Genomic DNA, 72,089 nt, shown 5'->3' with positions numbered 1-72,089 from the left:
ATCCTTTTCTACTTTCGTCCGCTGTTCCAAAGCCACCTAGACTTCTACTATTATTAGAAGTAAATCTAGTTCATACAGTCGACTCAAAGCGTTGGTTCAAACAGGGAAGAAAGTGGGAAAGCTCTAGCATGAATCTAGGACTTGGTTCTAAGAGGAAACGGGGGAAAGTAGTAATATCAGTCACTGTTTAAATAACCGTATTTCGTATTTGCGCAAGCAGGGATCATAAACCCACAATTCATCGGTCTCAACAAACACACCACAAAAAGAAGATTACATCGAATAGATCTCCACGAGAGAGGGGGAGAACATTGTATTGAGATCCAAAAAGAGAGAAGAAGCCATCTAGCTACTGGCTATGGACCCGAAGGCCTGAAGTAAACTACTCACACTTCATCGGAGGGGCTATGGTGATGATGTAGAAGCCCTCTGTGGTGGATGCCCCCTCCGGCGAAGCTCCGGAACATGCCCCAAGATGGGATCTCGTGGATACAAAAGGTTGCGGCGGTGGAATTAGGTTTTTGGCTCCTGTTCTGATCGTTCGGGGATACGTAGGTATATATAGGAGGAAGGAGTACGTTTGTGGAGCGTCGAGGGGCCCACGAGGTAGGGGGCGCGCCCAGGGGGCGCGACCTCCACCCTCGTGACCGCCTCTGGCACTGCTTGGAGTAGGGTTCAAGTCTCCTGGATCACGTTCGGTTGGAAAATCACGATCCCGAAGGTTTCATTCCGTTTGGACTCCGTTTGATATTCTGTTTCTTCGAAATACTGAAAAAGTCAAAAAAACAGCAATTCTGGGTTGGGCCTCCGGTTAATAGGTTAGTCCCAAAAATAATATAAAAGTGGAAAATAAAGCCCAATATAGTCCAAAACAGTAGATAAAGTAGCATGGAGCAATCAAAAATTATAGATACGTTGGAGATGTATCAGGCATCTCCAAGCTTAATTCATGCTCGTCCTCGAGTAGGTAAATGATAAAAAAAGAATGTTTGATGCGGAGTGATACTTTGGCATAATTTCAATGTAAATCTTCTTAATTGTGATATGAATATTCAGATCCGAAAGATTCAAGACAAAAGTTCATATTGACATAAAAAAATAATACTTCAAGCATACTAATCAAAGCAATCATGTCTTCTCAAAATAACATGGCAAAAGAAAGTTATCCCTACAAAATCATATAATCTAGCTATGCTCCATCTTCCCCTTACAAAATATTTAAATCATGCACAACCCCGATGACAAGCCAAGCAATTGTTTCATACTTATGACATTCTCAAAACTTTTTCAATCTTCACGCAATACATGAGCGTGAGCCATGGATATAGCACTATAAGTGGAATAGAAGGGTGGTTGTGGAGAGGACAAAAAGAGGGAAGATAGTCTCACATCAACTAGGCGTATCAACGGGCTATGGAGATGCCCATCAATAGATATCAATGTGAGTGAGTAGGGATTGCCATGCAACGGATGCACTAGAGCTATAAGTATATGAAAGCTCAACAAAAGAAAACTAGTGGGTGTGCATCCAACTCGCTTGCTCACGAAGACCTAGGGCATTTTGAGGAAGCCCATCATTGGAATATACAAGCCAAGTTCTATAATGAAAAATTCCCACTAGTATAAAAAGACAACTTATGAGACTCACTATCATGAAGATCTCGGTGCTACTTTGAAGCACAAGTGTGGTAAAAGGATAGTAGCATTGTCCCTTCTCTCTTTTTCTCTCATTTTTTGGGCTTTTCTCTTTTTTTATGGCCTCTTTTTTTTCGTCCGGAGTCTCATCCCGACTTATGGGGGAATCATAGTCTCCATCATCCTTTCCTCACTTGGGACAATGCTCTAATAATGATGATCATCACACTTTTATTTTTCTTACAACTCAACAATTACAAGTCGATACTTAGAACAAAGTATGACTCTATATGATTGCCTCTGGTGGTGTACCGGGATATGCAATGAATCATGAGTGACATGTATGAAAGAATTATGAATGGTGGCTTTGCCACAAATACAATGTCAACTACATGATCATGCTAGCAATATGACAATGATGGAGCGTGTCATAATAAATGGAATGGTGGAAAGTTGCATGGCAATATATCTCGGAATGGCTATGGAAATTCCATGATAGGTAGGTATGGTGGCTGTTTTGAGTAAGGTTTATATGGTGGGTGTATGATACCGGCGAAAAGTGCACGGTATTAGAGAGGCTAGCAAAGGTGGAAGGATGGGAACAAGTGCGTATAATCCATGGACTCAACATTAGTCATAAAGAACTCATATACTTATTGCAAAAATCTAGAAATTATCAAAGCAAAGTATTACGCGCATGCTCCTAGGGGATAGATTGGTAGGAAAAGACCATCGCTCATCCCCGACCGCCACTCATAAGGAAGACAATCAATAAATAAATCATGCTCCGAGTTCATCACATAACGGTTCATCATACGTGCATGCTACGGGAATCACAAACTTCAACACAAGTATTCTTTGAATTAATAACTACTTAACTAGCATGACTCTAATATCACCATCTTCATATCTCAAAACAATTATCAAGCATCAAACTTATCTTAGTATTCAATGCACTCAAAAGAAAGGTTCACATAACTTGAACACCAAGTATATTAACATTAAGCAAATTACCATGCTATTAATGACTCTCAAAATAATCTAAGTGAAGCATGAGAGATCAATAGTTTCTTTAAAACAAATCCACTACCGTTCTCTAAAAGATATAAGTGAAGCACTAGAGCAAAAATTATCACGCTCAAAAGATATAAGTGAAGTACTATGAGCAAAACTATCAAGCTCAAAAGATATAAGTGAAGCACATAGAGTATTCTAACAATTTCCAAATCATGTATGGCTCTCTCAAAAGATGTGTACAGCAAGGATGATTGTGGTAGACTAATAAGCAAAGACACAAATAATACAAGACGCTCCAAGCAAAACACATATCGTGTGGTGAATAAAAATATAGCTCCAAGTAAATTACCGATGGAAGTGGACGAAAGAGGGAATGCCTTCCGGGGCATCCCCAAGCTTTGACTTTTTGGTGTCCTTGGATTATCTTGGGGGTGCCATGGGCATCCCCAAGCTTAGGCTCTTGCCACTCCTTGTTCCATAATCCATCAAAAGAATTCACCCAAAACTTGAAAACTTCACAACACAAAACTCAACAGAAATCTCGTGAGCTCCGTTAGAGAAAGAAAACAAAAGACTACTTCAAGGTACTGTAATGAACTCATTCTTTATTTATATTGGTGTTAAACCTACTGTATTCTAACTTCTCTACGGATTATAAACGTTTTTACTAGCCATAGATTCATCAAAAATAAGCAAACAACACACGTAAAACAGAATCTATCAAAAACAGAACAGTCTGTAGCAATCTGTAACTAACGCAAACTTATGGAACTCTAAAACTTCTACCAAAATATGAAGTCCTGGAAAATTTGTTTATTTAACATCAGAAAAAAGAATCAACGCAAAATCACGTTTCTGTGATTTATCATAACTAAATTCGTGCGCGCAAAGTTTCTGTTTTTCAGCAGAATCAAATCAACTATCATCGTAGGTTATCCTATAGGTTCTACTTGGCGCAAACACTAATTAAAAGATAAAACAACATCCAAATAGAAGCTAGATGGATTATTTATTGAATAACAACAAGGAAAAATATTGGGTTGCCTCCCAACAAGCACTATCGTTTAACGCCCCTAGCTAGGCATTGATAATTTTAATGATGCTCACATGAAAGACAAGAATTGAAGCACAAATAAAGCATCATGAAACACGTGACAAACACATCTAAGTCTAACATACTTCCTATGCATAGGCATATTATAAGCAAACAAATTTGCAAGGCAAGCAAAAACTAGTATACGCAAGGAAGAAGAACGAGACGATAGCAATCTCAACATGATGAGAGGTAATTTAATAAGATAAAAAATTCTATGACCATATTTTCCTCTATCATAATAATTACATGTAGTATCATAGGCAAATTCAACAAAATAGCAATCACAAAACATATTCTCCACATGATCCACATGCATGCAAAGTTGACACTCTTCCAAACCCACTTTTAGTATTATTGCAAACACTATTATCAATCTCATATTCATCATGGGGCTTAAATAAATTTTCAAGGTTATAAGAAGAATCACCCCAATCATGATCATTGAAACAAGTAGTAGACATAGCAAAACTAGCATCCCCAAGCTTAGGGTTTTGCATATTATTAGCACAATTGACATCAAGAGAATTTATAGGAAAATCATTGCAATCATGCTTTTTATTCAAGGGGTTATCGTGAATCTCTTCATAAATTTTTTCATCATAATTTTCAGATTCACAATTTTTAAGCAAAACTTCATAAAGATAATCTAGTGCACAAAACTCACTAGCAATTGGTTCATCATAATTGGATCTCTTAAAAAGATTGGCAAGTGGATGAGGATCCATAGATCTTAGCTTCTCTGTTTAGTAATAAATAAGCATCTAATCCAACCAAACAAGCAAACAAAAGGGCAAGCAAAAGAGAGGAGGAGATTGGGAAAGAGAGGGCGAATAAAACGGCAAGGGTGAAGTGGGGGAGAGGAAAACGAGAGGCAAATGGCAAATAATGTAATGCGAGAGATAGGGATTGTGATGGGTACTTGGTATGGTTGACTTGCTTGCGTGAGCCTCCCTGGCAACGGCGCCAGAAATTCTTCTTGCTACCTCTTGAGCACTGTGTTGGATTTCCCTGAAGAGGAGAGGATGATGCAACAAAGTAGCGTAAGTATTTCCCTCAGTTTTTGAGAACCAAGGTATCAATCCAGTAGGAGAACACACACAAGTCCCTCGTACCTACACAAAATGATAGCAACTCGCAACCAACGCTTAGGGGTTGTCAATCCCTTCACGGTCACTTACGAGAGTGAGATCTGATAGAGATAATATTTTTGGTATTTTTGATAGATAGATGCAAAGTAAAAAATTAAAAGCAAAGTAAAAACAAAGCAAGTACATAAAGTGATAGAGATTGATATGATGAGAATAGAGCTGGGGGCCATAGGTTTCACTAGTGGCTTCTCTCAAGAGCATAGATATTCTACGGTGGGTGAACAAATTACTGTTGAGCAATTGATAGAATTGAGCATAGTTATGAGTATATCTAGGCAATGATCATGTATATAGGCATCACGTCCAAAACAAGTAGATCGAAACGATTCTGCATCTACTACTATTACTCCACTCATCGACCGCTATCCAGCATGCATCTAGAGTCTTAAGTAAAAACATAGTAACGCCTTAAGCAAGATGACATGATGTAGAGGGATAAATTCATGCAATATGATAAAAAACCCATCTTGTTATCCTCGATGGCAACAATACAATACGTGCCTTGCTGCCCCTTCTGTCACTGGGTAAGGACACCGCAAGATTGAACCCAAAGCTAAGCACTTCTCCCATTGCAAGAACTACCAATCTAGTTGGCCAAACCAAAAAGGATAATTTGAAGAGACTTGCAAAGATAACTCAATCATACATAAAAGAATTCAGAGAAGAATCAAATATTTTCCATAGATAATACTAGATCATAAACCCACAATTCATCGGTCTCAACAAACACACCGCAAAAAGAAGATTACATTGAATAGATCTCCACGAGAGAGAGGGAGAACATTGTATTGAGATCCAAAAAGAGAGAAGAAGCCATCTAGCTACTAGCTATGGACCCGAAGGTCTGAAGTAAACTACTCACACTTCATCGAAGGGGCTATGGTGATGATGTAGAAGCCCTCCATGGTGGATGCCCCCTCCGACAGAGCTCCGGAACAGGCCCCAAGATGGGATCTCGTGGATACAGAAGGTTGCGCCGGTGGAATTAGGTTTTTGGCTCCTGTTCTGATCGTTCAGGGATACATAGGTATATATAGGAGGAAGGAGTATGTTGGTGGAGCGTCGAGGGGCCCACGAGGTAGGGGGCGCGCCCAGGGGGGCGCGACCTCCACCCTCGTGACCGCCTCTGGCACTGCTTGGAGTAGGGTCCAAGTCTCTTGGATCACGTTTGGTTGGAAAATCACGATCCCAAAGGTTTCATTCCGTTTGGACTCCGTTTGATATTCTGTTTCTTTGAAATACTGAAAAAGGCAAAAAATAGCAATTCTGGGCTGGGCCTCCGGTTAATAGGTTAGTCCCAAAAATAATATAAAAGTGGAAAATAAAGCCCAATATAGTCCAAAACAGTAGATAAAGTAGCATGGAGCAATCAAAAATTATAGATATGTTGGAGACGTATCAGTAGGTATGGTGGACTCTCATGGCAAAACTGGATTTAAGGATATTTGGAAGCACAAGTAGTATCTCTACTTGGTGCAAGGAATTTGGCTAGCATGAGGGGGAAAGGCAAGCTCAACATGTTTGGAAGGTCAATGACAATATACTTTAACTGAGATGTGAGAAAACATAAACCATTACGTTGTCTTCCTTGTCCAACATCAACTCTTTTAGCATGTCATACTTAATGAGTGCTTCACAATCATAAAAGATGTCCAAGATAATATACTTATATGTGAACCTCTCTTTCCTTATTACTTCCTATTAATTGCAATGATGACCAAACCTACGTTTATCAACTTTCAACAACTTTTATGCCTCATACTTTTTATGTGTGAAGTCATCACTAACCATAAGATCAATATAAACTCTTCTATTCTTTCTACTTTCTCAAGATCATAGCAAGATAGCAAATCCCTTGACTCAACACTAATCTTTATTATAGATAGCTCACGGACTAGATTACATAAAGAGATCACAAAGCAAAACTCAAAACTACTTGATACTAAAACTTCAATCTACTAGATCAAGATACTACTAAAAGGATCAAACTAAATGAAATGGTAAATATAGGAGTGTGATGGTGATACGATACCGGGGCACCTCCCCCAAGCTTGGCAGTTCCCAAGGGGAGTGCCCATACCCATGTGATTATGTCATCGGAGGTGGTGAAGTAGGACTTGTTGATGATGTAGGCTTGTCATCCATCTTCCAAGGCATAGGCTCACCATCATAGAAGGATGATCGAGTCTCCGGGATCCTTAAATCTGCAGCCAAACTCGTCCTCTTGAATCTATATTCATACTCACAATTCTGGTTTTGCAGGTCATAGATCTGGGCTTGGAGGTGCTCGATTTTCTCTTGAAGCTTGAAGATGGTCTCCCCAATGACCTTGGCATCTAGCTTGTGGTTGTTGGTGAACTCCGTGATCATCATCTAGTTGGTGTTGAGTCCACGCTCAACCATCCCTTGGCACTTGAAGACTTGCTGATCCACGGCTTCGAGCTTTGTCTCCATGCTTCCGGTATGCCTTGGTACCTCCACATCGCGGATGTGCAGCACCCCCTCACGCATCTCAATGGTTTGAGGGTATTGCAGCACCTCCGTGATATAGGGGTTGATAACCCTCTCGAAAAACTTGTCCTTGGGAGCTCTTGGAGACGCCATGATGCTCTAGATCTATAACAGAAAACAACTCAAAACGAAAATAGAGGATATTTGCGTGATACGGTGGTCAAAACCTTTGGGAGTTTATATAATGAATTTTTACCGACCAAAATACGTAACGTGCAAGAAAACGGAGTCCGGGAGGCACACGAGGTGTCCACGAGACAGGGGGGCGCGCCCAGTAAGGGTGGGCGCGCCCTCCACCCTCGTGGAGGCCTCGTGTCCTTCTTGGACTACTTCTTTCTTCCTAAAATTCTTTAATATTCCAAAACGGATAAAAATTGCCATTAGAGTTGTTTTGGAGTCGGTTTACTTACCGTACCACATACCTATTCCTTTTTGGAGTCAGGAACGTTCTAGAAAGTGTCCCTTATGTATTCCTCCGGGGTTACGGTTTCAATAATATTAGTTTCAGCATTGATAGGATTACCTGAAATATAATGTTTAATTCTTTGACCGTTCACCACCCTCGGACTTGTGCCTTCGAAGTTGTTGATTTTTATGGCACCGGAACGATAGACCTCCTCGATAACGTAAGGACCTTCCCATTTAGAGAAAAGTTTTCCTGCAAAAAATCTTAAATGAGAGTTGAATAATAACACATAATCACCTACGTTAAACTCACGCTTTTGTATTCTTTTGTCATGCCAGCGTTTGACTTTTTCTTTGAATAGCTTGGCATTCTCATAAGCTTGGGCTCTCCATTCATCAAGTGAGCTAATATCAAACAACCTCTTCTCACCGGCAAGTTTGAAGTCATAGTTGAGCTCTTCAATAGCCCAATATGCTTTATGTTCAAGTTCTAGAGGTAAATGACAAGCTTTTCCATAAACCATCTTATATGGAGACATACCCATAGGATTTTTGTATGCAGATCTATAGGCCCATAATGCATCATCAAGTTTTTTGGACCAATTCTTTCTAGATCTATTGACAGTCTTTTGCAAAATTAAGTTCTCTATTGCTCAACTCTACCTGACCACTAGACTGCGGATGATAAGGAGATGTGATTCTATGATTAACATCATACTTAGCAAGCATCTTACAGAAAGCACCATGAATAAAATGTGAACCACCATCAGTCATAAGATATCTAGGGACTCCAAACCTCGGAAAAATAACTTCTTTAAGCATTTTAATAGAAGTGTTATGATCAGCACTACTAGTTGGAATAGCTTCTACCCACTTAGTAACGTAATCAACAGCAACTAAAATATCTGTATAACCATTAGAGGTAGGAAAAGGTCCCATATAATCAAAGCCCCAAACATCAAACGGTTCAATAACAAGAGAATAATTCATAGGCATTTCTTGACGTCTACTAATATTACCAATTCTTTGACATTCATCACAAGATAAGACAAACTTACGAGCATCTTTGAAGAGAGTAGGCCAATAAAAACCAGATTACAGTACCTTATGTGCAGTTCTATCTCCACCGAGGTGTCCTCCATTGGATTCAGAGTGACACTTGCCTAGGATCTGTTCCTGTTCATGCTCAGGTACACAACGTCTAATAACACCATCTACTCCTTCTTTATAAAGGTGTGGGTCATCCCAGAAGTAATGTCTTAAGTCATAAAAGAACTTTTTCTTTTGCTGGTATGTGAAACTAGGAGGTAAAATTTAGCAACAATGTAATTGGCATAATCAGCATACCAAGGAGCAGTACGAGAAGCATTAACGACCACTAATTGTTCGTCAGGAAAGCTATCATCAATAGGCAGTGGGTCATCAAGAACATTCTCTAACCTAGACAAGTTGTCTGCAATGGGGTTCTCAGCTCCCTTTCTATCAATAATATGCAAATCAAATTGTTGGAGCAAGAGAACCCATCTAATGAGTCTAGGCTTAGCATATTTATTTTCCATAAGATATTTAATAGCAGCATGATCAGTGTGAATAGTAACTTTGGAATCAACAATATAAGGTCTAAACTTATCACATGCAAACACAACTGCTAAGAATTCCTTTTCAGTAGTAGCATAAGGCGGTATCAAGAGTCTTACTAGCATACTAGATAAGATTCAATTTCTTATCAACTCTTTTCCCTAGAACAACACCTACAGCATAATCACTAACATCACACATAATTTCAAAGGCTAAATTCCAATCAGGTGGTTGAACAATAGGTGCAGTGATCAAAGCTTTCTTAAGTATTTCAAATGGTTCTACACAATCATCATCAAAGACAAAAGGAATATCTTTTTGCAATAAATTAGTCAAAGGCCTAGAGATTTTAGAAAATTCCTTAATGAACCTCCTATAAAAACCGGCATGACCAAGGAAACTTCATATACCTTTTATGTCCTTGGGACATGGCATCTTTTCAATAGCATCAACTTTAGACTTATCAACTTCAATACCTCTCTCAGAAATCTTATGCCCCAAGACAATGCCTTCATTAATCATAAAGTGGCACTTTTCCCAATTCAAGACGAGACTAGTGTCTTCGCATCTCTGCAAAACACGATCAAGGTTGCTCAAGCAATCATCAAAAGAGGATCCATAAACGGAGAAGTCATCCATGAATACCTCACAAATCTTTTCACAAAAGTCAGAGAATATAGCCATCATACATCTTTGAAAGGTAGCAGGTGCATTACATAAACCAAAAGGCATTCGTCTATAAGCAAAAGTACCGAAAGGGCAAGTAAAAGTAGTTTTTGATTGATCCCCCGCTGACATAGGTATTTGAGAGAAACCAGAATAACCATCTAGAAAGCAGAAATGTGTGTGTTTGGATAGTCTTTCTAGCATTTGATCAATAAAAGGTAAAGGGTAATTATCTTTCTTAGTAGCTTTATTTAATTTACGGAAATCAATTACCATCCTATAACCTGTAATAATTCTTTGCGGGATCAATTCATCTTTATCATTAGGAACGACAGTAATACCTCCCTTTTTAGGAACACAATGGACAGGGCTTACCCAATCACTATCAGCAACGGGATAAATTATACCTGCCTCAAGGAGCTTTAATATCTCCTTCCTTATCACTTCTTTCATCTTGGGATTCAGTCGTCGTTGAGAATCTCCAACTGGTTTAGCATCGGCCTCCAAATTAATTTTGTGTTGGCATAACGTGGGACTAATGCCCTTGAGATCATCCAGAGTATATCCAATAGCAGCACGGTGCTTCTTCAGAGTTTTCAATAATCTTTCTTCTTCTTGCTCTGAAAGGTTAGCACTAATAATAACAGGATATATTTTCTTTTCATCAAGATAAGCATACTTAAGCTTATCAGGTAATGGTTTGAGTTCAAACATGGGATCACCCTTGGGTGGAGGGGGATCCCCAAGAATTTCAACGGGAAGGTTGTGTTTCAGCATAGGTTCCTATTTAAGGAACACAGATAACCCATAAGTGTAGGGGATCGCAACAGCTTTCAAGGGTAAAGTATTCAACCCAAATTTATTGATTCGACACATGGGGAGCCAAAGAATATTCTTGAGTATTAGCAGTTGAGTTGTCAATTCAACCACACCTGGATAAATTAGTATCTGCAGCAATGTATTTAGTAGCAAAGTGGTATGATAATAAAGGTAACAGTGGCAAAAGTAAAGATAAATGTTTTTGAGTTTTTGTAGTAGTTGTAACAGTAGCAACGGAGAAGTAAATAAGCGAAGAACAATATGTGAAAAGCTCATAGGCAATGGATCAGTGATGGATAATTATGTCGGATGCGATTCCTCATGTAATAGCTATAACATAGGGTGACACAGAACTAGCTCCAGTTCATCAATGTAATGTAGGCATGTATTCCGTAAATAGTCATACGTGCTTATGGAAAAGAACTTGCATGACATCTTTTGTCCTACCCTCCCGTGGCAGCGGGGTCCTAGCGGAAACTAAGGGATATTAAGGCCTCCTTTTAATAGAGAACCGGAACAAAGCATTAACACATAGTGAATACATGAACTCCTCAAACTACGGTCATCACCGAGAAGTATCCCGATTATTGTCACTTCGGGGTTGTCGAATCATAACACATAATAGGTGACTATGGACTTGCAAGATAGGATCAAGAACACACATATATTCATGAAAACATAATAGGTTCAGATCTGAAATCATGGCACTCGGGCCCTACTGACAAGCATTAAGCATAGCAAAGTCATAGCAACATCAATCTCAGAACATAGTGGATACTAGGGATCAAACCCTAACAAAACTAACTTGATTACATGGTAAATCTCATCCAACCCATCACCGTCCAGCAAGCCTATGATGGAATTACTCACGCACGGCGGTGAGCATCATGAAATTGGTGATGGAGGATGGTTGATGATGATGACGGCGACGAATCCCCCTCTCCGGAGCCCCGAACGGACTCCAGACCAGCCCTCCCGAGAGAGATTAGGGCTTGGCGGCGGCTCCGTGTCGTAAAACACGATGAAACTTTCTCTCTGATTTTTTTCTCCCTGAACGTGAATATATGGAGTTGGAGTTGAGGTCGGTGGAGGTCCAAGGGGCCCACAAGATAGGGGGGCGCGCCCTACAGGGGGGCGCCCCCTTGTCTCGTGGACAGGCCCTGGGCCCCTGGTATATTTCTTTCGCCCAGAAATTCTTATTAATTCCAAAAAGTGCCTCCGTGGATTTTCAGGACATTCCGAGAACTTTTCTTTTCTACACATAAAACAACATCATGGCAGTTCTGCTGAAAACAGCGTCAGTCTGGGTTAGTTTCATTCAAATCATGCAAGTTAGAGTCCAAAACAAGTGCAAAAGTGTTTGGAAAAGTAGATACGTTGCAGATGTATCAACTCCCCCAAGCTTAAACCTTTGCTTGTCCTCAAGAAATTCAGTTGATAAACTGAAAGTGATAAAGAAAAACTTTTACAAACTTTGTTTGCTCTTGTTGTTGTAAACATGAAAAGCCAGCATTCAAGTTTCAGCAAATATTATGAACTAACCATACTCACAATAACACTTAGGTCTCACAATTACTCATATCAATAGCATAATCAGCTAGCGAGCCAGAATAACAAAACTCGGATGACAACACTTTCTCAAAATGATTATAACATGATATAACAAAATGGCATCTCGCTAGCCCTTTCTGAGGCCGCAAAACATAAATGCAGAGCACCTTTAAAGATCAAGGACTGACTAAACATTGTAATTCATGGTAAAAGAGATCCAGTCAAGTCATACCCAATATAAACCAATAGTAATGAATGCAAATGATAGTGTGCTCTCCAGCGGGTGCTTTTTAATAAGAAGGGTGATGACTCAACATAAAAGTAAATAGATAGGCCCTTCACAGAGGGAAGCAAGGATTTGTAGAGGTGCCAGAGCTCGATTTTAAAACAGAGATTGAATAAAATTTTGAGCGGCATACTTTCATTGTCAACGCAACAACTATGAGATGGTTGTATCTTCCATACTACATGCATTATAGGCAGTTCCCAAACAGAATGGTAAAGGTTTATACTCCCCCAACCACCAACAAGCATCAATCCATGGCTTGCTCGAAACAACGAGTGCCTCCAACATACAACAGCCATGGGGGGGTTTTGTTTAATTATTTTGATTTGCTTTGATCTTTTTGGATCATGGGACTGGGCATGCCAGTTACCGGCCCTTTCTCGTGAATGAGGAGCGGAGTCCACTCCTCATGAGAATAACCCACCTAGCATGGAAGATATAGGCAGCCCTAGTTGTAAGCTGCTCGATCATACAAAACAGAATTTCATTTGAAGGTTTGGAGTTTGGCACATACAAATTTACTTGGAACGGCAGGTAAATACTGCATATAGGTAGGTATAGTGGACTCATATGGAACAACTTTGGGGTTTAAGGAGTTTGAATGCACAAGCAGTATTCCCGCTTAGTACAGGTGAAGGCTAGCAAAAGACTGGGAAGCGACCAACTGAGAGAGCGACAACAGTCATAAACATGCATTAAAATTAATTCACACCGAATACAAGCATGAGGAGGATATAATCCACCATGAACATAAATATCATGAAGGCTATGTTGATTTGATTCAACTACATGCGTGAACATGTGCCAAGTCGAGTCACTCAATTCATTCAAAGGAGGATACCATCCCATCATACCACATCATAATCATTCTAATAGCATGTTGGCACGCAAGGTAAACCATTATAACTCATAGCTAATCAAGCATGGCACAAGCAACTATAATCTCTAAATGTCATTGCAAATATGTTTACTTCATAATAGCTGACTCAGAAACGATGAACTCATCATATTTACAAAAACAAGAGAGGTCGAGTCCATACCAGCTTTTCTCATCCCAATAAGTCCATCATATATCATCATTATTGCCTTTCACTTGCACGACCGAACGATGTGTATAATAATAAGAGTGCACCTGCATTGGACTAAGCTAGAATCTGCAAGCATTCAACTCAAGAGAGAAGACAAGTAATATGGGCTCTAAGTTAAATAAACAATCATGCATATAAGAGCCATTAAGCATTTTCAATAAAGTCTTCTCAACCCCCAAAGGAAAGAAAAGAAAATAAAACTATTTACACGGGAAAGCTCCCAACAAATAAGAAGAAGAAGAAGAAATCTTTTTGGGTTTTCATTTTAATTTCTACTACAAGCATGGAAATTAAACTAACTAATTTTTTTGGTTTTTCTGAAGGTTTATCAAACATACAAGAAGAAAACTAGAAAAAGCAATGTAAACTAACATGGATAATACAATGAAAGAGTATGAGCACCGACGACTAGTGTGTGAACATGAATGTAAAGTCGGTGAGAAATACGTAATCCCCCAAGCTTAGGCTTTTGGCCTAAGTTGGTCTAGTACCAAGGACCGCCTGGCTGATATCCATAAGTGAAACCGGGGTTGTACTGAGATGCAGCGGCAACCGCCTCCTGAGCTGCAGCGTGTTGGCGAGCTGCCTCCACTCCCCTCTCGTATTTAGCTGCTTCCTCCCTGGTGACAACATATCTTCCTTTTGCCTGATAATCAAAAAGGTAGGTTGATAATCAAAAAGGTAGGGAGCAGGAAGAGTAACAGGGACGACATTGCGTCTGTCATAGATTAGTCGATAATGGAGGAATTCTTCATTCCTCTCAAGAAAATGATGATTAAACATAGCTTCTTTATCCAAATAAACAGGAGGTAAAATTATATCCCCCTCTCCTGGGTCTATATTAAGATAATTAGCCACACGGGTTGCATAAATTCCTCCAAATAAATCTCCCTTTCTACTATTATTCTGCAACCTACGTGCAACTATTGCCCCCAAGTTATAACCTTTATAACCTGAAACAGCACTCTTGAGGACACACAGATTAGGGACACACATGTGACAAGCTTCGTCTTTACCGTTAATGCATCTACCAATAAAGAGAGCAAAATAATGTATAGCAGGAAAATGAATTCTCCCTATGGTAGCTTGTGCTATGTCCCTAGATTCTCCCACAGTAATACTAGCAAGAAAATCTCTAAATTCAGTTTTGCGAGGATCATTAATATTACCCCATTGCGAGAGTTTGTAAGTAGTTGTGAAATCCTCTAAATCCATGGTATAAGATGTATCATAAATATCAAACATGACACTAGGAGAATTATGCATACAGTTATATTGGAACCTCCGCATAAAGGAATCAGTCAATTGATAGTACTAAGGACACTTATCTTGTAAGAAGTCCTCCAGCTCGGCATTACGCACATACGCATCAAATTCATCGTTGAAGCCTGCTTCGACCATAAAATCATCGGATGGCCACTCACAAGCCCGTACATTTGCGTCCCTCGGCAATTCAACGTCCTGCTCACGTATAGCAATCCTTGGCCCTTTCTTTGCCGAGGAACCACCTTGATACATTCTTCTAAGCATAATTCTTTTTTTGAAAATTTCTGAAATTTTAGTAACTTCAAAATAAAAGTGAATAAAGCTAAACAAGATTGATAGCAACTACTCCTACAAGTGCCTAGAGCCTATATCATGCATTAGAATTGCTTGGGACCTCAAAAATTTAACATGCAAGCTCAAGAACAAGGTCACCTATGCAGCAAAAATTTGCAATGAATAAAGCACTAGAACAAAAACTAATTGGACCAATGGAGGAGTCACATACCAAGCAACAATCTCCCAAAGCAGTTTTGTGAATGGAGCTTTGAGCTAGGAGACCGAAAATCGCAGCAAAACGAGCTAGAACTCGTGCTTGAGCTGGATGGGGATTTTTTTTGGGTAGAAGATGAAGTGTGTGGGTGCTGGCATAAGTAGAGGGGGGCACCAGGGGCCCACGAGACAGGGGGCACGCCCTATAGGGGGGGCGCGCCCTCCACTCTCGTGGCCTGGTGCTTGCCCCTCCTGCAGTGATTTCAGTGCCTAAAATCCTCAAATATTCCAGAAAAAAGCATACTAAATTTGCAGGGCATTTGGAGCACTTTTATTTTCTGACTATTTTTTAATGCACGGATAATTCAGAAAACAGACGGATAATACTATTTTTGCTTTATTTATTCTAAATAACATAAGGTAAAAGGAGGGTACACAAGGTTTTGCCTTCTAGTTTCATCCATCTCGTGATCATCAAAATGAATCCAGTAACAAGGTTGATCAAGTCTTGTTAACAAACTCATTCCGAATAACACGGAACCGGAGAAATTTCGAATAACACTAAGTTACCTCAACGGGGATATGAAAATCCCCAACAATAAGAATATCATACTTTTTCTTGACAGTAGGGAGAGGAAATTCAAAACCTCCAATAATAATAGTTGGAACTTGTCCAATAGAATTGATGCTATGAACTTGAGATTGTTTCCTTGGAAAGTGTACCGTATGCTCATTACCATTAACATGAAAAGTGACATTGCCTTTGTTGCAATCAATAACAGCCCCTACAGTATTAAGAAAAGGTCTACCAAGGATAATAGACATACTGTCATCCTCAGGAATATCAAGAATAACAAAGTCCGTTAAAATAGTGACATTTGCAACCACAACAGGCACATCGTCACAAATACCGGTAGGTATAGCAGTTGATTTATCTGCCATTTGCAAAGATATTTCAGTAGGTGTCAACTTATTCAATTCAAGTCTACAATATAAAGAGAGAGGCATAACACTAACACCGGCTCCAAGATCACATAAAGCAGTTCTAACATAATTTCTTTTAATAGAGCATGGTATAGTTGGCACACTCGGATCTCCAAGTTTCTTTGGTATTCCACCCTAAAAAGTGTAATTAGCAAGCATGGTGGAAATTTCAGCTTCCGGTATCTTTCTTTTGTTTGTAATGATATCCTTCATATACTTAGCATAAGGATTTACTTTGAGCATATCAGTTAAGTGCATACGTAAGAAAATAGGTCTAATCATTTCAGCAAAGCACTCAAAATCCTCATCATCCTTCGACTTGTACGGTTTAGGAGGAAAGGGCATGGGTTTCTGAACCCATGGTTCTCTTTCTTTACCGTGCTTCCTAGCAACAAAATCTCTCTTATCATAACATTGATACTTTGATTGTGGGTTATCAAGATCAATAGCAGGTTCAATCTCTACATCATTGTTTTTGCTAGGTTGAGCATCAACATGAACATTATCATTACCATTATCACTAGGTTCATGTTCATCACCTGATTGAGTTTCAGCATCAGAAATAGAAATATCATTGGGATTCTCAGGTGTGTCTACAGTAGGTTCACTAGAAGCATGCAATGTTCTATCGTCTTTCTTTTTCTTCTTCTTAGAAGAACTAGGTGCCTCTAAATTATATCTCTGAGAATCTTGCTCGATTATCTTAGTGTGGCCTTCAGGATACAAAGGTTCCTAAGTCATTCTACCAGTTCTAGTAGCCACTCTAACAGCAAAGTGATTTTTATTATTTAATTCATCAAGCAAATCATTTTGAGCTTTAAGTACTTGCTCAGCTTGAGTAGCAACCATAGAAGCATATTTGCTAACGAGGTGAAGTTCATCTTTAACTCTAGCCAGATTATCGCTTACACATCATATCTCGAAAGCATTATTCTTTAACTCTCTACCAACATAAGCATTAAAACTTTCTTGTCTAGCCATAAAGTCATCAAGTTCATCTAAGCATGGGCTATGAAATTTAGTAGAGGGTATTTCAACTTTATCATATCTATAGAGAGAATTTACCTTTACTACCTGTGTCGGGTTATCAAGACAATGTGGTTCTTCAGGCGGTATATTAAGACCAGGTAAATTCTTAACATCTTCAGCTTTAATAGCTTTTTCTTTCATTGATTTCTTTGCCTCTTGCATATCTTCAGGACTGAGAAATAAAACACCTCTCTTCTTCGGAGTGGGTTTAGGAATAGGCTCAGGAGTTGTCTCAATTGGTTCAGGAATTGCTTCAAGAATTGGCTCAGGAGGAGTCCAATTATTTTCATTAGTCAACATATTTATTCAATAGTATTTCAGCTTCATCGACTGTTCTTTCCCTGAAAACACAACCAACACAACTATCCAAGTAGTCCTTGGAAGTATCGGTTAGTCCATTATAAAAGATATCAAGTATTTCATTTTTCTTAAGAGGATGATCAGGCAAAGCATTAAGTAACCGGAGAAGCCTTCCCCAAGCTTGTGGGAGACTCTATTCTTTGATTTGCACAAAATTATATATTTTCCGCAAGGCAGCTTGTTTCTTATGAGCAGGGAAATATTTAGCAAAGAAGTAATAAATCATATCATGGGGACTACGCACACAACCAGGAGCAAGAGAATTATACCAAGTCTTAGCATCACCCTTTAATGAGAAAGGAAATATCTTAAGGATATAATAATAGCGAGACTTCTCCTCATTAGTAACAGGGTAGCTATATCATTCAACTTGGTAAGATGTGCCACAACAGTTTCATATTCAAGGCCATAAAAAGGATCAGATTCAACTAAAGTAATAATTTCAGGATCAACAGAGAATTCATAATCCTTATCAGTAACACAGATAGGTGAAGTAGCAAAAGCAGGGCCGGGTTTCATTCTAGCATTAAGAGACTGCTGCTTCCATTTAGCTAATAATTTCTCAAGATCATATCTATCATTGCAAGCAAAGATTTCCCTAGCAGCTTCTTCATTCATAACATAACCCTTAGGAACAACAGGTAATACATAATCATTGGGAGAACCTTCATCATCACTATCATCAGTAATAGGATCTTCAGTAATTTCATTCCCCCTAACTCTAGCAAGTTGTTCATCAGGAAATTCACCTAATGGCAAAGTAGTATCACGCACAGAAGTAGTTTCATCATGCATAGCAGAAGTGGCATCATCAATAACATGCGACATATCAGAATTCATAGCAGTAGCAGGTTTAGGTGTCGAAAGCTTACTAATAATGGAAGGAGAATCTAGTGCAGAGCTAGATGGCAGTTCCTTACCTCCCCTCGTAGTTGAGGGAAAAATCTTGGTTTTAGTGCCTTTCAAGTTCTTCATAGTGATCAACAGATGTAAATCCCAAGTGACTCAGAGAATAGAGCTATGCTCCCCGGCAACGGCGCCAGAAATTAGTCTTGATAACCCACAAGTGTAGATGATCGCAACAGCTTTCGAGGGTAAAGTATTCAACCCAAATTTATTGATTCGACACAAGGGGAGCCAAAGAATATTCTTGAGTATTAGCAGTTGAGTTGTCAATTCAACCATACCTGGATAACTTAGTATCTGCAACAACGTATTTAGTAGCAAAGTGGTATGATAGTAAAGGTAACAGTGGCAAAAGTAAAGATAAATGTTTTTGGGTTTTTGTAGTAGTTGTAACAGTAGCAACGGAGAAGTAAATAAGCGAAGAACAATATGTGAAAAGCTCGTAGGCAATGGATCAGTGATGGATAATTATGTCGGATGCGATTCCTCATGTAATAGCTATAACATAGGGTGACACAGAACTAGCTCCAGTTCATCAATATAATGTAGGCATGTATTCCGTAAATAGTCATACGTGCTTATGGAAAAGAACTTGCATGACATCTTTTGTCCTACCCTCCCGTGGCAGCGGGGTCCTAGCGGAAACTAAGGGATATTAAGGCCTCCTTTTAATAGAGAACCGGAACAAAGCATTAACACATAGTGAATACATGAACTCCTCAAACTACGGTCATCACCGAGAAGTATCCCGATTATTGTCACTTTGGGGTTGTCGGATCATAACACATAATAGGTGACTATAGACTTGCAAGATAGGATCAAGAACACACATATATTCATGAAAACATAATAGGTTCAGATCTGAAATCATGGCACTCGGGCCCTAGTGACAAGCATTAAGCATAGCAAAGTCATAGCAACATCAATCTTAGGACATAGTGGATACTAGGGATCAAACCCTAACAAAACTAACTTGATTACATGGTAAATCTCATCCAACCCATCACCGTCCAGCAAGCCTATGATGGAATTACTCACGCACGGCGGTGAGCATCATGAAATTGGTGATGGAGGATGGTTGATGATGACGACGGTGACGAATCCCCCTCTCCGGAGCCCCAAACGGACTCCAGATTAGCCCTCCCGAGAGAGATTAGGGCTTGGCGGCGGCTCCGTGTCGTAAAATGTGATGAAACTTTCTCTCTGATTTTTTTCTCCCTGAACATGAATATATGGAGTTGGAGTTGAGGTCGGTGGAGTTCCAGGGGGCCCACGAGATAGGGGGGCACGCCCTACAGGGGGGCGCCCCCTTGTCTCGTGGACAGGCCCTGGGCCCCCTGGTATATTTCTTTCGCCCAGAAATTCTTATTAATTCCAAAAGGTGCATCCGTGGATTTTCATGACATTCCGAGAACTTTTCTTTTCTACACATAAAACAACATCATGGCAGTTTTGCTGAAAACAGCGTCAGTTCGGGTTAGTTTCATTCAAATCATGCAAGTTAGAGTCCAAAACAAGGGCAAAAGTGTTTGGAAAAGTAGATACGTTGGAGACGTATCAAGCACTTCATCTATTTCCCTTCTTTTCTTCATAAACATATCGTTTTCATGGTCAAGCAAATATTGTTCTAACTGATCAGTAGGAGGTACGGCAATGGAAGCAAGATCAGTAGTCTCATCCTTACTAGGTAATTCTTTATCACGAGGTTGTCTACATAACTTAGCAAAATTAAACTCATGAGACATACCCTCTAAGACAATTGTGACAGTATCCTTTTCACAATCAATCCTAGCATTAATTGTATTTAAGAAGGGTCTACCAAAAATAATGGGACAAAAGTCATCTTGTGGGGAACTAAGAACAAGAAAATCAGCAGGGTATTTAACCTTCCCACACAAGACTTCAACATCTCTAACAATTCCAACTGGTGAAATAGTATCTCTATTGGCAAGCTTGATAGTAACATCAATACCTTCCAACTCAACGGGTGCAATAATCATGCATAATTTCTTTATATAAGTCATAGGGTATTGCACTAGCACTAGCACCCATATCACATAAACCATGATAACAATGATCTCCTATTTTAACAGAAATAACAGGCATGCCTACAACAGGTCTATGAATCTTAGCATCTGGCTTAACAATATTAGCAGTCTCACTACAGAAATAAACATGCCCATCTAAATCATCATCCAAGAGAGCTTTAACCATAGCAATACTAGGTTCAACTTTGATTTGCTCAGGAGGTGTATAAGTCCTAGTATTACTCTTACGAACAACATTCGAAGTTTTAGCATGATCCTTTATCCTAACGGGAAAAGGAGGTTTCTCAACATAAGTAGTAGGAACAATAGGATCACTATAAGAGACAGTCTTTTCTTCAACTGTAATAGGTGCAACTACTTTTACTTCAACGGGAGGATTATATTTAAACCACTTCTCTTTAGGGAGATCAACGTGAGTAGAAAAAGATTCACAGAAAGAAGCTACTATCTTAGAGTCAAGTCCATACTTAGCGCTAAATCCATGAAAGGCATCTGTATCCATAAAAGATTTAACACAATCAAACTTAGGTGTCATACCTGACTCCTTACCATTGTCGGAACCCCAATCTTCAGAGTTGCATTTAATTCTTTCCAATAAGTCCCATTTGAAGTCAATAGTCTTCAGCATATAAGAACCAACACAGGAAGTATCGAGCATGTTGCGATCATTGAGAGAAAGACGAGCATAATTTTTTTGAATAATCATTTCTTTGGAGAGCTCATGATTGGGGCATTAATATAACATTGACTTAAGCCTCCCCCAAGCTTGAGCGATGCTTTCTCCTTCGCGAGGCCAGAAATTATATATGTAATTATGATCACGATGAACAAGATGCATAGGATAGAACTTCTGGTGAAATTCCAACTTCAGTCATTTATAATTCCAAGATCCTGTATCATCACATAGCCTATACCATGTCAATGCATCCCCCTTCAAAGATAAAGGTAAGACCTTCCTTTTGACAACATCATCGGGAATACCTGCAAGCTTAAATAATCCACAAAGATAAGGTGTAAATCAGGATGCAATGTTCCATCTCCTGCAAATGGATTAGCTAGCAGTTTCTCTATCATACCCGAAGGAATCTCAAAGTAAATATTTTCAAAAAGTTCAGCAGGTTGAGGAGCAAGTCTTTGGTCTTCTGGTCGGGGCGAAGATACCCCGAACAAGCCCCTCAAAGGATTAGTTTCCATAGTGACAGGTAACAGAAAATTTCAGCACACTATATAAATGTTTCCTTACCAAGTTCCACTCACCAAAAGCGCTACGCTCCCCGGCAACGGCGCCAGAAAAGAGTATTGATGACCCACAAGTGTAGGGGATCTATCATAGTCCTTTCGATAAGTAAGAGTGTCAAACCCAACGAGGAGCAGAAGGAAATGATAAGCGGTTTTCTGTAAGGTTTTCTCTGCAAGCACTGAAATTGTAGGTAATAGATAATTTTGTGATAAAATAAATTGTAACAAGTAACAAGAAATGAAAGTAAATAAAGTGCAGCAAGGTGTCCCAATCCTTTTTGTAGCAAAGGATAAGCCTGGACAATTTCTTATAATGAGAAAAGAGCTCCCGAGGAGACATGGGAATTATCGTCAAGCTAGTTTTCATCACGCTCATATGATTCGCGTTCAGTACTTTGATAATTTGATATGTGGGTGGACCGGTGCTTGGGTACTGCCCTTACTTGGACAAGCATCCTACTTATGATTAACCCCTATTGCAAGCATCCGCAACTACAAAAGAAGTATTAAGGTAAACCTAACCACAACATTAAACATATGGATCCAAATCAACCCCTTACGAAGCAACGCATAAACTAGGGTTTAAGCTTCTATCACTCTAGTAACCCATCATCTACTTATTACTTCCCAATGCCTTCCTCTAGGCCCAAATAATGATGAAGTGTCATGTAGTCGACGTTCACATAACACCACTAGAGGAAAGACAACATACATCTCATCAAAATATCGAACGAATACCAAATTCACATGACTACTAATAGCAAGACTTCACCAATGTCCTCAGGAACAAACGTAACTACTCACAAAGCATATTCATGTTCATAATAGAGGAGTAATAATATGCATTAAGGATCTGAACATATGATCTTCCACCAAGTAAACCAATTAGCATCAACTACAAGGAGTAATCAACACTACTAGCAACCCACAGGTACCAATTTGTGGTTTTGATACAAGATTGGATACAAGAGATGAACTAGGGTTTTGAGAGGAGATGGTGCTGGTGAAGATGTTGATGGAGATTGACCCCCTCCCGATGAGAGGATCGTTGGTGATGACGATGGTGATGATTTCCCCCTCCCGGAGGGAAGTGTCCCCGGTAGAACAGCTCCGCCGGAGCCCTAGATTGGTTCCGCCAAGGTTCCACCTCGTGGCGGCGGAGTTTTGTCCCGTAAGCTTGCCCACGATTTTTTCCAGGGTAAAAGCCTTCATATAGCAGAAGATGGACACCGGAGGGCCACCAGGGGGCCCAGGAGATAGGGGGCGCCCAGTAGGGGTGGGCGTGCCCCCCACCCTCTTGGCCAGGGTGTGGGCCCCGTGAGGTGTTTCTTCCGCTCACTAATTCTTATTAATTCCAAAAATAAGTTTCGTGGAGTTTCAGGATTTTTGGAGAAGTTCAGAATAGGTTTCCAACGTTTGCTCCTTTTCCAGCCAGAATTCCAGCTGTCGGCATTCCCCCTCTTCATGGTAAACCTTGTAAAATAAGAGAGAATAGCCATAAGTATTGAGATATAATGTGTAATAACAGCCCATAATGCCATGAATATTGATATAAAAGCATGATGCAAAATGGACGTATCATTGTGGCGGTGGAATTAGGTTTTTGTGGTGCTCCTGGATGTTTTTAGGGTACGTGGATATATATAGGACGAAGAAGTAGGTCGGTTGAGCCATGAGGGGCCCATAAGGGTGGGGGCGCGCCGGGCACCCTCGTGGCCGCCTCGTTTGCTTCTTGACATCCACTCCAAGTCTCCTGGATTGCGTTTGTTCCGAGAAGATCGCTCCCGAAGGTTTCATTCCGTTTGGACTCCATTTGATATTCCTTTTCTTCGAAACACTGAAATAGGCAAAAAAAACAATTCAGGCTGGGCCTCCGGTTAGTAGGTTAGGCCCAAAAATGATATAAAAGTGTAAAGTAAAGCCCATAAACATCCAAAACGGTTAATATAATAGCATGGAACAATCAAAAATTATAGATACGTTGGAGACGTATCAAATAACAATACCCGCCACGAGCCTCAACACTCATCGAACTGCATACATCGGTATGTATTATTTCCAATAAGTCATTGGCTCATTCCATTGTTCCGGAGAACAGAGTTTTAGTCATCTTGCCCATGAGGCATGGTTCACAAGTATCAAATGCTTCATAATCAAGTGATTCCAAAAGTCCATCAGCATGGAGTTTCTTCATGCGCTTTACACCAATATGACCTAAACGGCAGTGCCACAAATATGTTGCACTATCATTATCAACTTTGCATCTTTTGGCATCAATATTTTGAATATGTGTATCACCACGATTGAGATTCAACAAAAATAGAACACTATTCAAGGGTGCATGACCATAAAAAATATTACTTATATAAATAGAACAACCATTATTCTCTGATTTAAATGAATAACCATCCGGCACTAAACAAGATCCAGATATAATGTTCATGCTCAACACTGGCACCAAATAACAATTATTCAGGTTTAAAACTAATCCCGACGGTAGATGTAGAGGTAGCATGCCGACGGCGATCAAATCGACCTTGGAACCATTCCTGACGTGCATCGTCACCTCGTCCTTAGCCAATCTTCATTTAATCCGTAGTCACTTTCGAGTTACAAATATGAGCAACCAAACCGGTATCAAATACCCAGGCACTACTACGAGAATTAGTAAGGTACACATCAATAACATGTATATCAAATATACCTTTCTTCACTTTGCCATCCTTCTTATCCACCAAATACTTGGGGCAGTTCCGCTTCCAGTGACCAGTCCCCTTGCAGTAGAAGCACTCAGTTTCAAGCTTGGGTCCAGCTTTGGGTTTCTTCCCGGGAGTGGAAAATTACTTGCCATTCTTCTTGAAGTTCCCCTTCTTTCCCTTGCCCTTTTTCTTGAAACTAGTGGTCTTGTTAACCATCAACACTTGATGCTCCTTCTTGATTTCTACCTCCGTAGCTTTGAGCACTGCGAAGAGCTCGGGAATAGCCTTTTCCATCCTCCGCAACTTTGGGTTTCATCATGAAGCCTTTATAACTTGGTGGCAGTGATTGGAGAACTCTGTCAATAACACTATCATCTGGAAGATTAACTCCCAGCTGAGTCAAGTGATTATGATATCCAGACATTCTGAGTATGTGTTCACTGATAGAACTGTTCTCCTCCATCTTGCAGCTGTAGAACTTGTTGGAGACTTCATATCTCTCAACTCGGGCATTTTCTTGAAATATTAACTTCAACTCCTAGAACATCCCATATGGTCCATGACTTTCAAAACGTCTTTGAATCCCGATTCTAAGCTGTAAAGCATGGCACACTGAACTATCGAGTAGTCACCAGATCGAGCTTGATAGACGTTCATAATGTCAGCATCTGCTCATGTAGTAGGCCTTTCACCTAGCGGTGCATCAAGGACACAATTCTTCTGTGCAGCAATGAGGATAATCCTCAAGTTACGGACCTAGTCCGTGTAGTTGCTACCATCATCTTTCAACTTAGCTTCCTCTAGGAACGCATTAAAATTCAAGGGAACGATAACACGGGCCATTGATCTACAACATAGATATGCAAAAACTATCAAGACTAAGTTCATGATAAATTAAGTTGAATTAATCATATTACTTAAGAACTCCCACTTAGATAGACATCCCTCAAGTCATCTAAATGATATGTGATCCAAATCAACTAAACCGTGTCCAATCATCATGTGAGATGGAGTAGTCATCAATGGTGAACATCTCTATGTTGATCATATCTACTATATGATTCACGTTCGACCTTTCGGTCTCCAGTGTTCTGAGGCCATGTCTGTACATGCTAGGCTCGTCAAGCTTAACCCGAGTATTCCGCATGTGCAAAACTGGCTTGCACCCATTGTATGTGAACATAGAGCCTATCACACCCGATCATCACGTGGTGTCTTAGCACGAAGAACTTTCGCAACGGTGCATACTTGGGGAGAACACTTATACCTTGAAATTTAGTTAAGGGATCATCTTATAATGCTACCACCATACTAAGCAAAATAAGATGCATAGAGATAAACATCACATGCAATCAAAATATGTGACATGATATGGCCATCATCATCTTGTGCTTTTGATCTCCATCTCCAAAGCAACGTCTTGATCTCCATCGTCACCAGCTCGACAGTTTGATCTCCATTGTAGCGTCGTGGTCGTCTCGTGAACTATTGCTTCTACAACTATCGCTACCACTTAGTGATAACGTAAAGCAATTACATGGCGTTTGCATTTCATACAATAAAGCAACAGCCATAAGGCTCCTGCCAGTTGCCGATAACTTTTACAAAACATGATCATCTCATACAAGTATGTATATCGCATCATGTCTTGGCCATATCACATCACAACATACCCTGCAAAAACAAGTTAGACGTCTTCTACTTTGTTGTTGCAAGTTTTACGTGGCTGCTACGGGCTTCAAGCAAGAACCGTTCTTACCTGTGGCACAAAACCACAACGGTGATTTATCAAGTTTGCTATTTTAACCTTCAACAAGGACCGACCGCAGTCAAATTAGATTCAACTAAAGTTGGAGAAATAGACACCCGCTAGCCACCTTTATGCAAAACTAGTTACATGTCTGTCGGTGGAATCAGTCTCATGAACGTGGTCATGTAAGGTTGGTCTGGGCCGCTTCATCCAACAATACCGCTGAATCAAAATAAGACATTGGTGGTAAGCAGTATGACGATCACCGCCCACAACTCTTTGTGTTCTACTCGTGCATATCATCTACGCATAGACCTGGCTCGGATGCCACTGTTGGGAATGTAGCATGCAATTTCAAAATTTTCCTACGCTCACGCAAGATCTATCTAGGAGATGCATAGCAATGAGAGGGGAGAGTGTGTCCACGTACCCTCGTAGACCGAGAGTGGAAGCGTTTGTTAACGCGGTTGATGTATTTGAACTTCTTCTCATTCTGACCGATCAAGCACCGAACGTACGGCACCACCAAGTTCTACACACATTCAGCTCGATGACGTCCCTCAAACTCTTGATCCAGCAAAGTGTCAAGGGAGAGTTGTGTCAGCACGATGGCGTGGTGACGGTGATGGTGAAGTGATCCACGCAGGGCTTCGCCTAAGCACTACATGAATATGTCCGGAGGCGTAAACTGTGGAGGGGGCGCCGCACACGGCTAGGAATCAATGATGTGTGTTCTAGCGGTGCCCTCCCCCCCCCACACACATATATAAAGGTTATAGGGGAGGAGAGGTAGCCAAGGGGGCGCCCCAAGTAGGAGGAATCCTACTTGGGCCTCCCCAATTTGGCCTTCCCCCCTTCCATAAGTATCGAAGGGGGGAGGAAGGAGGAGGGAGGAGAGAAGGAAGGGGGAGGCCGAATCCCTCCCCTTCCTTCTCTCTTCCCCCCTCCCCCCCCCCCCCAATTCGGCCTACATGGGCATGCACTAGCCCCTTAGGGGCTGGTATGTCACCCTCTTGGCCCATTAGGTCCATGTAGTTTGTCGAGGGTTGCCTGGAACCCCTTCTGGTGACCCAATACGTACTCGGTACCCCCAGAATACTTCTAGTGTCCGAATACTATCGTCCTATATATGAATCTTTACCTCGCAACCATTTCGAGGCTCCTCGTCATGTCCGTGATCTCATCCGGGACTCCGAACAACATACGGTCACCAAATCACATAACTCATATAATACAAATCGTCATCGAACGTTAAGTGTGCGTACCCTACGGGTTCGAGAACTATGTAGACATGACCGAGACACCTCTCCGGTCAACAACCAATAGCAGAACCTATATGCTCATATTGTCTCCCACATATTCTACGAAGATCTTTATCGGTTGAACCGTTATGACAACATATGTTATTCCCTTTGTCATCACTATGTTACTTGCCCGAGATTCAATCGTCGGTATCTTCATACCTAGTTCAATCTCGTTACCGGCAAGTCTCTTTACTCGTTCCGTAATGCATCATACTGCAACCAACTCATTAGTCACTTTACTTGCAAGCCTTATTATGATGTGCATTACCGAGAGGGCCCAGAGATACCTCTTTGATACTCGGAGTGACAAATCCTAATCTCGATCTATGGCAAGCCAACAAACACCTTCGGAGATACCTGTAGAGCATCTTTATAATCACCCAGTTACGTTGTGACATTTGATAGCACACAAGGCATTCCTCCGGTATCCGGGAGTTTCATAATCTCATAGTCGGAGAAATATGTATTTGACATGAAGAAAGCAGTAGCAATAAAACTGAACGATCATTATGCTAAGCTAACACATGGGTCTTGTCCATCACATCACTCTCCTAATGATGTGATCCCGTTCATCAAATGACAACACATGTCTATGGCTAGGAAACTTAACCATCTTTGATTAACGAGCTAGTCAAGTAGAGGCATACTAGGGACACAGTGTTTTGTCTATGTATCCACACATGTATCAAGTTTCCGGTTAATACAATTCTAGCATGAATAATAAACATTTATCATGAATAAGGAAATATAAAATAACAAATTTATTATTGCCTCTAGGGCATATTTTCTTCACTCTGGCGGTATACCGAGATGTGCAATGAATCAAGAGTGACATGTATGAAAGAATTATGAAAGTTGGCTTTGCCACAAATACGATGTCAACTAAATGATCATGCAAAGCAATATGACAATGATAAAGCGTGTCATAATAAACGAAACGGTGGAAAGTTGCATGGCAATATATCTTGGAATGGCTATGGAAATGCCATAATAGCTAGGTATGGTGGCTGTTTTGAGGAAGGTATATGGTGGGTGTATGGTACCAGTGAAAGTTGCACAGCACAAGAGAGGCTAGCAACGGTGGAAGAGTGAGAGTGTGTATAATCCATGGACTCAACATTAGTCATAAATAACTCACATACTTATTGCAAAAATCTATTAGTTATCAAAACGAAGTACTACGCGTATGCTCCTAGGGGGATAGATTGGTAGGAAAAGACCTTCGCTCGTCCCTGACCGCCACTCATAAGGAAGACAATCAAAAAATAAATCATGCTCCGACTTCATCACATAACGGTTCACCATACGTGCATGCTACGGGAATCATAAACTTTAACACAAGTATCTCTCAAATTCACAACTATTCACTAGCATGACTCTAATATCACCATCTTCATATCTCAAAACAATCATAAAGAATCAAACTTCTCATAGTATTCAATGCACTTTATATGAAAGTTCTTATTATATCCCTCTTGGATGCCTATCATATTAGGACTAAATTTATAACCAAAGCAAATTACCATGCTGTTCTAAAAGACTCTCAAAATAATATAAGTGAAGCATGAGAGTTCGTCAATTTCTATAAAATAAAGCCACCGTTGTGCTCTAAAAAGATATAAGTGAAGTACTAGAGCAATATTGCCTAGCTCAAAAGATATAAGTGAAGCACATAGAGTATTCTAATAAATCATGATTCATGCGTGTCTCTCCCAAATGGTGTGCACAACAAGGATGATTGTGGTAAACTAAAAAGCAAAGACTCAAATCATACAAGACGCTCCAAGCAAAACACATATCATGTGGTGAATAAAAATATAGCCTCAAGTAAAGTTACCAATAGACGAAGACGAAAGAGGGGATGCCTTCTGGGGCATCCCCAAGCTTAGGCTTTTGGTTGTCCTTGAATATTACCTTGGGGTGCCTTGGGCATCCCCAAGCTTAGGCTCTTGCCACTCCTTATTCCATCGTCCATCAATTCCTTACCCAAAACTTGAAAACTTCACAACACAAATCTCAACAGAAAATCTTATAAGCTCCGTTAGTATAAGAAAATAAATCACCACTTTAATGTACTGTTGCAAACTCATTCTTTATTTATATTGGTGTAATATCTACTGTACTAAAACTTTTCCATGGTTCATACCCCCCGATACTACCCATAGGTTCATCAAAATAAGCAAACAACACAAAGAAAACAGAATCTGTCAAAAACAGAACAGTATGTAGCAATCTGTAACTCTCGAATACTTCTGTAACTCCAAAAATTCTGAAAAATTAGGAAAACCTGAGGAACTTGTGCATCAATCCATAGCCAAAAGAATCGGATCAAAAGCATGTTTCAATAAAATCCTGGAAATTATTTACTGGGCGCAAAAGTTTCTGTTTTTCGGCAGGATCAACACAACTATCACCGTAAGTTATCCTAAAGGTTTAACTTGGATAAAACACTAATTAAAACACAAAACCACATCTAAACAGAGGCTAGATGAATTATTTATTACTGAACAAGAACAAAAAGCAAAGAACAAAAATAAAATTGGGTTGCCTCCCAACAAGTGCTATCGTTTAACGCCCTTAGCTAGGCATAAAACACGAATAGATCTAGGTATTGTCATCTTTCGTATGCAATCCATAAGTGGCTCTCATAATAGATTCATATGGCAATTTAATTTTCTTCCTAGGAAAGTGTTCCATGCCCTTCCTTAACGGAAATTGGAATCTAATGTTTCCTTCTTTCATATCAATAATTGCACCAATCATTCTAAGGAAAGGTCTACCAAGAATAATAGGACATGTAGGATTGCAATCTATATCAAGAACAATGAAATCTATGGGCACATAATTCCTATTTGCAACAATAAGAACATCATTGATCCTTCTCATAGGTTTCTTAATAGTGGAATCTGCAAGAAGCAAATTTAAAGAACAATCATCAAATTCGCGGAAGCCTAACACATCACATAAAGTTTTTGGAATCGTGGAAACACTAGCACCCAAATCACACAAAGCATGGCACTCATAATTTTTAATCTTAATCTTAATAGTAGGTTCCCACTCATCATAAAGTTTTCTAGGGATAGAAACTTCCAATTCAAGATTTTCTTCAAAAGATTTCATCATAGCATCAACGATATGTTTAGTAAAAGCTTTATTTTGATTATAAGCATGAGGAGAATTGAACATGGATTGCAACAAGGAAATACAATCTATTAAAGAACAATTATCATAATTAAATTCCTTGAAATCCGAAAGAGTGGGTTCATTGCTACTTAAAGTCTTGACCTCTCCAATCCCATTTTTATCAATTTTTGCATCTAGATCTAAAAAACACTGAATCATTGGGACGCATTTTAAATAAAGTTGACTCATCTCGAGTCCCATCTTTATCAAGATTTATATTGGAAAACAAAGATTCAATAGGAGCCACTTCAATCACTTTTAGATCTTCATCATTATTCTCATGAAAACTAGAAGAACACGCTTTTATAAACCGATCCTCTTTAGCATGCATCTTAGCTTAGGTGGAATAGATCTAAGTTTTAAAGAATCAACATCAAGAGAAATTCTATCCACGTTCCTAGCCAAATCATCGATCTTGAGAAATTTTTCTTCAATCAAAGCATTGAAATTCTTTCGCAAACTCATAAATTCTTTAACACTAATCTCAATTAGAGGGCATCTTATTAAAATTTCCATAAGAATTGTTGTAGGAATTACCATAAATTGGAGGAATTGCTAGGAAACGGCCAAGGATTAAAATTACCTCTATACGCCTTATTACCAAAATTGTTCCTACCAACAAAATTCACATCCATAGATTCATTATTATTCTCAATCAAAGTGGACAAAGGAATATCATTAGGATCAAAAGAAGCACTCTTATTAGCAAATAATTTCATAAGTTCATCCATCTTTCCAGTCAAAACATTAATCTCTTCAATCGCATGCACTTTTTTACTAGTGGATCTTTTGGTGTGCCATTGAGAATAATTAATCATAATTTTATCTAGGAGTTTAGTAGCCTCTCCAAAAGTAATTTCCATAAAAGTGCCTCCCGTGGCCGAATCTAAAAGATTTCTAGAAGAAAAATTCAATCTAGCATAATTTTTTTGTATAACCATCCACAAATTCAAACCATGTGTAGGGTAATTTTGTATCATCAATTTCATCCTCTCCCAGGATTGTGCAACATGTTCGTGATCAAGTTGCTTAAAATTCATAATATCGTTCCTAAGGGAGATGATCTTGGCGGGGGGAAAATACTTAGAGATGAAAGCATCTTTACACTTGTTCCACGAATCAATACTATTTTTAGGCAAATATGAAAACCAAGTTTTAGCATGATCTCTAAGAGAAAACATGAATAGCTTCAATTTAACAATATCATTATCCACATCTTTCTTCTTTTGCATATCACACAAATCAACAAAGTTGTTTAGATGGGATGCGGCATCTTCACTAGGAAGGCCAGAAAATTGATCTTTCATAACAAAATTTAGCAAAGTGGCATTAATTTCACAAGATTCTGCATTAGTAGCGGGAGCAATCGGAGTACTAATAAAATCATTATTGTTGGTGTTGAAAAAGTCACACAATTTGGTATTATCTTGAGCCATCATGAGAAAGCAAGCAATCCGACACACGAGCACACAAGAAGCAAGCAAAGAAGATGAACGGAAGAGGGGCGAAGAAAAGGCAAATCTTTTCGAAAATCATTTTAGAGGTGGGGGAGGAAAACGAGAGGCGAATGTCGAATAATGTAATGCAAGAGATGAGAGTTTATGATGGGCACTTGGTATGGCTTGACTTGGCGTAGATCTCCCCGGCAACGGCGCCATAAATTCTTCCTGCTACCTCTTGAGATTGCATTGGTTTTTCCCTTGAAGAAGAAAAGGTGATGCAGCAAAGTAGAGTAAGTATTTCCCTCAGTATGAGAACCAAGGTATCAATCCAGTAGGAGATAACGCATAAGTCATCGAGTACCTGCACAAACAATCAAATAAACTTGCACCCAACGCGATAAAGGGGATGTTAATCCCTTCACGGTTACTTGCAAAAATGAGATCTGATAGAGATAGATAAATGGTAAAGTAAATATTTTTGGTATTTTTGGTTTATAGATCGGAAAGTAAAAGATTGCAAAATAGTAAATCAGAAACTAATAAGATGGAAAAGAGAACTTATATGATGGGAAAGAGACCCGGGGGCCATAGGTTTCACTAGTGGCTTCTCTCGAGATAGCAAATATTACGGTGGGTGAACAAATTACTGCCGAGCAATTGATAGAAGAGCGCATAATTATGACGATATCTAAGGCAATGATCATGAACATAGGCATCACGTTTGTGTCAAGTAGACCGAAACGATTCTGCATCTACTAATATTACTCCACACATCGACGGCTATCCAGCATGCATCTAGATAAGTTCATAAAGAACGGAGTAATGCATTAAGTAAGATGACATGATGTAGATGAATCAACTCAAGCAATATGATGAAAACCCCATCTTTTTATCCTCGATGGCAACAATACAATACGTGCCTTGCTGCCCCTACTGTCCCTGGGAAAGGACACCGCAAGATTGAACCCAAAGCTAAGCACTTCTCCCATTGCAACAAAAACCTATCTAGTAGGCCAAACTAAATCGATAATTCAAAGAGACTTGCAAAGATATCAAATCATGCATATAAGAATTTAGAGAAGATTCAAATAATATTCATAGATAATCTGATCATAAATCCACAATTCATCGGATCTCGGAAAACACACCGCAAAAGAGTATTACATCGAATAGATCTCTAAGAACATCGAGGAGAACATGGTATTGAGAACCAAACAGAGAGAAGAAGCCATCTAGTTACTAGCTATGGACCCGTAGGTCTGTGGTAAACTACTCACGCTTCATCGAAAGGGCAACGGTGTTGATGTAGAAGCCCTCCATGATCGAATCCCCCTACGGCAGGACGCCAGAAAAGGCCCCTAGATGGGATCTCACGGGTACAGAAGGTTGTGGCGGTGGAAAAGTGTTTTTGTGGCTTCCCCTGATGGTTTATGGGTATAAGAGTATATATGGGCGAAAGAATTAGGTCAAGAGACCCTCGAGGGGCCCACAAGGTAGGGGGCGCGCCCTACCCCCATGGGCGCGCCCTCCACCCTCGTGGCTGCCTTGTGGCTCCTCCCACTTCATATCTAAGTCTCCTGGTTTGCTTCTGGTCCAAGAAAGATCGTCGCGGAAGTTTTATTCCGTTTGGACTCCGTTTGGTATTCCTTTTCTGCGAAACTTTAAAAAGGGCAAAAAACATAAACTGGCACTGGGCTCTAGGTTAATAGGTTAGTCCCAAAAATAATATAAAATAGCATATTAATGCATATAAAACATCCAAAACAGATAATATAATAACATGGAACAATAAAAAATTACAGACACGTTGGAGACATATCAATTCCTATGCCTACCATCGGCCTTTCATTGAGCGTTTTGTGAATGATTGCTATGACTTTGAGGTAGATGCTTATTCTCTTGTCACACATATTTTCATAACTACCTCCCAATTGCATACTTGTCCCCATGATATCTTTACTTGTGCTCGATTGATATGCTTACATGCCATGTCACAATCCTTTGTCAAACCATATGCTTTGCATGATGACAACACTTGTTGGGTGAATCACCTCTTGAATGCTTGGTTTTGCACTAACGCTAACCACATTTGTTTTTCCATGTGTTTGTTGTCCTTACTCCTTTTGAAGGAATCACTAGACGGTGCGACATTGGAGAGTGCCCATTTGGAGCTTCAAGATGACGAGTACTTGGTGAACATCCACTTCTACACGGCGAAGCCATCTCTTTCCGATGGTGATTTGGTTTTCGATCCGACGTCGGATCTTTCCGAAGGGGGGGGTGATGAGGAGCATCCTACAAACATCGCCATGTCAAGGGACCGTTCGACGAGCGACACGTGCGACATCTACTTCACATACACAAAGGTGAATCATCTCCTTTACGCGTGTTCACTTGACCCATTCGAGGATGGTATACTACTTGACACTCCACTCGTGTGCATACATAGGTATTGTCGGAGCTCCACGAATAACGAGGAGGAATGCGAGTGCAAGTGTACAACTACCCCGTCAACGCGAGGGAAGCATGGAAGCGGAGACGGAAGAAGATGGATGTAACGCCCGGGTAATTATGCAATAGTAATCACGCTAATGGTGCCATGTCATCAATTTCTACTATGGATAAGTTCGCGTTGTTTCGAAGACGGTTCCGTTGTCATATTGAAAAAGAGTAAAAAGAAAAGGGCTTAAGCAAAAAAAATCAAAACAAAAAGGGCCCTGGCCCAACTGGGCCAACCTGCCCAGCCGGCCCACCTCTCCCTCTCCCTTATTCCTCACTCCCCCAAAATATCTGGATCGATCCCCACTCCCCCCCCCCCACACACACAATCGGGAGCTCCTATTGGGCGCCTTCGGCGCCAACGAACGCAACCGGCGCTCACAGGCGCGTCTGTGTGGGCCGGCCCAAAGAACAGAGCGCACGCATAAAATCTTTGCCGAAAATGGCCGTCGCGAGGATTCGAACTCGCGTCCATGCTCTCCTATACATGCGGCCTAGCCACTCGACCACCTACCTGTTTTGTTAATGTTAGCAGCGCGGAATCTACAAGAACTAAATACTAGACGCGCTATTTATTGTGCATTAATAGTACCATTTAGAATTTTCAATTATTTGAAAACATGTTCACATATTTCAAATGAAGTTTACGAACATGCTAAAAAAAGTTCACGAAAATGGAGAAAGTTCATGAATTCAAAACAAGTTCATTTTTGAAACAAGTTAAATGAAAAAAAATGCAAATATGAAAACAGCTTATGATTTTGAGAAAAAAATTGAAAAGAAAATCATGAGTTTGAATAAAGTTCATTGATTTTTTAAAAAAAATCAAGGGATTTTAAAAAAATTCATCGAATTTGAAAAAAAATCATGAATTTTTAAAAAAAGTTCAAGAAGTTTGAATAAAACTTTATCCAATTTGAAAAAAAGTTCATCAGATCTAGAAAAAGTTCATCCAATCTGGAAAAAGTTCATCGAATTTGAAAAAAAGTTCATTGGATTTGAAAAGTTCATCGGATCAGGAAAAAGTTCATCCAATCTGGAAAAAGTTCATCGAATTTGAAAAAAAGTTCACCGGATTTGAAAAAAGTTCATCGGATGCGGAGAAAGTTCATCCAATCTGGAAAAAGCTCATCGAATTTGAAAAAAAGTTCACAAAATTTGAAAAAAGTTCAACGAAAATGGAAAAAGTTCATCAAAATCTGGAAAAAGTTCAACAGAAAGTAATTTAATTTAGCATTGTAATTTATAAAAAAGAGTTTATCGAATTTGGGAAAAAAGTTCATCAATTTTGAAAAAAGTTCATCAAAATTGAAAAAACTTCATCATATTTGAAAAAAAACATCAAAATGTAAAAAAAGTTCATCAACTTTTTTAAAAAATATTCTAATTTGAAAAGTTCATCAATTGAGGAAAAAAAGTTCACGAAAGTTGAGAAAAATTCGCGCATTAAAGAAAACAAAAAAAATGAACAGAAAAGGATAAAAGAACAAAACGAACTTATGATCTTTACCTACTAATAAACCAGCTATGGCTTCTGGTCGTCCGTCGTGGTTGTTTTGCAAAAAAGACCCTCGGTTTACAGAAAATCAACCCACAATCCTCAAGTTAGTAAACCCGAACCGGTGCGTGTGAGATCAAAGAAAAAAAACAACCACCCGCACGATCCTGCTTCCCCCGACACCTCCAGCGCGCCGCCGCCTCCTTCCACGCCCCACCCCGCCTCACCGCGCACCGCCGGCCGCCGCCACAGCGAGCCGCTGGCCGTCGCCCACCCCGCTGGCGCGCCTACCCTAACCCAAGTGCCCCCACACCCGCAGCCTTCCTCTGCCGGCGACCCTCGGCCTTCCACCGTGACGACGAGGAACTGCCGGATCTCGACGGATCCGGTGGGGAATGGCGCGCAGGCGGTGAATATGAAAGGAAGGTGGCCGGATCATGGAGCTCGACTGCTGGCCGGGGTGCCATGGCATCGGGTAACTGCGAGAGAGGAGAGGCGAGCGGAAAGAAAAGGGAGGACAGGAGGAAGCAGATGGGAGGCCGGAGGGAGAGAGAAGAGAGCGGTGAGGCATGGCGGCGGTCCTGTTGCTGCTGCTTGCCGATGGTTCGCCGGCCATCGGCCGAGGTGGGACTCGGGTGCGCGGAGGCGTCAGGGATCGAGGAGCTCTCCTCCCTCGCGGTTGGAGGCACTCGGGGTCGTTCCGTCATCGCCTTCGTCGGCCTTCGTCCGTTCCCCTCGCGTGCCTTATCCCCTCGGCCTTCTCTCTAACGATTCTTTCCCTGATCTCCTGGGCTGTCTGCATCTTCGCCATCTCCTAATTCCTCTCTTCCTCACACGTAAGCTACATCCCCTCTTCCTTCCCCATTAATTTGCTACCTTTGATTAGATTTGTCTGGTTGAAATTGGAGCCTCGTGTAATTTAGTGTTGATCTGAGCACAAGGTTGTATTCAAGAGAATTTTCGATGGTTGCGGCTGCTGCTGCTGGATGCAGTTGTTAGAATTTTAAGGGAATTTAGTGTAGAAAGTTAGACAATTCTGTACCAACAGGAAGGAATTCTAGAACCATATCTTCTTCTGCTTGCTGCACTTTCCCAAAGTTTGTTTCCAAATAAGCACACACACTGTCGATGGGCACTTGCGAAATCCTGATTCCTGGCTATTAAGTAACGATCCATCTGCGTACACTGAAAACTGATTTCGAATAATTCATGAACAGCGCCCTTACTTAATTAGCAACCAAACCAAACCAGACATATATTATACGTTAGCTCCACCATATATATATTGCTTTTTTCGTGACCGTGAACAGTAGGAGCTCTGCTTTTTCAGTTAAGAAGGGGGAATGGCTGTACAATGGGCTGAGGAAATCAGCTTACAGAGTTAAAACACACTCACAAAAGTGACAGGAGGGAGACCCCAAACTATGTACATCTCCAGATCCTGTCAAAACACTAAAGCGATCACTCCCGAAAGGCCTCCCTGTAGAGGCGAAGATCATCACAAACCAGCTGATAAACTGCAACTGGGTCACAACTCTTACTTTTGGGTTTCAGTGTTCTGCAGATGAATTTCTGATGCCTTGCACTTCTAGGAGTTGTGGTTTATCTATGCAAACATGAACCTTAGATAAGTAATTGGTGTTCCATTGATGTGTCTAAATGATAATGAAATATAAAATTGAATTGTGCAAGTGAATTGATGATTATACATGCTTCAGTTTCTGAAGATTGGGAAGTAATCCTCGTGACATTTCCATGCAAATCTTTTTAAATCCACTTTTGGGTGACTCATTCTTTATTATATTGAACTTAAATTCACATTTCCGTGCCGAGATTTGTGAAGTTCACTTTTTCTTTTCTGGGTGTAGCATCTGCAGGCCTACATGCAATCATTATTTTTGTTAAGCAACAGAATGCTACAGTTATGTCCAGAGTTACAGGCGAGGGGCGAGGAGAGTTGGTTTATGTTGGTATTCAACTGGTTGCTTCTTATGGTTAGGTACGTCTATATAAAGCTCCCATGTATTTCGCTACATTTGCCTAAAAAGTGTATCTGTTAGAGTACGTAATGGGCCTAATGGGCCCGTTAGTCTTAGGGTTAATTAGAGATAAGGGTCGCTTGCTTAGGGGTCAAGTAAGCCTTGCTTGGGAGTCAAGTAAACCTCTCTATATAAAGAGAGGAGATGTATCAATATAATCAAGCAAGAATTAAGAAGGAAATCCCTTCCCTCTTGCCCGGTCGTGGGAAAAAGGCCCCCGGCGGCCCTCTCGCGCCCTCCTTCTAGCAGCGCCATAACAATTTGGTATCAGCTAGCTTCGGTTCGATCATGTCTTCACCGCCGCCAAGCCCGTCTCTTCCGCTGCAAGTCACCTCGTCGCCTTCGGCGACCACCAAGACCGTCGCCCCGCTCCTGCCCGCGCCGGGATCCTCCGTCGCGCCCGCCCCCGCCGTCCTCACCCCGGAGGAGGTGTTCGGGGTGCTGCGGGACCTAACCCAGGCGGTCCAGGAGATCCACATGTTCTTGGCCAGGTCCTACGGGCCGCCCCCGGCTGCGCCGCCCATCGCCGTCCCCGCGCCGCCGTGGCTGCCGCCGCACCTGGCGGCCTTCGCCATGCTCGCCGGGCCGCTGCAACTGCCATCCATCGCCACCACCACCTTGCCCTGGCTGCAGTGGCAGCCGCCGCTCCTAGCGGCCTCCGCCGCGCCCGGCGCTTTGCTGCAGCAGCCGCTGCCGCTGCCCGGCGCGACACCGCAGCAGCCGCTGCAGTTGCAGCAGCCACCGCCGGTCAGCTCCGCCGCCCAGTATGGGATGCCCTACGACGGGACTGCGACGACCTTGTTCCCATCAACGCCGCCGCCATCCCAGGGCGTCCACATCCAGCAGATCAAGTCCCCGCTGCCGCCATCACCGCTTCCGTCTTGGATCGCTACCCGCCACGTGTCGGCGGCGGTGAGGCTGCAGGCTGCTGCGCGCGGCCTCCTAGCGCGTCGGCGTGTGAGGGAGATGCGTGGTCTGCAGCTGCCGCTCCTCCAAGTTGCCCTTCGCTGCGCAAAGGACCTCGATCTCGTCCGCTCCGTCGGGGATCTTGGGCGTGTGGTTTCCCCCACGGGCGGCGGGCATGCTGTTTTCCCCGTGGGCAGCGACCTCAAAGTCTGCGACATCGACGGTTGGGGGGGCGCACCTCTCCTCGACATTCTCCATCATAATCCCTCCACTCTTCCCTGTGCAGTGCAGACCAACAGCCATACACATGCACTCCTTTTGTCCAGGTGGTGTCCATGGGATCCAGGTGGCTATACACGTGCACGTCCAAAATAAAATGTCCCAGTCTATTTCAGGTTGAGAGTAATAACACAAGCCGAGATGTAAAAGGCTTGTTTTTAGGTGTTAGATTTGTGTTGCGTCGAGTCATGGTTATAAGTTGGTTAGGCTGCAGCTCGAGGACAAGCTACATGTCTAGGTGGGGTGTAGTGTTAGAGTACGTAATGGGCCTAATAGGCCCGTTAGTCTTAGGGTTAATTAGAGATAAGGGTCGCTTGCTTAGGGGTCAAGTAAGCCTTGCTTGGGAGTCAAGTAAACCTCTCTATATAAAGAGAGGAGATGTATCAATATAATCAAGCAAGAATTAAGAAGGAAATCCCTTCCCTCTTGCCCGACCGTGGGCAAAAAGGCCCCCGGCCGGCCCTCTCGCGCCCTCCTTCTAGCAGCGCCATAACAGTATCCGTGTAGATTTTCAGTTCAAAGGTTTGCATTAAGTATATTTTCACTCCATGCGCATGATACATTTCTTATCACCCAATGTACTGTTTAGGGGAAACCGATCCTTCTAATCTGGCATTCTTTTGGTCTGCCCTGCTTTAGGTAGTTCATGCTGACTCCTTAATTCTTTACTGATAATGAGCTATTCATGGATCTAGCAACTGACTGTATTTGCTTTTGCCCGAGATCATGGATACTTTTTTCATGAGATCATGGATACTTGAATGCCCTTTGTTGACCATATACGGTTTCTGATTGTTTTCTTATGTTTATGCCTCTTCTGAGCTTGTGGAACCCATTTATTTTCTCAAAGATCACTTGTGCCTACTAAGTCTTGGGATCCATTTTTTTGTTCCTATGGGACCAATCTGTAGGAGAATGCATGCTCCCGAGCCATAGAAGAAACCAGCAGGTGGACAAAGTTGAGGGCCTGAGGCAGCAATAGTTCTTCAAAGGCACTGGGCAATAATTGATTGGTCGAAGGTACCATTTTCTGTCGAACTTCAGTTGTCAGGGAAGAAATTGTTTCTATATGTGCCTTTGGTTTTCTTTCGCTTAGGGAGATCATACAGTTCTTATTTCAGGGCAATAGATTCTTCGGCTAGATAAGAAAGAGCACTCTGATTAATTAGATCAGAAGTTGCTTTTTCCATCGAGCTTCAGTTGACAGGGAAGAAGTTGTTTATGTCTATGCCTTTGCTTTTATTTTACTTAGGGAGTTTGCATAGTTTTTTTCAGGGGAAGAGATTCTTCAGCTAGATGAGAAAGAGCACTCTGATTAATTAGATCAGAAGTTGCGTGTGATGATGATTGCTCGTGTAGACTACAATGGCACCAACCACCAAGCGAGGTCATCAGTGAGGCGCCGTTGGATATGAGTAAAGCTTCTTGACCTATATGATTCATGGTTTGGCATGTTTGCTTCATCGGAGTGCTTTATGTACTTAGTCTGAGATGATTGAGATCCTTAACTTGCATTGGTTTATTTTTGCCGCATCTCCTGAAATACATTAGTGAAAGCTTAGCAGTGCTGATCTTCTAAACTTGAAGTTAGGACTTGCTTAACCTCATAATAATTTAGTATTGGAGAGTGCAGAAATCATTTTGATGAAACAATGAACAAGAAACTTGGGGCACTCTGGGTAATCAGCTGATCTGACAGGAGTGGTGACAGTAGCAGCAGCATGTCTGATACAAGATCCCAGAATAGTGATTGGAGCATTAAAGCCATGGTATTATTCTCTTTGGATTTTTTTTGCATGTCCTGCTTTGCTTAGACATTTAAATGTGTGATTTGTTTCTACCAGGTGGTATTCATTTTTTTCTTTCCAGATACACTCTTATATCATATATACTTTTTAGTGTTCTTGAAAGTGTTTTGTTGGTTGTACAAGGAATCGACGAAACAACGTCATTTCATCAAGGAAGGGGCTGTACTTTCCTTACAGAGCACGGCTCATTATGCGAGGCGTCCGTCATTGCAACATCTTGTCCAGGCAAATGATCCCCTTCTACTAAATTGAACTTATTGGCATCCAACTATATGTGATACCCACTTCTCCATAAATAGAAGTCATTTTACAAGCATGCAGTCCTTATTATTTTTCACAAGGGACATCCTTTTAACAGTTTCCCCCCTTCTTTGATGATGCAGGCTAGCTCATTCATTAGGGCTTACCCAGCTATGCTTTTTTTTTCGTGATTGGATTATATGCTACTCGGTGTTGAAGGTTTGTTCATGCCAAAGTTAAGAAATCTTGTGATGTTACCAGAGATTGTCCATTTACTCATTCTGCATGAGATGATCAGGGTTTGATTATTTTTATCAGCGTACTTTTGTACAGAAAATAACCCAATGGCGCTTGCCTGTTCTCTTTACTTATGTACCTACACAATAGTGCTTTATTAATTTTGTTGTGCAAATAATCAGTCTTTATGTTTATGAGAAATGATAATGACTCGCACCATTACCATACTTGCTGAAAGTATGTTTTGCTACAATACAATCCTATATTTACCTCGTGTTATGGTTTCATTCAGGTATAGCTTCCAAGTACCAAGTACAGGGCATGTCCTTAGATAAAAATAATTTAATTCTCAATTGTCATTGGGGCTCACTAATTTTTAAAATTGCTAACGTATTATAGTAATCAATTTCAAAATATGCAGAGTGTTAAAGATAGGCCCATTTGAAATTAGATATAGGCATATTTTTGTGAGCAAGCAGGAAGTTTATTAAGATTCATATATAAAGGTTACAATAATGTACTTCCTCTGTAAACTTTTATAAGATCGTTTAGATTAGTGATCAACACGACCAGTCTAGCACTCTTCCAATCCAAAAAAGACCAACACGTCCAAGCTATATAAGGTCGGCCCATCCACGCAGCTCCACCAAGGTCCAAGTGGGCTCCTAATCAGCCTTTTCATGTTATAATTTACTCATTAAAAAGATAGTCCCACCTCGCTTTCTAACACTGAATCTCATCAGTTTAAATATGTGAGCAAGTTACTTATGAATAAGCCTTCTTGGGAATTAAATAATTGAAGGGTGAGGCATCGATCTGATGGAAAAACAAAAGAGAGGGGCGAGCTCAGGCAATTATACGTGAAATGAGCAACATTCAGGAACAAGCTTTGTTGGGAAATTAAAATAAGTACGGATGGAAGAGGCATGCATCTGGTGCCTTTTTTTTTGCGGTAATGCATCAGGTGCCTGAGCAACATTCAGGTTGTGGCCCGCACAATTAAATAAGATGAAAGGAGTAAGGACATGCAAAATTATACGTAAAATATAGTCCAATACTCTCTCCATGAACCAATAAGTTCGTACATTTTTTTAACGGCTTACTGATTGACACTAACTATATGCCCATTTTGCATGCCGAAGTCATATGTAAGAGTATCATACGGAAAACATTATTCAATGATGTGCAAACCATATTTTGTAGTTTTGAAAAATTCTGAAAAATACGAGATGTTAGGGAGGTGATGTTTTATTGTCACGCGAAATTTCAAGTTGAAACACATTGCGAGATGTGAGCTACGAAAAAGACAAAATCAGCCCTGAATAGTGACTTTACTGTCCGATACTATTCAACGCTGATTTTTTCTTTTTTGTAGCTCACATCTCACAATGTGTTTCAACTTGAAAATTTTGTGTGGCAATAAAACACCATCCTCTTAACATCCCGTATTTCTTTCAGGTTTTTTCGAAACTTTTTTCTCTCATAGTTTTCACCGGTTTCCACTGAATGTTGATTTCCGTATTATATTCTCCCCAATGTAAGAAGGCCTCAAGTCCCTCCAGCGAAAATCTAAGCTCAATCGCAAGTTCCCGTACACGGCATTGCCGCGCAACCAAGCTCATCGGCTTGGAATTGAAAGACATGAATAGTTAGACCACATGACCATCGTTGATGATGGTGGCGTACGGAAGTGGCAACACGAATGGGTTGCTTGGCGCATACGAAGATTTTTTTTCTCCCGTTGCAACGCACGGGCATGTTTGGCTAGTCTAAATAAATGAAGGAATGGAAGTTTAATTGCAGAAGCTGGACCGTGGCGTGATGGAAAGTGTATAACCCTCACAGTGAAGGGGGCGTGGGTTCGATCCGATCTGCCTGCGCATTTTTTGCGTTTCTGGAATCAGAGAAACAATTGCAAAGTGGGCCATTTTTTGCGTTTCTGGAATCAGAGAAACAATTGCAAAGTGGGCCATTTTTTGCGTTTCTGGAATCAGAGAAACAATTGCAAAGTGGGCCGAGCCCAGTCAACGTGGCTGCAGGCGCCCGTTAGCAGAATCCACACTAACGGGCGCCTGCAGCGCCAAATAGGAAATCCCGGCACGATCCCCATCTCTCCTCTCTCCCCCTCGAACGGTTCTGGATCGGGGCGTCTGGCCACGCCGCCGCCGACGTCCAACCCCGGCGCAACCACGCCGGCGCCACCTCACCGTCCCCGTTGTCCTCCCCGTTGCTGGATCTGGATTGGGCCGTTCGCCCCCTTCTCCCCCGATCTGGACGCGCCGCCGCCCAAGGACCTCATCGAAACCAGCGCCCCGACGCCAACTATCATCGCTGCTCACCACCACCTCGTCGGCGTCGCCTCGTCTTCGTCCTCCTCCCCATCGGACGCCCCCACGCCTCGACGCCCCCTGCTCTCCAACGCCGGTGAGGCCCCCCGGCCTCCTCTTTCCCCCTTGCCCCGTACAGCCGCCTGTCGTGCTCCCGGCCTCGCCGCGCCTACACGCCACGCGCGCGCGCGAGCTCGCGCCTCGCACCGTGGCCTCATCCTCGGCCGTCACCCGCCTGCGCCCACGCGCCGCTGTCGCCCGGCCACGCGCAGGCCGCGCCACGGCCGGCGTCGCCGCCCCCTGGTGGCCTCGGGCGTGCACGGGCGCCCACGCCCGCAACGCCCCTGCGCCCGTTAACCCGCGTGGCCTCCCGGGCCACTTACTAGTGGGGCCCGCCCCTGTTAAAAAAAGAACAAAAAGAATATGTATAAATAAAAAGTAATAATAATAATAATAATTAAAAGTAATTAATTAATTAACTTAACTTAACTACTCCTGTTAATTAACCTAATTAACTTATTAACTAATTAAATTATTATTAGTGTTAGTTAATGACAATCGGGACCCACATGCTAGTTTGACCAGTCAAACTGACTATTGACTGATGACATCATGATGATGTCATGCTGACACAGTAATGGCTTTTATCTATTTAAATTAATTCTGTTAATTCCAAAAATAAATTAAAACTTTGGAAATTAATAGAAACTAATCCGTAGCTCGGATGAAAAAGTTTTATACATGAAAGTTGCTCAGAACGACGAGACGAATCCGAACACGCGGTCTCTTTGCCCGCCACACGCCCCTAGCATAGCAAACAAGCAAAATTTCCCCTCCGTTCCGTTTGCCCGAAAATGCCAAACTTCGGGAAAACATTCCCGGATGTTTTCCCCTTCGCCGGTAGCGTGTAGCACCGCGCTAGAACACGTCTAGCTCTCTCTGTTGTCCTGTTATGCTCTTGCTTGCTATGTATTTACTATTTCTTCCCCCTCTTCTCTCCGGTAGACCCCGAGACCGATGTTGATACCACTGTGATTGACTACGTCGACGACGACCCTCCTTCTTGTCTGAGCAACCAGGCAAGCCCCCCCTTTGATCATCCCGATATCGCCCATTCTATACTCTCATGCTTGCATTAGATTTTGCTACTGTATTTGATTGCTCCTATTTTGATGCATAGCCTGCTTTTGTACCTGCTTATTGTTACCTACCTGCTTATCCTAAAATGCTTAGTATAGGTTGGCTAGTGATCCATCAGTGATCCCCACTTGTCCTTGTTGCCCCTGGTTCATCATCGACGACTCGATCAACGTGATCGACGACCAGAGCCCCACACCTCACATCACATCACGCCCCTTTAGTTGCTCGACTCTGCAGAGCTACTATCGAGTGCCGAGGGTGATCCCTCATAACGCACTCCTGATGATAATTCTGTAGTGTAGCTATTCGGTCGTGGTCATCGAGGGTGATTTCCTCTTTCACCATTCCCGATACGGCTCTGTCGTTCAACACCTCAAGTGTGAACCTCGAGGGTGGTCCCTTTTACGTTCACCTTGATGATTACATTGAGTGGAATCCATCGGGGGTGATTCCTCGGGTTTTCCCCTTGATGTATGGACACACGGTTACATTGACTTTACTTGAGACCTTAGTGAAAGTCGGGCATGCCCGGAGAACACCCGCAAGATAATGACGTGACACGGCCGGGCATTCTGGGCCCTTGTTGTAAGTCCACGAGACGGGGCGACGGGGTCACTTCGATCATGAGTCTCTGCTCGTCTCCGCAAGCTAATAATACACTATGGTTTGGGTACTTGTTCTGAGTTGGCCTTTGGCCTTTACGCACCAACCATCACGGGAGAATAGTTATGGGCCTCGACATCGTGGTATCAGCCGAAGCATTGTCAAACGTCCAGTTCAGCATTGCGGCACGGCCTGGTCGGCGCCCCAGTGGAGGTGGCCTGGATCGCCCTGCGCGCAACGATCCCAAGTGCAATGGGCGATGGGCCCAGACCCCGGAGTGCTTAGGATGTAGACCGGCGGGGACCTCTCTGCTGAGCCTAGGTAGGGCTGCGATGTGTTGATCTTCCGAGGCCGATCATTGACGCAGAAAGGTGTGTCCGGCCAGAGTGATCAAGCGTGTTGGAAAACATGGTGCACCCCTACAGGGAAGATTATCTAGTAATAGCCGTGTCCATGGTAACAGACGTTCAGACTTATATCCTGATCTTATACAACTACAAATGGATACTTGAATATGTGGCTTCGGGATTGCTTTCTCGCAGGGAGTCGAGGAAGGATCTCTGGGCATTAATGTTACAACATGTTTGATAAATATAAATTGCTATTCTTTACTCTTCTACATGCTGCAAGATGCTTGGAGCTGCTTGAAGATGCTAATCTTTGTTAGGCTAGGCCTTCCCCTCTATTCTAGCATTCTGCAGTTCAGTCCACAGATACAACCCTTCCATTTGATACCAATGCATACATAGTATAGATCTGATGCTTGCGAGTACTTTGGATGAGTACTCACGGTTGCTTTGCTACCCCTTTTCCCCCTTCTTTCTTCTTTCCGGTTGATGCAACCAGATGGTGGATCCTTGGAGCCAGATGCCACCGCCGATGGATGCTACTATGTGGAGACTGCCGACGACCAGGAGTAGTTAGGAGGTCCCAGGCAGGAGACCTTGCCTCTTCGATCGTTGTTGCTTTTGTGCTAGCCTTCTTAAGGCATCTTTGTTTAACTTATGTGTGTACTCAAATATTATTGCTTCCGCTGACTCTTGTGTATCGAGCTATGTATTCAAGCCCTCGAGGCCCCTGGCTTGTAATATAAAGCTTGTATTATTTTGATTTGTGTCTAGAGTTGTGTTGTGATATCTTCTCGTGAGTCCCTGATCTTGATCGTACACATTTGCGTGTATGATTAGTGTATGATTAAATCGGGGGCGTCACAAGTTGGTATCAGAGCCGACTACGTGTAGGATCCCCCTTTCCAACTCCTTGGCTGAAGTTGAGTCTAGTCTTTGAAAAACTATTTTACTAATATGGCTGTGTGGCTTACGGGCCCACGTCGCCATTGGGTGGTATTAGGATTTTTTATTCCTCGTCTATAATCTGGGACTCTGATCTCTCTTCTATTCGGGTTAAATGGTTTTGCTAACTCTACCCTAGGTTCTCGTGATCACATACACCCGGTGATTTGTATCATGACTTTCTTGAATTCGGAGCCAGGATCTGCTTCACTTTGTCCACGGGCCGCAGAATTCCTTCATATCAAGGGCACCCTGCGTCGTCCCCTGCAGATTCCTCGCTCTAGTGGTTTTCTCCGATGATGATGTAGCCTTTGCTATGTCTCGTTGTTGTATCCTTCCATCGCGTGCATGTGTGCCGCCTAGTATGTCTAGGATGATTCTCTTGTCCGAACTCCTACTAACAACGTGTAATTGGCTCTGTATATGTATATGTAAGTCTTTAATGACTACTGCTTTGTACATACTGCGCCTTTGCTCATTGTTCAAGTTACCTCATGAATGACTCCATACACCTGCTCCACCCCTGTTAAATTGCTTCCTGATGTTTTAGCAGGATGGCTGACGATCCTCCACCTCCACCCTATATGGCCGCAATGATGCAGCAGTTTGAGCCGAATCGTCAGTTTATGACTAGAGTAATGGCTCAGTTTCCAAACCAGAATGCTCATCAACAGCCTGCCCCAATAACACTGCAAGAATTTGTGTGCCTCAACCCGTCCATTTTCTGCAACTCCACTAATCCTATGGATGTTAATGATTGGCTTCGTGACATCCTATTTGAGATGGAGTCGGCTAATGTTGCCCCTGCCAGTTATGTCACCTTTGCGACATTTCACCTGAAAGGTCCAGCTGCCCAATGGCGGGAAAGCCACAAGGGTATGATGCCTACAAAGACTGTAACCACTTGGCAGGAGTTTCAGTTAGCCTTCCGCGCACGACACATTCCTCAAGGTCTGATGGACCAGGAAGAAGGAGTTCCGCAAACTCTCACAAGGCTCAATGAATGTGGATGAATATCAGAGGAAATTCCTTGAATTATCCCGCTATGCTACGGATGACGTCTGCACTGATGCTCGCAAGCAGGAGAAATTTCATGAAGGACTGCATCCCGATATAAAGCTCACGCTTGTTGCTCATGATTGCTCAGACTTTGCGACACTTGTCAGCCAAGCTTTCCGAACTGAAACTGGTCTTACTGAGTACTAGGAGTCACTCAAGCGTACCAGAGATGTTGGCCCATCCTCGAGTCAGCCTGCTCAGAAACGTCGAGTCTGGATCCCACACAATGTTCATCATCGACCTGCTCCAACACCAAGGCCGTCTTATGTTGCACCTCGTTTGCCTCCACCGCCGAGACAACTAACGATCCAGGATGGACATTCTAATGTTGTGGCTCCTCCCCATAATAATGGCTTATGCCACAAGTGTGGACAGCCAGGACACCTTGCTATCAACTGTCGCCCGGATCGGCCTAAAAAGGCACCATGTTCTGCTGTGAGTCGTATGAAGGGCCGTCGAAACCATCATATCAGTAGTTGTAATGCTAGGACGCCTGTAATAAGTTGTGGCCAAGTCACCCATGTCAAGATTGAAGAAGCTTGTGAGTCCCAAAAAATCGTGATGGGTACCCTTCGCGTCAATTCAGTGCCAGCTTCTGTTCTCTTTGATTCAGGAGCATCACATGCTTTTGTGTCCCAACAATTTGCTAAGTTGCATGGGTTAGATATGGAAAATTTGCACACTCCTTTAGCGATTCAATCTTCGGGGTCCAAGTGGCAAACCACAATGTTATGCCCTCGCAACCAAATCGAGATTGGAGGTCTACTTTTTTCGACTTCTCTCATTGTACTCGGCCCTTCCAACATAGACATCATTCTTGGTATGGATTGGCTCTTGGTTGATAGCCCATAATGCTAAGATTGACTGTGCCGCTAAGACAGTCCAGCTCACTCACCCTTCTGGCCAGACAGTCCAATACTCGGTCCGAGCAGCTCAGGATGCCGAGAATCAGATATATGTTCTGAATGCATTGAATGCCTCACCTCTTGAGGGAATAGAGAACATTCCAGTTGTTTGTCAATTCAAAGACGTCTTCCCAGAAGAACTTCCAAGAATACCCCCTGCTAGAGCTGTCGAATTCATCATAGACTTGAAACCGGGCACAACTCTTATTGCCAAGCGACCCTACAAGATGCCGCCACATGAACTCCTTGAACTTAAGGAAGAAATCGACAAATCTCTTCGCAAGGGATTCATTCGTCCTAGTTCCTCTGCTTGGGGAGCACCTTCTCTCTTTGTCAATAAGAAGGATGGAACTAATCGTTTGGTCCAAGATTACTGACCTATCAACCAGGCAACAATTCAGAACAAGTATCCACTTCCCAGGATCAACGACTTGTATGATCAACTTGTTGGTTCCTCAGTATTCTCTAAACTTGATTTGAGGTTGGGTTACCACCAGATTCGGGTTCATGAAGAGGATATTCCCAAGACTGCTTTTGTGACTCACTATGGTTCATACGAGTACACCGTCATGTCATTCGGCTTAACCAATGCTCCAGCAACGTTCTCCCGATTGATGAACTATATATTCATGGAATACCTCGACAAGTTCGTCGTGGTTTATCTGGAGGATATCCTTGTATATTCCAAGAATAAAGAAGAACATGTTGAACACCTTCGACTTGTTCTAGAAAAACTTCGAGAGCATAACTGTATGCTAAGTATTCCAAGTGTGAATTCTGGCTTCCGGAAGTGACCTACCTTGGGCATGTCATCTCCAAGGATGGTATTGCTGTCAACCCCGAGCGAGTTCAGGCTATTCTCGATTGGACTCCTCTGAAGAATGTCAAGCAAGTCGGAAGTTTTCTCGGACTCGTCAGCTATTGTCGTCAATTTTTCGAGAACTTCTCCAAGATTGCCAAGCCCCTGGCTGGTCTGCTTCACAAGGGCGCCAAGTTTGATTGGATAGAAAAGTGTCAGGAAAGTTTCCAGGCACTCAAAGACAAGCTGACTTCTGCCCCAGTGCTTGCTCCGCCAGATACTAAGAAGGATTTCGTCATTTACTGTGACGCTTCATGACAAGGATTAGGCTGTGTCCTAATGCAAGAGCGCAGAGTGATTGCCTATGCCTCTCGACAATTACGCCCTCACGAAGAGAGCTACCCAGTTCATGACCTCGAGCTTGCTGCTATCATACATGCACTAAAACAGTGGCGACATTACCTTCTTGGTAATCGTTGCGAGATTTTCACCAACCACCAAAGTTTGAAGAACTTGTTTACTCAGCCAGATTTGAACCTCCGCTAGCAGAGATGGATGGAGATGGTAGCAGATTTTGACTTGGGTATTTCCTATACACCAGGCAAGGCTAATGTAATGGCTGATGCCTTGAGCCGCAAGTCATATTGCAATCACCTCAAGGTTCAAAAAGTTCATCCCTCGCTTGTTGAAGAATTCAGAAAGTTGAACCTCCATATTGTTCCTCCTGGTGCACTTGCACCCCCTCCTCCAGAATTCCGCAAGATGAACCTTCATGTTGTTTCCCAGGGTTCCCTCAATACCCTGGCTGTCGAACCAGATCTCTTGGACTCCATCAAGAGAATGCAGGGATATGACTCTCAAGTTCAGAAGATTAAACGCTATCTCGCAGAAGGAAAGCCCTCATTCTTCACTGTTGCTGATGATGGCACTTTGTACTTCAAAGGCCACCTAGTGGTGCCGTGTAAGGAGAAAAACCTGGATATGACTAAGGAACTTATGAAATAAGCTCACGATACGCCTTTGTCTATTCATCCCGGTAGCACCAAGATGTACCAAGACATTTTTCAAAGATTCTGGTGGTCAACATGAAGCAAGACATTGCTTGCTATGTTGCTGAATGTGACGTTTGCCGTCGTACCAAAGCAGAACATCAATGGCCTGTTGGAACTCTGCAACCTATCTCTATTCTTGAATGGAAATGGGACCATGTTGAAATGGACTTCGTCACTGGATTTCCCAAATCATAGAAAGGTAATGATGCTATCCTTGTCGTCATTAACCGGCTTTCTAAAGTTGCACACTTTCTGGCCGTCAAAGAAACGATCACTGCTAGTCAATTAGCAACTCTGTATATGTCCAGAATTGTTTCACTTCACGATATTCCACTAGTAATCAGCTCAGATCGTGGCAGCTTATTCACTTCAAGATTCTGGGCAAGTTTCCAAGAAGCTATGGGAACTCATCTGTCATTCAGCACCGCTTTTCACCCTCAGTCTCAGGGACAAGTTGAACGCGTCAACCAAGTTCTCGAAGACATGCTTCAAGCTTGTGTTATTTCCTTCGGCAAGAAATGGGAGGAATCTCTCCCGTATGCTGAGTTCTCCTACAACAATAGCTATCAAGCTAGTCTGAAGATGGCCCCCTTCGAAGTGTTATATGAACGAAAGTGCCGAACCCCTCTGAACTGGTCAGAAACTGGGAAACTGCTACCTCTTAAGCACTGCGTTGGATTTCCCCTAAGAGGAGAGGAAGATGCAGAAAAGTAGCATAAGTATTTCCCTTAGTTTTTGAGAACCAAGGTATCAATCCAGTAGGAGACCACGCACAAGTCCCTCGTACCTACACAAAACGATAGCTCCTCGCAACCAACGCGATTAGGGGTTGTCAATCCCTTCACGGTCACTTACGAGAGTGAGATCTGATAGAGATGATAAATAATATTTTTAGTATTTTTGGTATATAGATGCAAAGTGAAAAGTAAAAGGCAAAGTAAAAACAAAGCAAGTAATAAAGTAATGGAGATTGATATGATGAGAATAGACCCGGGGGCCATAGGTTTCACTAGTGGCTTCTCTCAAGAGCATAGATATTCTACAGTGGGTGAACAAATTACTGTTGAGCAATTGACAGAATTGAGCATGGTTATGAGTATATCTAGGTATGATCATGTATATAGGCATCACATCCAAGACAAGTAGATCGAAACGATTCTGCATCTACTACTATTACTCCACTCATCGACCGCTATCCAGCATGCATCTAGAGTATTAAGTTAAAAACAGAGTAACGCCTTAAGCAAGATGACATGATGTAGAGGGATAAATTCATGCAATATGATAAAAAAACATCTTGTTATCCTTGATGGCAACAATACAATACGTGCCTTGCTGCCCCTTCTGTCACTGGGAAAGGACACCGCAAGATTGAACCCAAAGCTAAGCACTTCTCCCATTGCAAGAACTACCAATCTAGTTGGCCAAACCAAAAGAATAATTTGAAGAGACTTGCAAAGATAACTCAATCATACATAAAGGAATTCAGAGAAGATTCAAATATTGTTCATAGATAAGCTGGATCATAAACCCACAATTCATCGGTCTCAACAAACACACCGCAAAAAGAAGATTACATCGAATAGATCTCCATGAGAGAGGGGGAGAACATTGTATTGAGATCCAAAAAGAGAGAAGAAGCCATCTAGCTACTAGCTATGAACCCGAAGGTCTGAAGTAAACTACTCACACTTCATCGGAGGGGCTATGGTGTTGATGTACAAGCCCTCCATGGTGGATGCCCCCTCTGCCGGAGCTCCGGAACAGGCCCCAAGATGGGATCTCGTGGATACAGAAAGTTGCGGCAGTGGAATTAGGTTTTTGGCTCCTGTTTTGATCGTTTGGGGATACATAGGTATATATAGGAGGAAGGAGTACGTCGGTGGAGCAATAGGGGGGCCACGAGGCAGGGGGGCGCGCCCTAGGGGGGCGCCCCCCACCCTCGTGACCGCCTCTGTTACTTCTTGGAGTAGGGTCCAAGTCTCCTGGATCACGTTCGGTGAGAAAATCACGTTCCCGAAGGTTTCATTCTGTTTGGACTCCGTTTGATATTCCGTTTCTTCGAAACACTGAAATAGGCAAAAGACAACAATTCTGGGATGGGCCTCGGGTTAATAGGTTAGTCCCAAAAATAATATAAAAGTGGAAAATAAAGCCCAATATAGTCCAAAATAGTAGATAAAGTAGCATGTAGCAATCAAAAGTTATAGATACATTGGAGACGTATCAGGAACGTCCACTCTTCGGTCCGGATATTATCCAACACGCTGAAGAACAAGTTCGCGTCATTCACAAGAATCTCAAGACTGCTCAGTCACGTCAAAAGAGTAATTATGACTGTCATCATAAAGACATGGTCTATCAACCTGGTGAAAAGGCTTATCTTCGGGTCACACCAATGAAGGGTGCTCACCGCTTCTGGATCAAGGGCAAGCTAGCTCCTCGCTATATTGGTCCATTCACTATTCTCGAAAGGCGTGGAAGCTTCCGCCAAACCTTTCTCAGGTTCACGATGTGTTCCACATGTCACAACTCCGACGCTGCTTCAAGGATCCAATCCGTGCAGTGGATCATGAAGTGCTCGAGTTGCAACAGGACCTCTCCTATAAAGAGCATCCGGTCCGCATTCTCGACCAAGCTGAACGCCGCACACGTCAGAAGGCGATCAAGTTCCTCAAGGTCCAGTGGTCGCATCACTCTGAAGACTAAGCCACTTGGGAACGCGATGATCGTCTTCGTGAAGAATACCCTGCTTTGTTTCCTTCTACCTCCTAAATCTCGGGACGAGATTTCTTGTAGTGGGGGAGAATTGTAACGCCCGGGTAATTATGCAATAGTAATCACGCTAATGGTGCCATGTCATCAATTTCTATTGTGGATAAGTTCACTTTGTTTCGAAGACGGTTCCGTTGTCATATTGAAAATGAGTAAAAAGAAAAGGGCTTAAGCAAAAAAACAACAACAAAGCAAAACAAAAAAGGCCCTGGCCCAACTGGGCCAACCTGCCCAGCCGGCCCACCTCTCCCTCTCCCTTATCCCCCACTCCCCAAAATATCTGGATCGATCCCCACTCCCCCCCCCCCGCATGAAGCCCATCTATCCTCTCTCCCCCTCGAACGGTTCTGGATCGGGGCGGTTGGCCCCGCCTCCACCGCTGTCCAACCCTGGCGCCATCTCGCCGTCCCCGTCGTCCTTGAGGGAGTCCTGGATTAGTGGGTATCCGGACGGCCGGACTATATACTTCGTCCGGACTATTGGAGCGTGAAGATACAAGACTCAAGACTCCGTCCCGTGTCCGGAGGGGACTCTCCTTTGCGTGGAAGACAAGCTTGGCGATCCGGATATTGTGTTTCCTTCCTTGTAACCGACTCCGTGTAAACCCTAGCCCTCTCCGGTGTCTATATAAACCGGAGAGATTGGTCCTTAGAAGGCCGATCACGATCACAATCATAATCATCATAGGCTAGCTTCTAGGGTTTAGCCTCTATGATCTCGTGGTAGATAAACTCTTGTACTACTCATATCATCAATATCAATCAAGCAGGAAGTAGGGTTTTACCTCCATCAAGAGGGCCCGAACCTGGGTAAACATTGTGTCCCTTGCTTCCTGTTACCATTAGCCTAAGACGCACAAATCGGGACCCCCTACCCGAGATCCGCCGGTTTTGACACCGACATTGGTGCTTTAAATGAGAGTTCCTCTGTGTCGTTGCTGCAAGTATCGATGGCTCGGCTCGTTGTCAAGGACAACATTACCTCTGGGGGAGCGCTGGCTATAGGCCAAACTCTCCGACTTGGCGGCTTCATCATGGCTGCCCCATCGGCTGTCGGGCCGAGGATGGCCTCTCGGGTCATCACACATAACCTTCGCGTCAATTCGGAACTCGCCGAACAGATGGATCCGATAGAGCTCTCCTGCCTTAATGAGCTCATGGATCGCATCGCCGCTTTGGGAGTCGCTACGGACTATGACCGGATCGGGCTTAAACACAACCGAAGGGACATTAAATCCCCGCCGGCCACCCATGAGATAGTGGTAGTGGAGGAACCACATATGAATTACCCCTGTATTTTGAGGACGAATTATGTCCAGATCACCGAGCTCCCTGAGCCGGACTCCCGCTCAAGGGAAGACATGACCCAGATCCCGGACTTAGGATCGGATATTGGGCCGGAAAAATTAGGCAGCACCCCAGATCCCGAGCTGTCGAACTCGGAAGCTCCCCTGCCCCTAGGCGCTAGATCGGATCAGAATCCGGATTCAGCTACGAATACCCACCCGTACTTAAACCATCTCTCCCATATCAGACAAGAGCCCCATCAGACAGTACATCGCTACTAAGCCAGATTCCTCCTTGTGCTAAATAAGGTCAAGGACTGTCATGAGGAGGATGCAGTCTCTCTTTTCTGCAAAAACTATACGAACAAAGGGATCCTTAATGCCATAAGTCGCCGTGACATAGTACACTTTGCTGACTTGGCAACCATAGTACAAAAGTACTGTGCAATGGAAAGCGCATGGAAAACCCAAACAGAATTTTGGGATAGTCCGGCTCTCACCAAAACCTTTCTTCGAGCTAAACGGGCAAACTCTCGTAAGTCGGCCGATCCAATCCCCAAGAAGCCAAAGCCCACCCCAGGGCGTGGAACCGTATTGGAAGAATGGCTCAATGGGCCATGTAAACTCCATAGTACGCCGGACACAACACCAACCCATAGCCTTAGGGCATGTTGGATACTCCGGCAGGTAGCAAAAAGTGGCGAGGATCTTCTTGTAAGCCATAAAGCAGAACAACATCCCGCCAAAGAACACAATACGGTACTAACAGTCTTCGAGACTTTCGCTTCAAACAATAGGCGCAAGCGAGCTCATCGAAGCTCCGCTGAAATCTGCCATGTGGTAAAAATAAATCCGTGGAATGACACTGCTATAACTTTCAAAGCTAGTGACGAACCTCGATTCCAGACCGTCCGGGCACCAGCCGCTCTGGCCCTTAGCCCAATCGTGGACGGCTTTCGGCTCACTAAAGTACTCATGGACGGCGGAAGCGGACTAAACTTGATCTATGAAGAAACACTCAACAAGATGGAAATTGATAAAAGCCGCATTGAACAAAGCGGCACAACCTTCAGGGGAATCATCCCTAGTCGGGAAGCACGGTGTGCGGGAAAAATCACACTCGATGTGGTATTCGGCACCCCGGATAATTATAGGTTTGAAGAAATCACCTTCCAAGTGGCTCCTTTCAGCGGCGGATACCACACCCTTCTAGGGCGGGACACATTTACAAGCTTTCAAGCTATACCCCATTACGGGTACATGAAGCTTAAATTGCCCGAACCCAATGGAATCATCACTCTAGCCAGTGATCCGGACGTCGCACTTCGCGTCGAAAACAAAACCGCGGCACTAGCCCTGGAAGCATTATCCGAAGGCCTAGCAGCCAAAGAATTAACAACATTGCGTGCCACCATGGACAGGGACTACGTGATACTCGACAAGCGACCCAAGTCCACCTCATTTAAACCCGCAGATGAGATAGTCAAATTCCAAGTCCATCCAACGGACCCCACGAAGACAGCTTCCATCGGGACATAGTTGAACCCCGCAATGGACGCCGCACTGCGAGACTTCTTACGCGAGAATTGGGATATTTTCGCCTGGCACCCATCGGACATGTGGGGCATCCCACACAGATTGGCCGAACACAGCCTTAATATACTAAAAGGATACAAACCTGTCAAGCAGACTCTAAGGCGGTTTTCAGAGCCGAAACGACAAGCCATGGGGGAAGAGCTAGCCAAGCTACTCGAGGCCGGATTCATCAGAGATATCAAGCATCCGGATTGGCTGGCAAATCTGGTAATGGTACCAAAGAAGGACAAATCCTGGCGCCTATGTGTCGACTTCAAAGACCTCAACAAGGCTTGCCCCAAGGATCCCTTTCCCCTCCCTCGCATCGATCAAATCATCGACGCCACAACAGGACACGACTCGCTGTGTTTCCTCAATGCATACTCTGGATACCATCAAATAAAGATGGCAGAGTTCGACCAAGCTGCAACAACTTTCATAACGCCACATGGTCCTTTCTGCTTCAACACTATGCCTTTCAGGCTTAAAAATGTCGGCGCAACCTATCAACACATGATTCAAACATGCCTGGAAAAGCAAATCGGCAAAACAGTGGAGGCATATGTGGACGACGTGGTCATAAAAACAAGACACGTCGAAACCCTAATAGACGACTTGAGGCTTATGTTCGATAACCTCCAAACATACGACATCAAGCCGAACCCGGAAAAATGCGTTTTCGGCGTCCCCTCTGGGAAACTGCTGGGCTTCATTGTTTCCAATAGGGGAATTGAAGCGAATCCAGCAAAAATCCAAGCTCTGTCGCAGTTGGCTATACCAATAGACCTCAAGCACATCCAGAAACTAGCTGGATGCGTGGCTGCTTTGAGCCGCTTTATCTCTAGGTTAGGAGAAAAGGCATTACCTCTTTACCGCCTTCTTCGGCGCACCGAACACTTCGTGTGGACGGATGCAGCCGCGACCAGACTGGACAAAATAAAGACCTTATTGGCCAGTGATCCAGTCCTTACAGCGCCAAATATCGGTGAACCTATGCTGCTGTACATAGCTGCAACACATCAAGTTGTAAGCGCAATGCTCATCGTTGAATGGGAGGTTGACGGATACAAATTCCCGCTCCAGAAGCCGGTTTATTATGTATCCACGGTCCTCACCCCATGCAAATCCCGATACCCACACTATCAAAAAATAGCATATGCGGTCTTCATGGCATCCCGGAAGCTACGACACTACTTTCAAGAGTGTTCGATTACGGTGGCCTTCAAAGTACCACTCAACGACATAATAAATAACCACGACGCTACGGGCCGGATCACTAAATGGGCCATCGAGCTCCTTCCGTTCGACATAACATACAAGCCATGACGGGCCATCAAGTCGCAAGTACTAGCTGACTTTGTCACCGAATGGACAGAAGCCGAACTCCCTAAAGAGTACGGCGCGTACTCTAACTGGATCATGCACTTCGATGGCTCTAGAATGTTGGCCGGATTGGGAGCAAGTGTAGTCCTGGCGTCTCCCACTGGAGACACGGTCTAGTACATCCTACAAATATTATACACAGACTCCAACAATGCAGCCGAATACGAGGCTCTGTTGCACGGTCTTCGGATGGCAGTCTCTGTGGGCATTCAACGCCTAGAAGTGCGCGGGGATACAAACCTCGCAATATCACAAAAAAACGGAGACTTTGATGCCAAGGATCCGAAAATGGCGGCCTACCGTAATGTTGTCCTCAAAATGTCAGCTCGGTTCGAGGGGCTCGAATTCCACCATGTGGCTCGAGAAAACAATCAAGCGGCGGATATCCTCGCCCGCATCGGCGCTAAACGTGACCCTGTCCCACCTAACATATTCCTAGAAAGGCTATTCAAGCCATCCGTGGTATGGGAAGGGGAGTCCGGCAATACTAGCACGGATCCGAATACACCCCCAGATTCCGAACCATCAGACATAATCGGAGGCTCCACCACCGAAATAACATCCTCGGCCCACGAAATCATGGTTGTAATCGCCCCATGGACTGAGCCTTTCTTGGCCTACCTAGACAGCCAGGAGCTCCCCGAAGACCAAAATGAAGCACGTTGCATCGTTCGGTGTTCTAAAGCTTACAAAGTCCATGAAGGGGAACTCTATAAGAAAAGTGTGACCGGAGTGCTCCAAAGGTGCATCTCCGAAGAGGAAGGGCGGCAGCTCTTGGCTGAAATCCATGCCGGACTGGGCAGACACCATGCCGCGGCTCGAGCACTAGTCATCAAGGCCTTCTGTACAGGCTTCTATTGGCCGACGGCCCGAGCAGACGCACAGGACCTTATCCAACACTGCGTCAGTTGCCAGCTCTTTGTCAATCAGAGTCATATGCCCCCTACCGCTCTCCAAACAATCCCCATAACTTGGACCTTCGTGGTCTGGGGGTTGGATATGGTTGGACCTCTTAAAGGGGGAAGCCATAAGAAAAAATACTTATTGGTCATGGTGGACAAGTTCACCAAATGGATAGAAGCCAAACCAGTGAAAACGGCCGAATCCGGACCAGTAATAGACTTCATATCCAGGGTCGTACAACGATACAGCGTCCCCCACAGCATCATCACTGATAATGGCTCAAATTTCACAACCAATGAAGTGAAAACTTGGTGCGGCAAAATGGGCATTAAGCTCGACTACGCTTCCGTCTACCATCCCCAAACAAACGGCCAGGTCGAACGGGCAAACGGTCTCATCATGAGCGGCATCAAACCCAGACTAGCGTGATCCTTGACAGAGTCAAACACGCACTGGGTCGAAGAGCTCGACTCCATACTTTGGGGCTGCGAACCACGCTGAATCGCACCACTGGATATACACCAATTTTTATGGTGTACGGCATGGAAGCAGTATTACCCTGTGACATAATACATGATTCGCCTCGCGTACGCATGTATGAAGAGAAGGAAGCCGAGTTAGATCGGCAGGATAACTTGGATGCCCTGGAGGAGGAGCGCGACGTTGCAAAAGCCCGCTCCGCATTCTATCAGCAGCAGGCTCGACGGTACCAAAGCAGAGAAGTGCGGGCCAAAACTTATAATATTAGCGAGCTCGTTCTACGCTACCGGAGAAGAAGAAGGACAAGCTCAAACCCAAGTGGGAAGGTCCCTTCGTCATTGATAAAGTTCTCACCGGAGGAGCATACCGCTTATGTAATGCATCCGATAACAGACTCGAGCCGAACCCATGGAACGCGGCCAGACTCCGGAGATTCTACGCCTAGCGCCGAACTCAGTGTTCGTCTCCTTACCCCCTCCTTTTTAAATTATGTCCTCTCCCTTTTCCTTTCTCGACCTTCTTCACCTTCACACAAAGTACTCAATACAGTGCGGATGCCCGGATCACTCCGGCCGCACTACGTGTGTAAGCAATACCTGGGGGCTTCCTCTACGGAAGCTAAATATAATTACTTTAAAGGCTTTTTGCCCATCACATATGTGTTCTTTTTCCATATGTGCCTTTTATTCACCATTATATGCATCGATATGACTTAAGATGTGGCCATGCTGGGTTGCCTGGCTCTTGTGTTTATGCCCTACATTCCCGTTAATTCGGCTAGGGCATAAGGGGAGCACCTCTGCGATTGTTACTGCCGGTTCAGCCGGATGTGTACCTCAGACAGGGTGAAGCCGAAAGCTAGCTTCCTTAAGGGAATATTCGGTCGATGGACAAAAGATGTTTTCGTTTATTACAACGTAAATCCCAAGAAGTTTTGTATCCTGCGTACGTGTTCGCAGTCCGGACATGTGCATCGTCGCATGCGTACCCAGGGAAAGGAACCCCTAACGGAACTATTCTCCCTGGAAGATGTTTCTTACTATCCATGTAATATAACATAGCTAGTTGGGTACTTGTCTGTTCAAGAACTTATGACACCTACGCCTAGTTTCCACGCATACCCTGGTTCTGTATAACTGAGCGGGTATTCGGATACACCCCGGACTGTAGGATCCGGGGGCTGAAGCGAAAAGGTCCGCCATGACAAATGATTTCAATCCGGTTAGGGACTACTTATGTCCATTGAATTACACAGTCACTTGGACTCAATATATTCCTCCTCTATACCATCCAACAGTCTATCTAGCTTACAATCCTGTTGCGAATACTTCGCGGCTACCTGGTCATATACCAGACTCACGGGAATTTCTTGCCCATCTGGCCCCGCCGGTCCGACTTCGGCCATATGGTTCGGGTCAAGCTTGGTGTAGCGCGTCTTCACCATAGCCCAGGCTTCTCTTGCACCTTGTCGGCAGGCTGACATCTTCCACAACCGGAAGCGCTGTTGTGCTCCTTGGAGCATATCCACGAGCTCCCCCATGCCCTTCGGCAGGAAGTTTGATGGCCACAAGGCTTGAGCAATGCCCTGCATCACCTGCCGAGCTCGCTCATGCAGCTGTGAGAGGTCTTGCAGCAAATCGCCTGCAGACGCGGGCATCTCCTCTTCAGGGCGGCCCGTCAACATACCTACAAATAAAAATTCTTTCAATATGCTTCCTCGCCGAGCTGTACTACAGTTCGTGTAGGCACTTACCATAAATGCTGCATTGAAGCATTTTGTTCTCCTTCACGGAGTCCACCAGCTGATCTCGGACGTCTTTTAATTCCACATCTAGCCAGACATTGGCATCTTCAAGATTGTTCTTCTCCTGCCTAACTTGCGTAAGAACGCGCTCGCCAGCCTTTAGTTGCCTTTTGAGATGCGACTCGTCATCTCTTACGCCCTCCGGATTCACCCCGGGATTGTCTGCAGAATTTTCTGTTAGACTTGTCATACCAGCCACTTACTAACTGGTGCATCTTCGTACAATTGAGACAAATGTTACCAGATGAGGCCTTCTGGGATTTCTCTAACTTGGCAACCGTGGCCCTCAGCTGGGCCTTGCACTCCTCCAGCTCCCGAGACAATTGCTCATTCTTATCTACAAGGACCTGTGCATAAATTGATCCTTAAAACAGTTGTTCCAACCGTTTCAAGTCTCAGGGGCTACTGCTCTACATGCTTATCAAATTTTCTTACCCGTATATCTTTGGTATACTGGTCTGTCGCTCGGGCAAGCCCGCCTTCAGCAGCTCGGATGTATGCGTCTCCCGAATTGAAAGCATTAAATGCCTCTTCAAAAAAGATGTTGTTGCGAAGTATGGCCCGTCTGCGCCGGTGATTCATGGCGCCCTCTACTTCGGAATTCATGGCAGAGAGCATATCCGCGTCCTCTGTCGGAGAACTATGAGGCATCGGCCCCACGTCTGCCTCCTCTCTCGAAGCCGGTTCTGGAATCCAGCTGGTGGAGGCGTGATTGGCAGGATCCCCGAATATAGTCTGGCTACTTCTCTTCCTGACAGGACACGAAGGGCGCTATTATACATCAAATACAATAATCGCAGGACAGGTTTTTGCCTTACCTCTGTAGCGGCGTTTCGACCCTAACCACCTTCCTCTTGAGCCTGCCCGATCCGGACGCCCATGTCCGACGGGTCCCTAGGGGCTCGGCCCCGCGCTCCGACCATCGTCTCTGCAAAAACACGACACCTCAGGGGTAAGGAATGGAATCAGAAAGGAGTCCTCTTCGGAGGATAGAGTTTTTGGCTTGGCTTACACGCGACGTAGGTAGCAGTCTGGGATAGTCGGCAATAATAGCCACTAAGGCGCCATCGCAACTCGCCTGATAAAATATCCCATTAACAAGCTCAATGGTAATATCCGGATCTTCTTCAAGTCCTGGATCGAGGGCCCTTCCGGGGTCCTCTGGTTGCGGGGAAGGGCTGGAGATTCCTTCTAGGGCCCTCCTCAGTTCCTGCTCGAAAATATCGAGGCAGATAATCTTAGCGAAGAACGCCACAATAAGTCAAGCGGGGAAAGGAATGACGACTTACCCAGTTTGGGGGGTTGTACATGGAGAATCCATCTCGCGGTTTGATGCGAAGGAATTCTTCCTCTTCTCCTTTGTATAAATCGGACAATATCCTTGCCAGAGCAGTGGTGGAGTCCGGACCGTTATGGCCACAGCGGGTGGCATCATCTTCCCCGTTGTAGTGCCACATGGGCTTCCCCTGATATTGAAGCGGTTGCACTCCCCGCATTATGCATATTTCCATAACCTCGACTATCATCAGTTCGGATTTGGCCAGTAACTTTATCCTGCCCATCAGGAAGTGTATTTCCCTGGTATCCTCCTCTTGGGGGCCCCGGGGGCGCCAACTTAGACGTGCCCTTGGCGGGGTGTTACTGAACTTCGGGAGACCTATTCGGACTAGATCCGGAAGGGGAACGTCATCAACGTAAAACCACTCCGAAGGCCAGTTCTCTGGTGCCTTCTTGGGAGTGACGGATAGGTATCCAATCTCGGCAATGCGCCATACTTTGGCCCCGCCCACTTGACATAGGGATTCTCCCTGGTTGCGAGGGACGAGGCAGAACAGCTTCTTCCATAACCCGAAGTGAGCCTCGCAGCCTAGAAATAGCTCACAGAGGGCAACGTATCCTGCTATATGTAGCACGGAGGCAGGGGTGAAGTTGTGCAACTGGAGGCCGTAGAACTCCAGGAGCCTGCGAAGGAACGGGTGGATAGGAAACCCGATGCCCCTTAGCAGATGCGGGGTGAGGCATATTCGCTCCTCCGGAGATGGATTAGGAGATCCCTCCGCTTGTTCCCCGCCATTATAGGTGGCTATTCCGGCTCGGACGGGGACCATGAACGCCGGTGGGAGAAACCCTTGGGTTTGTAACTCTATCAAATGGCTATGAGGAACTGAACACTCTTCCCAGTCCCCCGGCTTGGAGCGAGAAGAAGAGCTGCGACGACCGGCCATGTTGGAATGGTTTTTCCGGAGCGCTTTGTGGGATGCTGCTCGAGGGGGGAGAGTGAGGTTTGATCTGAGAATCCCCGTCTCTTCAAATAGACGGTTAACCCGAAGGATTGGGGGTGGCAAATGCAAAATTGCCTCGGCTCCTCGCATTCGCTCGACACGTGGAGATGGTCATTATTGAGGCATAGAAGCCGAGGAGTACAACATTGATGGGAAGCCGGACACTATTCGTTGTAACAGGTACTTTGGAGTATTCGGAGATGGAACCCGCCTTGCAATGCCGAAGACAAAACTGCATGCCGGACTCATCGTCATTGAAGCCTGGTTCAGGGGCTACTGAGGGAGTTCTGGATTAGGGGGTATCTGGACGGCCGGACTATATACTTCGTCCGGACTATTGGAGCGTGAAGATACAAGACCCAAGACTCCGTCCCGTGTCCGGAGGGGGCTCTCCTTTGCGTGGAAGACAAGCTTGGTGATCCGGATATTGTGTTTCCTTCCTTGTAACGGACTCCGTGTAAACCCTAGCCCTCTCCGGTGTCTATATAAACCGGAGAGGTTGGTCCTTAGAAGGCCGATCACGATCACAATCATAATCATCATAGGCTAGCTTCTAGGGTTTAGCCTCTACGATCTCGTGGTAGATCAACTCTTGTACTACTCATATCATCAATATCAATCAAGCAGGAAGTAGGGTTTTACCTCCATCGAGAGGGCCCGAACCTGGGTAAACATTGTGTCCCTTGCTTCCTGTTACCATCAGCCTAAGACGCACAGATCGGGACCCCCTACCCGAGATCCGCCAGTTTTGACACCGACAGTCCTCCCCGTTGCTAGATCTGGATCGGGCCGTTCGCCCCCTTCTCCCCCGATCTGGACGCGCCGCCGGCCAAGGACCTCACCGAAACCGGCGCCCCAACGCCAACTGTCATTGCTGCTCACCACCACCTCGTCGGTGTCGCCTCGTCTTAGTCCTCCTCCCCATCGGACGCCCCCACGCCTCGAAGCCCCCTGCTCTCCAATGCCGGTGAGTCCCCCCGGCCTCCTCTTTCCCCCTTGCCCCGTACAGCCGCTCGTCATGCTCCCGGCCTCGCCGCGCCTACGCGCCACGCGCGCGTGCTAGCCCGCGCCTGCTCGCGCCTCGCACCATGGCCTCGTCCTCGGCCGTCACCCGCTTGCGCCCACGCACCGCTGCAGCCCGGCCCGCACGCTGGCCGCGCCGCAGCCGACGTCACCACCCCCTGGTGGCCTCGGGCATGCACGAGCGCCCACGCCCGCAACGCCCCTGCGCCCGTTAACCCGCGTGGCCTCCCGGGCCACTTACTAGTGGGGCCCGCCCCTGTTAAAAAAAAGAACAAAAATAAATATGTATAAATAAAAATTAAAAATAATAATAAAAAGTAATTAATTAATCAATTAACTTAATTAATCATGTTAATTAACCTAATTAACTTATTAACTAATTAAACTGTTAATTAGTGTTAGTCAATGACAACCGGGACCCACGTGCTAGTTTGACCAGTCAAACTGACTGTTGGCTAATGACATCATGCTGATGTCATGCTGACACAGTAATGGATTTTATCTATTTAAATTAATTCTCTTAATTCCATAAATGAACTAAAACTTTGGAAATTAATAGAAACTAATCCGTAGCTCGGATGAAAAAGTTTTATACATGAAAGTTGCTCAGAACGACGAGACGAATCCGAATACGCGGTCTGTTCGCCCGCCACATGCCCCTAGCATAGCAAACATGCAACCTTTCCGCTCCGTTTCGTTTGCCCGAAAATGCCAAACTTCGGGAAAACATTCCCGGATGTTTTTCCCCTTCGCCGGTAGCATGTAGCACCGCGCTAGAACACGTCTAGCTCTATCTGTTGTCCTGCTATGCTCTTGCTTGCTATGTATTTACTGTTTCTTCCCCCCTCTTCTCTCCGGTAGACCCCGAGACCAATGTTGATGCCACTGTGATCGACTACGTCGACGATGACCCTCCTTGTCTGAGCAACCAGGCAAGCCCCCCCCTTTGATCACCCCGATATCGCCCATTCTATACTCTCATGCTTGCATTAGATTTTGCTACTGTATTTGATTGCTCCTATTCTGATGCATAGTCTGCTTTTGTACCTGCTTATTGTTACCTACCTGCTTATCCTAAACTGCTTAGTGTAGGTTGGCTAGTGATCCATCAATGACCCCCACTTGTCCTTGTTGCCCCTGCTTCATCATCGACGACTCGATCAACGTGATCGACGACCAGAGCCCGACACCTCACATCACATCACGCCCCTTTAGTTAATCGACTCTACAGAGCTGTCACATCCCTAGTTCTGGCCTGACCTATGCTTGCTTCCATGTGTGCATCATGTTTAAATTTAAATGAAATTTGAATTGAGGAATTTTCAAAGCCTCAGAAACCTTCTAAAAATGATCAACATTTAAATCTTCTCAAATGAGTCCAAGAAAATGTTCCTCTTAGTCTCTAACAATATTGCAAAGAGGAAAAACTCAAAACAATATTTTTGGTATCTCAGAGTTAATTATTTTGGGCCTTTGAATTAATTCAATAACTATTTGCATTGGATATATATTTGATATATAAATAATATATGTCCAATAATACTGGAACATTTTATGTGGTTTGGTATATTTTAGTCCTAGCCACATAACTATTTTCAGGATTTTATAAAATGGTTTAGTATTTTACTAAACCAAAACAACACAGAACAAAATAAATAAAAAAACAGAAATAGGAAAAGCAGAGAGGAGAGAAACCCTACCTGGCGCTCACTTCTCAGCCCACCTGGCCCAATTCCAGCGGCCCAGCCCACCGAACCGCCACCGTCTCCCACCTCGCGCCAGAAGGACGCGAGGCGTGTGGCCACCGCACGCCGGCACGCGCCGAGCCACCTCCTGCTTGCCGCTCTCCTTCCTCGACGCTCTGGACGCCTCCCCCGAGCACCACGCACCTCCCTGCCTCTCTCCCTCACTCTCCCGCGCTCTCACCCCCTTCCCTGGATCTCTCCCTCTCTCGCCCGACCGCTGCCACCGCCGTCCACTACCACCGCAGCCACCGCCGTCGTTTCGCCCTACTAGAGAGTCCATCGGCTCCGCCTAGTTCCCTGCTACCTCTCCGTTGAGACACGCGTCGTCGGATGCCCTACTGCCTCGCCAGCGACCCGTCTTCTCCACGCACGGCCGCCGGACGCCGTCTGTCGATTCACCGTCTCCGCCGCCTCCCCGAGCATGCCGACCTGCTCTGCAACCTCACGGTGAGCCCCCGCTCCGAACCCCTCTCTCCCCGCCGAAGTTCTCCTCCTCCAGCCGCCTTTTCCACCAAAGCCGCGAGCTCCTCGCCGCCGGTGATGGTGCAGACGAGGCCATGGGCACTACAGCCCGTATCTTAGCACACCAGTGTGCTCAGCGCGCCTCCACGAACCTGCAGCTACCAGTAGCTCCGCCTCCCGTGCCCTCTAGCACCATACTCGGCTGCTCCCGAACGCCGGCCGCTGCCACGAGCTCGACTCCGGCAAGCTCGATCCACCCCAACCCCTCCCATTTGGCTCTCTGGATGCGCAAGAGCGAGGGCTATGCCCTGGTGCCCTCAGCGCGCCAATCCGACGCCCCTAGTGCAAGTCCGGCGTGCCCCCGCCGTGTTCTGTGGTCGCCGTCGGCTGGTCTCCGATGTGCTGACGTGGCGCCGTCGTTAGGGGCAAATGACCCTGCTAATTAACCCCTGTGTCACTGACAGGTGGGCCAGAGCCCTGCTAATTTTAGCTTAGCGCTAACTAACTTTTAGTTAACCCACTTAGTCGCTGACATGTGGACCCATCCCTGTTAGTTATTAGTTAGGTTTAGTCAGTGCTAATTAACCTAGATTAGTGCTTAACCTAACACTAGTTAACACGGTTAGTTAGTTGTGTCACTGACGTGTGGACCCCACACGCCAGGTTTGACCTGGGGCGCCCAGTTGACTCTGCTGACGTCACAGTGACGTGGTGCTGACGCCATAAATCATTTTCTGGATTTAAAATAAATTCAGGAAATTCCAGAAAATTGTATAAACTTCTAAAAATCATAGAAATTCAACCGTAACTCCAAATTAAATAAATTATATATGAAAAATTATCAGAAAAATTCAAAGAATCCATCTGTACCATTTTCATGCATGTTCGAACAATGTTTGTCCTCTGTTTTGGACAAAACAAATAAAGGGCATTTAAATAATCATATATGGAGTTGGAGTTTGAATCATGTATTCAAACCAACTTCATTTAAATCATAGCTAGGTGCATTAGCTCAAAACACCAGCATATTGCCATGTCATTATCATGCATCATATTGTTGCATTGCATTGATTGTGTTTCTTCTTGTTTGTCGGTGGTTGTTCCCTCTCGATAGACGTGGTTTCGACGATGAGATCGATGACACTGATGAAGAGCTATATTATCTTCGGAAGTGCCAGGCAAGCAAAACCCCCTTGTTCATTCCGATAAAATCCCACTCTCTCGCCCCTGCTCTCTTTTACTGCATTAGGACAACATCGAATCATCTGTTACTTGCTGCGGTAGCTGAACCCCTTTATCCTCTGCATGACCTGTCACTCCACAGTAATTAGATGAAACCCACTAGCATGAGTAGGAGTTGTTTGAGCCTTGTTGTGCCTACTCATTCATGCTTGTTTGTCATGCCTGCTACTGCTTAGAGTTGAGTCAGGTCTGATTCATCGGGAATGAATCAGAGGTGTGTGAACATGTCCTACTGTGTGTGAGCTAAGTGTGTGAATACGATTTGGTAAAGGTAGCGGTGAGAGGCCATGTAGGAGTACATGGTGGGTTGTCTCATTGCAGCCGTCCTCAGGAACTGAGTTCTGTGTTTGTGATCCATGATTCAGCTACTACCATACATTGGGCCCTGAAATATGACCCCGCTCGACTTCTTATTCACCCAAGTCCTCTGTCCAGGAGTTGCAAGTAGTTTCTGGTGTTTGTAGTATGCTGGAGGCCGTGCACAGCGCTGACCGGAGGGGTGGGCTGTGATGCGGTAGGCACGTGGCCGGGAATACCAGGCGCCCGTTTGGTGTCACGGAACCCTGTTCACATCGTTTCGGGCTGTGAGCGAAACTCCGGCCGGATCTCCTCATGGATGGAACCCGAATAGGCGATAAACCTGGACTAGAGACTTGAGTGTTTAGGTAGGTCGTGGTCTACACCCACGTCGGCTTTCGCTTGAAGTCTGCCGAGCACATGTCGTGTGCAGACGCTAAGTGGTGGAAACATGTATGAAGAAGTACACCCCTGCAGGGTTAACATGATCTATTCGAATAGCCGTGTCCGCGGTAAAGGACTTCTGGGTTGCTTATATCAGTTCATAGACAAGTGAAAGTGGATACTTTAAAATGCGCAAGATAAGCGTGAGTGCTATGGATGGCGTTCCCGTAGGGAGACGGGAGCGGATCCATAGTGGTGTATTGATATGGTGAATATGTGGACTCGTGTGCGCCACCTCAAAAGAGTTACTTGCAGTCGTAGTTTAGGTTAGCCACCGAGTCAAAGCTGGCTTGCTGCAGTTAAACTCCACCATCCCCTTTGTTGATAATGATGCATATGTAGTTAGTTCTGATGTAAGTCTTGCTGGGTACATTTGTACTCACGTTTGCCTATTTTATGTTTTTGCAGAGAGACTTCGGTCTCACTAGTAGTTCCACGTGGACTTCGACGTTTAGCTTGTTACCTCAGCTACGATCTTGTGCCCTCGGCAGGATCTGATAGATAGTCAGGCTTCTCAGCCTTTTTCATTTATAGATGTCTATACTCAGACATGATAGCTTCCGCTTGTGCTTGATTTGTATGCTCTGAATGTTGGGTCATGAGACCCCTGTTTGTAATATCTCGCTCCTCGGAGCCCAATGAATAAATACTTGAGTCGTAGAGTCATGTTGTGATGCCATGTTGTATTTGCACATATCGAGCATATTGTGTGTATGTTATTGAAATGCTTGGTATGTGTGGGATCTAGCTATCTAGTTGTTTATCCTTAGTAGCCTCTCTTACCGGGAAATGTCTCCTAGTGTTTCCACTGAGCCATGGTAGCTTGCTACTGCTCTGGAACACTTAGGCTGGCCGGCATGTGTCCTTCTTCGCTCCTGTGTCTGTCCCTTCGGGGAAATGGCACGCGATGAATACCGGAGTCCTGTTAGCCCGCTACAGCCCGGTTCACCGGAGTCCTGCTAGCCCAGTGCTACAGCCTGGATTCACTCGCTGATGACCGACACGTTCGATGCTGGGTCATGGATGCCTGTCCCTGTAAGTCTGTGCCACTTTGGGTTTACGACTAGCCATGTCAGCCCGGGCTCCTTATCATATGGATGCTAGCGACACTGACATATACGTGTGCCAAAAGGCGCAAACGGCCCCGGGCAAAGGTAAGGCGACACCTGTGGGAATACCGTGCGTGAGGCCGCAAAGTGATATGAGGTGTTACATGCTAGATCGATGTGGCATTGAGTCGGGGTCCTGACAAGAGCTACTATCGAGTGCCGAGGGTGATCCCTCATAACGCACTCCTGATGATAATTCTGTAGCGTAGCTATTCGGTCATGGTCATCAAGGGTGATTTCCTCTTTCACCATTCCCGACATGGCTCTGTCGTTCAACACCTCAAGTGTGAACCTCGAGGGTGGTCCCTCTTATGTTCACCTTGATGATTACATTGAGTGGAATCCATCGGGGGTGATTCCTCGGGTTTTCCCCTTGATGTTTGGACACACAGTTACATTGACTTTACTTGAGACCTTGGTGAAAGTCGGGCGGGCCCGGAGAGCACCCGCAAGATAATGACGTGGCACAACCGGGCATTCCGGGCCCTTGTCGTAAGTCCACGAGACGGGGCGATGGGGTCACTTTGATCGTGAGTCTCTGCTCGTCTCCGCAAGCTAATAATACACTATGGTTTGGGTATTTGTTCTGAGTTGGCCTTTGGCCTTTACACACCAACCACCACGCGAGAATAGTTATGGGCCTCGACGTCGTGGTATCAGCCAAAGCTTTGTCAGACATCTAGTTCAGCATTGCGGTACGGCCTGGTCGGCGCCCCAGTGGAGGTGGCCTGGATCGCCCTGCACGCAACGATCCCGAGTGCAATGGGAGATGGGCCCAGACCCCGAAGTGCTTAGGATGTAGACCGGCGGGGACCTCTCAGCTGAGCCTAGGCAGGGCTGCGATGTGTTGATCTTCCGAGGCCGGGCATTGACCCCAGAAAGGTGTGTCCGGCCAGAGTGATCGAGCATGTTGGAAAACATGGTGCACCCCTGTAGGGAAGATTATCTATTAATAGCCGTGTCCATGGTAACGGACGTTCAGACTTATATCCTGATCTTATACAACTACAAATGGATACTTGAATATGTGGCTTTGGGATTGCTTTCTCGCAGGGAGTCGAGGAAGGATCTCTGGGCATTAATGTGACGCCCTCGATTCAATCGTACACTAATCATGCACGCAAATGTGTACGATCAAGATCAAGGACTCATGGGAAGATATCACAACACAACTCTATACACAAATTAAAATAATACAAGCTTTATATTACAAGCCAGGGGCCTCGAGGGCTCGAATACATAAGCTCGATTATACAAGAGTCAGCGGAAGCAACAATATCTGAGTACAGACATGAGTTAGACAAGTTTGCCTTAAGAAGGCTAGCACAAAAGCAGCAGCGATCGAAAAGGCAAGCCTCCTGCCTGGGAGCCTCCTAACTACTCCTGGTCGTCGGCGGCCTCCACGTAGTAGTAGGTACCCTCGGGGTAGTAGTAGTCATCGGTGGTGTCGTCTGGATCCTGGGCTCCACCATCTGGTTGCGACAACCAGAAAGAAGAAAGAATGGGGAAAAGGGGAACAAAGCAACCGTGAGTCCTAATCCAAAGTACTCGCAAGCAAGGATCTACACTACATATGCAACATTATCAAAGGAAGGCTGTATATGTGGACTGGGCTGCAGAAATGCCAGAATAGAGAGAAGGCCTAGTCCTATCGAAGACTAGCATCTTCTGGAAACCACCATCTTGCAGCAAACAGGAGGGAGTAGAGTAGCATAAAGTAAAGTAGTAGTGTTATCAACCTCGGCCAGAGATCCTTTCTCGACTCCCTGCGAGAAAGCAATCCCAGAGCCATACTATCCAGTTATCATCACAACCAATCTCATCACCATCCAATTCTCATCACAAGTATCCAGTTCTAGTTGTATCGATCGGGATACAACTCCAAGTGTCCGTTACCGTAGGACAGGCTATCGATAGATGTTTTCTTCCCTGCAGGGGTGCACCAACTTACCCACCACGCTCGATTAACTCCGGCCGGACACACTTTCCTGGGTCATGCCCGGCCTCGGCCAAACAATACGCCGCAACCCGACCTAGGCTTAATAGAGAGGCCAAGCACGCCGGACTAAACCTATGCCCCCAGGGGTCATGGGCCATC

At 44.2% G+C, this 72,089-nt stretch overlaps 1 long non-coding RNA gene across 2 annotated transcripts; it reads left to right on the top strand.

The window, feature by feature from the left end:
* The first annotated feature begins 38,171 nt into the window (after nt 1-38,171).
* LOC123155676 (uncharacterized) lies at nt 38,172-41,934 on the top strand. 2 transcript variants are annotated; one of them, XR_006477572.1, is made up of 4 exons: nt 38,448-38,495; nt 40,632-40,740; nt 40,842-41,489; nt 41,652-41,934. It is a non-coding gene; the product is annotated as an uncharacterized lncRNA (long non-coding RNA). The 2 variants fall into 2 exon arrangements; XR_006477571.1 differs by having other exon boundaries at nt 38,172-38,495; nt 40,632-41,489.
* Nucleotides 41,935-72,089: the final 30,155 nt, after the last annotated feature.

This window comes from Triticum aestivum, chromosome 7B (assembly GCF_018294505.1).
Source record: "Triticum aestivum cultivar Chinese Spring chromosome 7B, IWGSC CS RefSeq v2.1, whole genome shotgun sequence".
Classification (NCBI taxonomy): domain Eukaryota; kingdom Viridiplantae; phylum Streptophyta; class Magnoliopsida; order Poales; family Poaceae; genus Triticum; species Triticum aestivum.
Note: the sequence above shows the minus strand (reverse complement) of the source record. Positions and strands in the feature narration are given on the sequence as shown.